The sequence below is a fragment of the Petromyzon marinus genome, unplaced genomic scaffold (assembly GCF_048934315.1).
Source record: "Petromyzon marinus isolate PM22_M1 ecotype Great Lakes invasive population unplaced genomic scaffold, UKy_Petmar_22M1.pri1.0 PM_Scaffold_47, whole genome shotgun sequence".
Taxonomy (NCBI): Eukaryota; Metazoa; Chordata; class Hyperoartia; order Petromyzontiformes; family Petromyzontidae; genus Petromyzon; species Petromyzon marinus.
The window spans coordinates 355091-427179 of NW_027423468.1; positions in this window are offsets into that span (position 1 = coordinate 355091).

The following is a 72089-nucleotide window of genomic DNA, read 5'->3' on the forward strand; positions in this document are numbered from 1 at the left end:
CCAACTCCTCCGCGCCTCGTCCACTCGCTCTCGACACCTGTCACGTGGCGCGTCACGTGACGTCGAGTGACGTCACGCGAGCGGAACTCTGCGCCACGTGACCGGAACTCGGTGCCACGTGACTGCGGCTGGCCCCGCCCACTTGGAGGGGCGTGGAAAAAGGGTGACGTCATTGAGGGGGATGGGCGGGGCCGAGGGGGGAGGGGCGAAGTCGACTCAGTCACTCATAGTCACTCACAGTCACTCACACAGTCACTCACACAGTCACACACAGTCACTCACAGTCACTCATACAGTCACACAGTCACTCACAGTCACTCACAGTCACTCACACAGTCACACAGTCACTCACACAGTCACACGCAGTCACTCACAGTCACTCACACAGTCACTCACACAGTCACTCACACAGTCACTTACACAGTCACTCACAGTCACTCACACAGTCACTCATAGTCACTCACACAGTCACTCACACAGTCACTCACACAGTCACTCACAGTCACCCACAGGGGTGAGGAAGGTGTCCACGCGTGGTGCTGGCCACCCACCCACACGAGTGCCGTGCCGGCCTTCATAGTTACTGTCTAGCACCACTTTTGTTAAGGCTACAGTGGGTGGGTGAGATGGTGAGTGAGATGGTGAGATGGTGAGTGGGTGAATGAGATGGTGAGTGGGTGAGTGAGATGGTGAGTGAGTGGGTGGGTGAATGAGATGGTGAGTGGGTGAGTGAGATGGTGAGTGAGTGGGTGAATGAGTGGGTGAGTGAGATGGTGAGTAAGATGGTGAGTGAGTGGGTGAATGAGAGGGTGAGTGAGTGGGTGAATGAGAGGGTGAGTGAGATGGTGAGTGAGTGGGTGAGTGAGATGGCAAGCGAGTGGGTGAGTGAGATGGTGAGTGAGTGGGTGAGTGAGTGGGTGGGTGAGTGAGTGGGTGGGTGGGTGAGTGAGTGGGTGGTGAGTGGGTGAGTGAGTGGGTGAGTGGATGGGTGAATGGGTGAGAGAGTGAGTGGGTGAGTGAGTGAGTGGGTGAGTGAGTGGTTGGGTGAGTGAGTGGGTGAGTGAGTGGGTGAGTGGGTGAGTGAGTGGGTGAGTGTGAGGGTGAGTGATTGGGTGAGTGAGTGGGTGAGTGAGTGGGTGAGTTGGTGAGTGAGTGGGTGAGTGTGTGGGTGAGTGAGTGGGTGGGTGGGTGAGTGGGTGGGTGGGTGAGTGAGTGGGTGGTGAGTGGGTGAGTGAGTGGGTGAGTGGATGGGTGAATGGGTGAGTGGGTGAGTGAGTGGGTGAGTGTGAGGGTGAGTGATTGGGTGAGTGAGTGGGTGACTGAGTGAGTGGGTGAGTGAGTGGGTGAGTGAGTGAGTTGGTGAGTGAGTGGGTGAGTGTGTGGGTGAGTGAGTGAGTGGGTGATTGAGTGGGTGAGTGAATGGGTGAGTGAGTGGGTGAGTGGGTGAGTGAGTGGTGAGTGGGTGAGTGGGTGGGTGATTTGGTGAGTGAGTGGGTGAGTGAGTGGGTGAGTGAGTGAATGGGTGAGTGAGTGAGTGGGTGAGTGGGTAAGTGAGTGCGTAAGTGAGTGGGTGAGTGAGTGAGTGTGTGAGTGGGTGAGTGAGTGGGTGGGTGAGTAAGTGGGTGAGTGAGTGGGTGAGTGAGTGAGTGTGTGAGTGGGTGAGTGGGTGAGTGCGTGGGTGAGTGAGTGAGTGGGTGAGTAAGTAGGTGAGTGAGTGGGTGAGTGGGTGAGTGAGTGGGTGAGTGTGAGGGTGAGTGAGTGGGTGGGTGAGTGGGTGAGTGTGAGGGTGAGTGAGTGGGTGAGTGAGTGGGTGGCTGAGTGAGTGAGTTGGTGAGTGAGTGGGTGAGTGTGTGGCTGAGTGAGTGAGTTGGTGAGTGAGTGGGTGAGTGTGTGGGTGAGTGAGTGAGTGGGTGAGTGAGTGGGTGAGTGAATGGGTGAGTGAGTGGGTGAGTGAGTGGTGAGTGGGTGAGTGAGTGGGTGAGTTGGTCGGTGAATTGGTGAGTGAGTGGGTGAGTGAGTGGGTGAGTGGGTGAGTGAGTGAATGGGTGAGTGAGTGAGTGGGTGTGGGTAAGTGAGTGGGTGAGTGAGTGAGTGTGTGAGTGGGTGAGTGAGTGGGTGGGTGAGTAAGTGGGTGAGTGAGTGGGTGAGTGAGTGAGTGTGTGTGTGAGTGGGTGAGTGGGTGAGTCACTCAGAGTCACTCACAGTCACTCACACAGTCACTCACAGTCACTCACACAGTCACTCCCAGTCACTCACACAGTGACTCATAGTCACTCAGAGTCACTCACAGTCACTCAGAGTCACTCAGTCACTCACAGTCACTCACACAGTCACTCACAGTCACTCACAGTCACTCACACAGTCACTCAGTCACTCATGGTCACTCACAGTCACTCACACAGTCACTCATAGTCACTCACAGTTACTCACGGTCACTCACACAATCACTCAGAGTCACTCAGAGTCACTCACACAGTCACTCATAGTCTTTAACAGTCATTCACACAGTCAAATAGTCACTCATAGTCACTCACACAGTCACTCAGTCACTCACACAGTCACTCATAGTCACTCACAGTCAATCAGTCACTCACAAAATCACTCAGTCACTCAGTCACTCGCAGTCACTCACACAGTCACACAGTCACTCACACAGTCACTCACAGTCACTCACAGTCACTCACACAGTCACACAGTCACTCACACAGTCACACACAGTCACTCACAGTCACTCACACAGTCACTCACAGTCACTCACAGTCACTCACACAGTCACTTACACAGTCACTCACAGTCACTCACACAGTCACTCATAGTCACTCACACAGTCACTCACACAGTCACTCACACAGTCACTCACAGTCACTCACACAGTCACTCACAAAGTCACTCACAGTCACTCACACAGTCACTCTCACAGTCACTCACAGTCACTCACACGGTCAATTACAGTCACTCAGAGTCACTCACAGTCACTCACACAGTCACTCACAGTCACTCACACAGTCACTCACAGTCACTCACACAGTGACTCATAGTCACTCAGAGTCACTCACAGTCACTCAGAGTCACTCAGTCACTCACAGTCACTCACACAGTCACTCACAGTCACTCACAGTCACTCACACAGTCACTCAGTCACTCATGGTCACTCACAGTCACTCACACAGTAACTCACACAGTCACTCAGAGTCACTCAGTCACTCACAGTCACTCACACAGTCACTCACAGTCACTCACAGTCACTCAGTCACTCATGGTCACTCAGAGTCACTCACACAGTCACTCACACAGTCACTCATAGTCTTTCACAGTCATTCACACAGTCAAATCGTCACTCATAGTCACTCACACAGTCACTCACACAGTCACTCAGTCACTCACACAGTCACTCATAGTCACTCACAGTCAATCAGTCACTCACAAAATCACTCAGTCACTCAGTCACTCACAGTCACTCACACAGTCACTTACACAGTCACTCACACAGTCACACACAGTTACTCACAGTCACTCACACAGTCACACAGTCACTCACACAGTCACACACAGTCACTCACAGTCACTCACACAGTCACTCACACAGTCACTCACAGTCACTCACACAGTCACTTACACAGTCACTCACAGTCACTCACACAGTCACTCATAGTCACTCACACAGTCACTCACACAGTCACTCACACAGTCACTCACAGTCACTCACAAAGTCACTCACAGTCACTCACACAGTCACTCTCACAGTCACTCACAGTCACTCACACGGTCAATTACAGTCACTCAGAGTCACTCACAGTCACTCACACAGTCACTCACAGTCACTCACACAGTCACTCACAGTCACTCACACAGTGACTCATAGTCACTCAGAGTCACTCACAGTCACTCAGAGTCACTCAGTCACTCACAGTCACTCACACAGTCACTCACAGTCACTCACAGTCACTCACACAGTCACTCAGTCACTCATGGTCACTCACAGTCACTCACACAGTCACTCACACAGTCACTCATAGTCACTCACAGTTACTCACAGTCACTCACACAATCACTCAGAGTCACTCAGAGTAACTCACACAGTCACTCACACAGTCACTCATAGTCTTTCACAGTCATTCACACAGTCAAATAGTCACTCATAGTCACTCACACAGTCACTCACACAGTCACTCAGTCACTCACACAGTCACTCATAGTCACTCACAGTCAATCAGTCACTCACAAAATCACTCAGTCACTCAGTCACTCACAGTCACTCACACAGTTACACAGTCACTCACACAGTCACACACAGTCACTAACAGTCACTCACACAGTCACACAGTCACTCACACAGTCACTCACAGTCACTCACAGTCACTCACACAGTCACTCAGTCACTCATGGTCACTCACAGTCACTCACACAGTCACTTACACAGTCACTCACACAGTCACTCACACAGTCACTCACACAGTCACTCACAGTCACTCACAAAGTCACTCACAGTCACTCACACAGTCACTCTCACAGTCACTCACAGTCACTCACACGGTCAATTACAGTCACTCAGAGTCACTCACAGTCACTCACACAGTCACTCACAGTCACTCACACAGTCACTCACAGTCACTCACACAGTGACTCATAGTCACTCAGTCACTCACAGTCACTCAGAGTCACTCAGTCACTCACAGTCACTCACACAGTCACTCACAGTCACTCACAGTCACTCACACAGTCACTCAGTCACTCATGGTCACTCACAGTCACTCACACAGTCACTCACACAGTCACTCATAGTCACTCACAGTTACTCACAGTCACTCACACAATCACTCATAGTCTTTCACAGTCATTCACACAGTCAAATAGTCACTCATAGTCACTCACACAGTCACTCACACAGTCACTCAGTCACTCACACAGTCACTCATAGTCACTCACAGTCAATCAGTCACTCACAAAATCACTCAGTCACTCAGTCACTCACAGTCACTCACACAGTTACACAGTCACTCACACAGTCACACACAGTCACTCACAGTCACTCACACAGTCACTCATAGTCACTCACACAGTCACTCACACAGTCACTCACACAGTCACTCACAGTCACTCACAAAGTCACTCACAGTCACTCACACAGTCACTCTCACAGTCACTCACAGTCACTCACACGGTCAATTACAGTCACTCAGAGTCACTCACAGTCACTCACACAGTCACTCACAGTCACTCACACAGTCACTCACAGTCACTCACACAGTGACTCATAGTCACTCAGAGTCACTCACAGTCACTCAGAGTCACTCAGTCACTCACAGTCACTCACACAGTCACTCACAGTCACTCACAGTCACTCACACAGTCACTCAGTCACTCATGGTCACTCACAGTCACTCACACAGTCACTCACACAGTCACTCATAGTCACTCACAGTTACTCACAGTCACTCACACAATCACTCAGAGTCACTCAGAGTAACTCACACAGTCACTCACACAGTCACTCATAGTCTTTCACAGTCATTCACACAGTCAAATAGTCACTCATAGTCACTCACACAGTCACTCACACAGTCACTCAGTCACTCACACAGTCACTCATAGTCACTCACAGTCAATCAGTCACTCACAAAATCACTCAGTCACTCAGTCACTCACAGTCACTCACACAGTTACACAGTCACTCACACAGTCACACACAGTCACTAACAGTCACTCACACAGTCACACAGTCACTCACACAGTCACTCACAGTCACTCACAGTCACTCACACAGTCACTCAGTCACTCATGGTCACTCACAGTCACTCACACAGTCACTTACACAGTCACTCACACAGTCACTCACACAGTCACTCACACAGTCACTCACAGTCACTCACAAAGTCACTCACAGTCACTCACACAGTCACTCTCACAGTCACTCACAGTCACTCACACGGTCAATTACAGTCACTCAGAGTCACTCACAGTCACTCACACAGTCACTCACAGTCACTCACACAGTCACTCACAGTCACTCACACAGTGACTCATAGTCACTCAGTCACTCACAGTCACTCAGAGTCACTCAGTCACTCACAGTCACTCACACAGTCACTCACAGTCACTCACAGTCACTCACACAGTCACTCAGTCACTCATGGTCACTCACAGTCACTCACACAGTCACTCACACAGTCACTCATAGTCACTCACAGTTACTCACAGTCACTCACACAATCACTCATAGTCTTTCACAGTCATTCACACAGTCAAATAGTCACTCATAGTCACTCACACAGTCACTCACACAGTCACTCAGTCACTCACACAGTCACTCATAGTCACTCACAGTCAATCAGTCACTCACAAAATCACTCAGTCACTCAGTCACTCACAGTCACTCACACAGTTACACAGTCACTCACACAGTCACACACAGTCACTCACAGTCACTCACACAGTCACACAGTCACTCACACAGTCACTCACAGTCACTCACAGTCACTCACACAGTCACACAGTCACTCACACAGTCACTCACACAGTCACTCATAGTCACTCACACAGTCACTCACACAGTCACTCACACAGCCACACACAGTCACTCACAGTCACTCACACAGTCACTCATAGTCACTCACAGTCACTCACACAGCCACACACAGCCACTCACAGTCACTCACAGTCACTTACAGTCACTCACACAGTCACTCATAGTCACTCACAGTCACTCACACAGCCACACACAGTCACTCACAGTCACTCACACAGTCACTCACAGTCACTCACAGTCACCCACAGGGGTGAGGAAGGTGTCCACGCGTGGTGCTGGCCACCCACCCACACGAGTGCCGTGCCGGCCTTCATAGTTACTGTCTAGCACCACTTGCCACAACAGTTTGTTAAGGCTACAGTGGGTGGGTGAGATGGTGAGTGAGATGGTGAGTGAGTGGGTGAATGAGTGGGTGAGGGAGATGGTGAGTAAGATGGTGAGTGAGTGGGTGAATGAGAGGGTGAGTGAGATGGTGAGTGAGTGGGTGAGTGAGTGAGTGAGTGGGTGAGTGATTGGGTGAGTGAGTGAGTGGGTGAGTGAGTGGGTGAGTGAATGAGTGAGTGCGTGAGTGAGTGAGTGGGTGAGTGAGGGGGTGAGTGAGATGGTGAGTGAGTGGGTGAATGAGTGGGTGAGGGAGATGGTGAGTAAGATGGTGAGTGAGTGGGTGAATGAGAGGGTGAGTGAGATGGTGAATGAGAGGGTGAGTGAGATGGTGAGTGAGTGGGTGGGTGAGTGAGTGAGATGGCGAGCGAGTGGGTGATTGAGTGGGGGAATGAGAGGGTGAGTGAGTGAGTGAGATAATGAGCGTGTGGGTGAGTGAGATGGTGATTTAGTGGGTGAGTGAGTGGGTGGGTGAGTGAGTGGGTGGGTGAGTGAGTGGGTGGTGAGTGGATGAGTGAGTGGGTGAGTGGATGGGTGAATGGGTGAGTGAGTGAGTGGGTGAGTGAGTGAGTGGGTGAGTGAGTGGGTGAGTGAGTGGGTGGGTGAGTGAGTGAGTGGGTGAGTGAGTGGGTGAGTGAGTGGGTGAGTGGGTGAGTGAGTGGGTGAGTGTGAGGGTGAGTGATTGGGTGAGTGAGTGGGTGAGTGAGTGAGTGGGTGAGTGAGTGAGTGGGTGAGTGAGTGAGTTGGTGAGTGAGTGGGTGAGTGTGTGGGTGAGTGGGTGAGTGAGTGGGTGAGTGAGTGGGTGAGTGAGTGGTGAGTGGGTGAGTGAGTGGGTGAATTGGTGAGTGAGTGGGTGAATTGGTGAGTGAGTGGGTGAGTGAGTGGGTGAGTGGGTGAGTGAGTGAATGGGTGAGTGGGTGAGTGGGTAAGTGAGTGCGTAAGTGAGTGGCTGAGTGAGTGAGTGTGTGAGTGAGTGGGTTGGTGAGTGAGTGGGTGAGTGAGTGGGTGAGTGAGTGAGTGTGTGAGTGGGTGAGTGGGTGAGTGAGTGGGTGAGTGAGTGAGTGGGTGAGTAAGTGGGTGAGTGAGTGGGTGAGTGAGTGGGTGAGTGTGAGGGTGAGTGAGTGGGTGGGTGAGTGAGTGGGTGAGTGAGTGAGTGGGTGAGTGAGTGAGTGGCTGAGTGGGTAAGTGAGTGCGTAAGTGAGTGGGTGAGTGAGTGAGTGTGTGAGTGGGTGAGTGAGTGGGTTGGTGAGTAAGTGGGTGAGTGAGTGGGTGAGTGAGTGAGTGTGTGAGTGGGTGAGTGGGTGAGTGAGTGGGTGAGTGAGTGAGTGGGTGAGTAAGTGGGTGAGTGAGTGGGTGAGTGAGTGGGTGAGTGTGAGGGTGAGTGAGTGGGTGAGTGAGTGGGTGAGTGAGTGAGTGGGTGAGTGAGTGAGTGGCTGAGTGAGTGAGTTGGTGAGTGAGTGGGTGAGTGTGTGGGTGAGTGAGTGAGTGGGTGAGTGAGTGGGTGAGTGAATGGGTGAGTGAGTGGGTGAGTGAGTGGTGAGTGGGTGAGTGAGTGCGTGAGTGGGTGGGTGAATTGGTGAGTGAGTGGGTGAGTGAGTGGGTGAGTGGATGAGTGAGTGAATGGGTGAGTGAGTGGGTGTGGGTAAGTGAGTGCGTAAGTGAGTGGGTGAGTCAGTGAGTGAGTGTGTGAGTGGGTGAGTGAGTGGGTGGGTGAGTAAGTGGGTGAGTGAGTGGGTGAGCGAGTGAGTATGTGAGTGTGTGAGTGGGTGAGTGGGTGAGTGAGTGGGTGAGTGAGTGGGTGAGTAAGTGGGTGAGTGAGTGGGTGAGTGGGTGAATGAGTGGGTGAGTGTGAGGGTGAGTGAGTGGGTGAGTGGGTGAGTGAGTGAGTGGGTGAGTGAGTGGGTGAGTGAGTGAGTAGGTGAGTGAGTGGGTGAGTGAATGGGTGAGTGAGTGGGTGAGTGAGTGGGTGAGTGGGTGAGTGAGTGGTGAGTGGGTGAGTGAGTGGGTGAGTGGGTGGGTGAATTGGTGAGTGAGTAGGTGAGTGAGTGGGTGAGTGAATGGGTGAGTGGGTGAGTGAATGGGTGAGTGTGTGAGTGGGTGAGTGTGTGAGTGGGTGAGTGATTGGATAAGTTGGTGAGTGGGTGAGTGAGTGAGTGGGTGAGTGAGTGGGTGAGTGAGTGAGTGGGTGAGTAAGTGGGTGATTGAGTGGGTGATTGAGTGGGTGGGTCGCTCACACAAGTCACTCATAGTCACTCACACAGTCACTCATAGTCATTCACAGTCATTCACAGTCAATTAGTCACTCATAGTCACTCACAGTCACTCACACAGTCACTCAGTCACTCACACAGTCACTCACACAGTCACTCATAGTCACTCACACAGTCACACAGTCACTCATAGTCACTCACAGTCACTCACAGTCACTCACAAAGTCACTCAGATTCACTCACAGTCACTCACACAGTAACTCACAGTCACTCACAGTCACTCATAGTCACTCACAGTCACTCACATAGTGACTCATAGTCACTCAGAGTCACTCACAGTCACTCAGAGTCACTCAGTCACTCACAGTTACTCACACAGTCACTCACAGTCACTCACACAGTCACTCAGTCACTCATGGTCACTCACAGTCACTCACACAGTCACTCACACAGTCACTCATAGTCACTCACAGTTACTCACAGTCACTCACATAATCACTCAGAGTCACTCAGAGTCACTCACACAGTCACTCACACAGTCACTCATAGTCATTCACAGTCATTCACACAGTTAAATAGTCACTCATAGTCACTCACACAGTCACTCAGTCACTCACACAGTCATTCATATTCACTCACAGTCAATCAGTCACTCACAAAATCACTCAGTCACTCAGTCACTCAGAGTCACTCATAGTCACTCACACAGTCACTCACAGTCACTCATAATCACTCACACAGTCACTCAGAGTCACTCACTCAGTCACTCACACAGTCACTCACAGTCACTCACACAGTCACTCACACAGTCACTCAGTCACTCATAGTCTCTCACAGTCACTCACACAGTCACTCGTAGTCACTCACAGTCACTCACGCAGCCACTCACATAGTCACTCATAGTCACTCACAGTCACTCACAGTCACTCACACAATCACTCAGTCACTCAGAGTCACTCACACAGTCACTCACACAGTCACTCATTCACTCACACAATCATTCACACAGTCACTCATAGTCAGTCATAGTCACTCACACAGTCAATTACAGTCACTCATACAGTCACTCATAGTCACTCACAGTCACTCACACAGTCACTCAGTCGCTCATAGTCACTCATAGTCACTCACACAGTCGCTCATAGTCACTCAGTCATTCTCACAGTCAATTAGTCGCTCATAGGCACTCACCAGTCAATTACAGCCACTCACACAGTCACTCAGAGTCACTCACACAGTCTCTCACACAACAACAACCGCCATTCGCCACTAAGTGGCGGTGACGTCACCACGACGCTTGTGCCAGGCTATGTGCACCCTGAGGCCACGTGAAGTGTCGAACGCCCGCTGGCAGGAGGTCACGGGGCAGACCCAGGTGCCACGGGTCGACTGACTGAGATGACTGGCTGATGCACCACCTGTGCCCCCTACTGTACCAACCTGCTGTGCTTTAGCCACCCGGCGCTCCGCTCGTTGTTCTGAGCGTCGCTCCTCCGCCCTCCGTTGTTGTTGGAGGGCGACTGCCTCCAACTGCCCAGTAGCATCCTTCACGAGCCTCCTCCACAGAGGCCGATCTTGACACCGCTGGTACCAGTCATCGGCAAGTCCACTCAGCTCCACGTCCTCCTGTACCACATCACTCCATCTCTTCTCTAGCCCGTGCCGCGCCCGCTTAGCCCCCTCAATCCGGCCAAACAAAAGCTGTTTCGGCATGCGGTGGCTGGGCATGCGGGCTACATGACCCAGCCATCGCAGCCTTGCCTGCCGGAGGAGCTCACCGATGGGACCCTGCCCAGATCTTTCAAGGATTTGTGAGCTCCTCGCACAATCCAGTCTGGTTAAACCCAGGATGGATCGTAGGCAGGCCAGCCTAAATGTTTCTAACCGGCGAAGATGTTCCATTAGGGGGGTCCACGTCACTCAGAGTCACTCAGTCACTCACACAGTCACTCAAAGTCACTCACACAGTCAATTACAGTCACTCACAGTCAATCATAGTCACTCATATTCACTCATAGTCACTCACAGTCACTCAGTCACTCACACAGTCACTCACAGTCACTCACAGTCACTCACACAGTCACTCACAGTCACTCACAGTCACTCACACAGTCACACATAGTCACTCACAGTCACTCACACAGTCACTCACAAAGTCACTCACAGTCACTCACACAGTCACTCTCACAGTCACTCACAGTCACTCACACGGTCAATTACAGTCACTCAGAGTCACTCACAGTCACTCACACAGTCAATCACAGTCACTCACACAGTCACTCACAGTCACTCACACAGTCACTCACAGTCACTCATAGTCACTCACAGTCACTCACACAGTGACTCATAGTCACTCAGAGTCACTCACAGTCACTCAGAGTCACTCAGTCACTCACAGTCACTCACACAGTCACTCACAGTCACTCACAGTCACTCACACAGTCACTCACACAGTCACTCACACAATCACTCAGAGTCACTCAGAGTCACTCACACAGTCACTCACACAGTCACTCATAGTCTTTCACAGTCATTCACACAGTCAAATAGTCACTCATAGTCACTCACACAGTCACTCACACAGTCACTCAGTCACTCACACAGTCACTCATAGTCACTCACAGTCAATCAGTCACTCACAAAATCACTCAGTCACTCAGTCACTCACAGTCACTCACACAGTTACACAGTCACTCACACAGTCACACACAGTCACTCACAGTCACTCAAACAGTCACACAGTCACTCACACAGTCACTCACAGTCACTCACAGTCACTCACACAGTCACTCAGTCACTCATGGTCACTCACAGTCACTCACACAGTCACTCACACAGTCACTCACACAATCACTCAGAGTCACTCAGAGTCACTCACACAGTCACTCATAGTCTTTCACAGTCATTCACACAGTCAAATAGTCACTCATAGTCACTCACAGTCACTCACACAGTCACTCAGTCACTCACACAGTCACTCATAGTCACTCACAGTCAATCAGTCACTCACAAAATCACTCAGTCACTCACAGTCACTCACACAGTTAAACAGTCACTCACACAGTCACACACAGTCACTCACAGTCACTCACACAGTCACACAGTCACTCACACAGTCACTCACAGTCACTCACAGTCACTCACACAGTCACACAGTCACTCACACAGTCACACACAGTCACTCACAGTCACTCACACAGTCACTCACACAGTCACTCACACAGTCACTCACAGTCACTCACACAGTCACTTACACAGTCACTCACAGTCACTCACACAGTCACTAATAGTCACTCACACAGTCACTCACACAGTCACTCACAGTCACTCACACAGCCACTCACGCAGTCACTCATAGTCACTCACAGTCACTCACAGTCACTCACACAATCAGAGTCACTCAGAGTCACTCACACAGTCAATCACACAGTCACTCATTCACTCACACAGTCACTCACACAGTCACTCATAGTCAGTCATAGTCACTCACACAGTCACTTAAACAGTCACTCACAGTCACTTACACAGTCACTCACACAGTCACTCACACAGTCACTCACACAGTCACTTACACAGTCACTCACAGTCACTCACACAGTCACTCACACAGTCACTCACACAGTCACTCACAATCACTCACACAGTCACTCACAGTCACCCACAGGGGTGAGGAAGGTGTCCACGCGTGGTGCTGGCCACCCACCCACACGAGTGCCGTGCCGGCCTTCATAGTTACTGTCTAGCACCACTTGCCACAACAGTTTGTTAAGGCTACAGTGGGTGGGTGAGATGGTGAGTGAGATGGTGAGATGGTGAGTGGGTGAATGAGATGGTGAATGAGTGGGTGAGGGAGATGGTGAGTTAGATGGTGAGTGAGTGGGTGAATGAGAGGGTGAGTGAGATGGTGAGTGAGTGGGTGAGTGAGTGAGTGGGTGGGTGAGTGAGTGGGTGAGTGAGTGAGATGTCGAGCGAGTGGGTGATTGAATGGGGGAATGAGAGGGTGAGTGGGTTAGTGAGATGGTGAGCGAGTGTGTGAGTGAGATGGTGAGTGAGTGGGTGATTTAGTGGGTGAGTGAGTGCGTGGGTGAGTGAGTGGGTGGGTGAGTGAGTGGGTGGTGAGTGGGTGAGTGAGTGGGTGAGTGGATGGGTGAATGGGTGAGTGAGTTAGTGAGTGAGTGGGTGAGTGAGTGAGTGGGTGAGTGAGTGGGTGGGTTGATGAGTGAGTGAGTGGGTGAGTGAGTGAGTGGGTGAGTGGGTGAATGGGTGAGTGAGTGAGTAGGTGAGTGAGTGGGTGAGTGTGTGGGTGAGTGAGTGAGTGGGTGAGTGAGTTGGTGAGTGAATGGGTGAGTGAGTGGGTGAGTGAGTGGTGAGTGGGTGAGTGAGTGGGTGAGTGGGTGGGTGAATTGGTGAGTGAGTGGGTGAGTGAGTGGGTGAGTGAGTGAATGGGTGAGTGGGTGAGTGAGTGGGTGAGTGCGTAAGTGAGTGCGTAAGTGAGTGGGTGAGTGAGTGTGTGAGTGGGTGAGTGGGTGAGTGAGTGGGTGAGTGAGTGAGTGGGTGAGTAAGTGGGTGAGTGAGTGGGTGAGTGGGTGAGTGAGAGGGTGAGTGTGAGGGTGAGTGAGTGGGTGAGTGAGTGGGTGAGTGAGTGGGTGAGTGAGTGAGCGGGTGATTGAGTGGGTGAGTGAGTGGGTGAGTGTGTGGGTGAGTGAGTGAGTGGGTGAGTGAGTGGGTGAGTGAATGGGTGAGTGAGTGGTTGTGTGGGTGAGTGAGTGGTGAGTGGATGAGTGAGTGGGTGGGTGAAATGGTGAGTGAGTGGGTGAGTGAGTGGGTGAGTGGGTGAGTGAGTGAATGGGTGAGTGGGTGAGTGAGTGGGTGATTGTGTGAGTGGGTGAGTGTGTGAGTGGGTGAGTGAGTGGGTGAGTGGGTGAGTGAGTGGGTGAGTGAGTGGGTGAGTAAGTGGGTGATTGAGTGGGTGATTGAGTGGGTGGGTCGCTCACACAAGTCACTCATAGTTACTCACACAGTCACTCATAGTCATTCACAGTCAATTAGTCACTCAGTCACTCACACAGTCACTCAGTCACTCACACAGTCACTCACACAGTCACTCATAGTCACTCATTGTCACTCAGAGTCAATTACAGTAACACATACAGTCACTCATAGTCACACAGTCACTCAGAGTCACTCACATTCACTCACAGTCACTCACACAGTCACTCATAGTCACTCAGAAAGTCACACAGTCACTCATTGTCACTCACAGTCACTCACACAGTCACTCAGTGACTCACACAGTCACACAGTCACTCACACAGTCACACAGTCACTCATAGTCACTCACAGTCACTCACAGTCACTCACAAAGTCACTCACACAGTCACTCACAGTCACTCACACAGTCACTCACAGTCACTCACACAGTTACTCACAGTCACTCATAGTCACTCACAGTCACTCAAACAGTCACTCATAGTCACTCAGAGTCACTCAGTCACTCACAATCACTCATAGTCACTCACAGTCACTGACACAGTCAATCAGTCACTCACACAGTCACTCAGAGTCACTCACAGTCACTCACACAGTCACTCATAGTCACTCAGAGTCATTCACCGTCACTCAGAGTCACTCAGTCACTCACAGTCACTCACACAGTCACACACACAGTCACTCACAGTCACTCACACAGTCACTGAGAGTCACTCACACAGTCACTCACACAGCCACACAGTCACTCATAGTCACTCACACAGTCACTCAGAGTCACTCACATTCACTCACAGTCACTCGCACAGTCACTCATAGTCACTCACACAGTCACACAGTCACTCATAGTCACTCACAGTCACTCACACAGTCACTCAGTCACTCACACAGTCACACAGTCACTCACACAGTCACACAGTCACTCATAGTCACTCACAGTCACTCACAATCACTCACAAAGTCACTCACACAATCACTCACACAGTCACTCACGGTCACTCACACAGTCACTCACAGTCACTCATAGTCACTCACAGTCACTCACACAGTCACTCATAGTCACTCAGAGTCACTCAGTCACTCACAATCACTCATAGTCACTCACAGTCACTCACACAGTCACTCAGTCACTCACACAGTCACTCAGAGTCACTCACAGTCACTCACTCAGTCACTCATAGTCACTCAGAGTCATTCACCGTCACTCAGAGTCACTCAGTCACTCACAGTCACTCACACAGTCACACACACAGTCACTCACAGTCACTCACAGTCACTGACACAGTCACTCAGTCACTCATTGTCACTCACAGTCACTCACACAGTCACTCAGAGTCACTCACACAGTCACTCACACAGTCACACAGTCACTCATATTCACTCACAGTCACTCACACAGTCACTCAGTCACTCACACAGTCACACAGTCACTCACACAGTCACACAGTCACTCATAGTCACTCACAGTCACTCACAGTCACTCACAAAGTCACTCACACAGTCACTCACATTCACTCACACAGTCACTCACAGTCACTCACACAGTCACTCACAATCACTCATAGTCACTCACAGTCACTCACACAGTCACTCACACAGTCACTCAGAGTCACTCACAGTCACTCACACAGTCACTCATAGTCACTCTGAGTCATTCACCGTCACTCAGAGTCACTCAGTCACTCACAGTCACTCACATAGTCACACACACAGTCACTCACAGTCACTCACAGTCACTCACACAGTCACTCAGTCACTCACACAGTCACTCACAGTCACTCACACAGCCACTCACGCAGTCACTCATAGTCACTCACAGTCACTCACAGTCACTCACACAATCAGAGTCACTCAGAGTCACTCACACAGTCAATCACACAGTCACTCATTCACTCACACAGTCACTCACACAGTCACTCATAGTCAGTCATAGTCACTCACACAGTCACTTAAACAGTCACTCACAGTCACTTACACAGTCACTCACACAGTCACTCACACAGTCACTCACACAGTCACTTACACAGTCACTCACAGTCACTCACACAGTCACTCACACAGTCACTCACACAGTCACTCACAATCACTCACACAGTCACTCACAGTCACCCACAGGGGTGAGGAAGGTGTCCACGCGTGGTGCTGGCCACCCACCCACACGAGTGCCGTGCCGGCCTTCATAGTTACTGTCTAGCACCACTTGCCACAACAGTTTGTTAAGGCTACAGTGGGTGGGTGAGATGGTGAGTGAGATGGTGAGATGGTGAGTGGGTGAATGAGATGGTGAATGAGTGGGTGAGGGAGATGGTGAGTTAGATGGTGAGTGAGTGGGTGAATGAGAGGGTGAGTGAGATGGTGAGTGAGTGGGTGAGTGAGTGAGTGGGTGGGTGAGTGAGTGGGTGAGTGAGTGAGATGTCGAGCGAGTGGGTGATTGAATGGGGGAATGAGAGGGTGAGTGGGTTAGTGAGATGGTGAGCGAGTGTGTGAGTGAGATGGTGAGTGAGTGGGTGATTTAGTGGGTGAGTGAGTGCGTGGGTGAGTGAGTGGGTGGGTGAGTGAGTGGGTGGTGAGTGGGTGAGTGAGTGGGTGAGTGGATGGGTGAATGGGTGAGTGAGTTAGTGAGTGAGTGGGTGAGTGAGTGAGTGGGTGAGTGAGTGGGTGGGTTGATGAGTGAGTGAGTGGGTGAGTGAGTGAGTGGGTGAGTGGGTGAATGGGTGAGTGAGTGAGTAGGTGAGTGAGTGGGTGAGTGTGTGGGTGAGTGAGTGAGTGGGTGAGTGAGTTGGTGAGTGAATGGGTGAGTGAGTGGGTGAGTGAGTGGTGAGTGGGTGAGTGAGTGGGTGAGTGGGTGGGTGAATTGGTGAGTGAGTGGGTGAGTGAGTGGGTGAGTGAGTGAATGGGTGAGTGGGTGAGTGAGTGGGTGAGTGCGTAAGTGAGTGCGTAAGTGAGTGGGTGAGTGAGTGTGTGAGTGGGTGAGTGGGTGAGTGAGTGGGTGAGTGAGTGAGTGGGTGAGTAAGTGGGTGAGTGAGTGGGTGAGTGGGTGAGTGAGAGGGTGAGTGTGAGGGTGAGTGAGTGGGTGAGTGAGTGGGTGAGTGAGTGGGTGAGTGAGTGAGCGGGTGATTGAGTGGGTGAGTGAGTGGGTGAGTGTGTGGGTGAGTGAGTGAGTGGGTGAGTGAGTGGGTGAGTGAATGGGTGAGTGAGTGGTTGTGTGGGTGAGTGAGTGGTGAGTGGATGAGTGAGTGGGTGGGTGAAATGGTGAGTGAGTGGGTGAGTGAGTGGGTGAGTGGGTGAGTGAGTGAATGGGTGAGTGGGTGAGTGAGTGGGTGATTGTGTGAGTGGGTGAGTGTGTGAGTGGGTGAGTGAGTGGGTGAGTGGGTGAGTGAGTGGGTGAGTGAGTGGGTGAGTAAGTGGGTGATTGAGTGGGTGATTGAGTGGGTGGGTCGCTCACACAAGTCACTCATAGTTACTCACACAGTCACTCATAGTCATTCACAGTCAATTAGTCACTCAGTCACTCACACAGTCACTCAGTCACTCACACAGTCACTCACACAGTCACTCATAGTCACTCATTGTCACTCAGAGTCAATTACAGTAACACATACAGTCACTCATAGTCACACAGTCACTCAGAGTCACTCACATTCACTCACAGTCACTCACACAGTCACTCATAGTCACTCAGAAAGTCACACAGTCACTCATTGTCACTCACAGTCACTCACACAGTCACTCAGTGACTCACACAGTCACACAGTCACTCACACAGTCACACAGTCACTCATAGTCACTCACAGTCACTCACAGTCACTCACAAAGTCACTCACACAGTCACTCACAGTCACTCACACAGTCACTCACAGTCACTCACACAGTTACTCACAGTCACTCATAGTCACTCACAGTCACTCAAACAGTCACTCATAGTCACTCAGAGTCACTCAGTCACTCACAATCACTCATAGTCACTCACAGTCACTGACACAGTCAATCAGTCACTCACACAGTCACTCAGAGTCACTCACAGTCACTCACACAGTCACTCATAGTCACTCAGAGTCATTCACCGTCACTCAGAGTCACTCAGTCACTCACAGTCACTCACACAGTCACACACACAGTCACTCACAGTCACTCACACAGTCACTGAGAGTCACTCACACAGTCACTCACACAGCCACACAGTCACTCATAGTCACTCACACAGTCACTCAGAGTCACTCACATTCACTCACAGTCACTCGCACAGTCACTCATAGTCACTCACACAGTCACACAGTCACTCATAGTCACTCACAGTCACTCACACAGTCACTCAGTCACTCACACAGTCACACAGTCACTCACACAGTCACACAGTCACTCATAGTCACTCACAGTCACTCACAATCACTCACAAAGTCACTCACACAATCACTCACACAGTCACTCACGGTCACTCACACAGTCACTCACAGTCACTCATAGTCACTCACAGTCACTCACACAGTCACTCATAGTCACTCAGAGTCACTCAGTCACTCACAATCACTCATAGTCACTCACAGTCACTCACACAGTCACTCAGTCACTCACACAGTCACTCAGAGTCACTCACAGTCACTCACTCAGTCACTCATAGTCACTCAGAGTCATTCACCGTCACTCAGAGTCACTCAGTCACTCACAGTCACTCACACAGTCACACACACAGTCACTCACAGTCACTCACAGTCACTGACACAGTCACTCAGTCACTCATTGTCACTCACAGTCACTCACACAGTCACTCAGAGTCACTCACACAGTCACTCACACAGTCACACAGTCACTCATATTCACTCACAGTCACTCACACAGTCACTCAGTCACTCACACAGTCACACAGTCACTCACACAGTCACACAGTCACTCATAGTCACTCACAGTCACTCACAGTCACTCACAAAGTCACTCACACAGTCACTCACATTCACTCACACAGTCACTCACAGTCACTCACACAGTCACTCACAATCACTCATAGTCACTCACAGTCACTCACACAGTCACTCACACAGTCACTCAGAGTCACTCACAGTCACTCACACAGTCACTCATAGTCACTCTGAGTCATTCACCGTCACTCAGAGTCACTCAGTCACTCACAGTCACTCACATAGTCACACACACAGTCACTCACAGTCACTCACAGTCACTCACACAGTCACTCAGTCACTCACACAGTCACTCATAGTCACTCACAGTCAATCAGTCACTCACAAAATCACTCAGTCACTCAGTCACTCACAGTCACTCACACAGTTACACAGTCACTCACACAGTCACACACAGTCACTAACAGTCACTCACACAGTCACACAGTCACTCACACAGTCACTCACAGTCACTCACAGTCACTCACACAGTCACTCAGTCACTCATGGTCACTCACAGTCACTCACACAGTCACTCACACAGTCACTCACACAATCACTCAGAGTCACTCAGAGTCACTCACACAGTCACTCACACAGTCACTCATAGTCTTTCACAGTCATTCACACAGTCAAATAGTCACTCATAGTCACTCACACAGTCACTCACACAGTCACTCAGTCACTCACACAGTCACTCATAGTCACTCACAGTCAATCAGTCACTCACAAAATCACTCAGTCACTCAGTCACTCACACAGTCACTCACACAGTCACACAGTCACTCATATTCACTCACAGTCACTCACACAGTCACTCAGTCACTCACACAGTCACACAGTCACTCACACAGTCACACAGTCACTCATAGTCACTCACAGTCACTCACAAAGTCACTCACACAGTCACTCACAGTCACTCACACAGTCACTCACAGTCACTCACACAGTCACTCACAATCACTCATAGTCACTCACAGTCACTCACACAGTCACTCAGTCACTCACACAGTCACTCAGAGTCACTCACAGTCACTCACACAGTCACTCATAGTCACTCAGAGTCATTCACCGTCACTCAGAGTCACTCAGTCACTCACAGTCACTCACACAGTCACACACACAGTCACTCACGGTCACTCACAGTCACTCACACAGTCACTCAGTCACTCACACAGTCACTCATAGTCACTCACAGTCAATCAGTCACTCACAAAATCACTCAGTCACTCAGTCACTCACAGTCACTCACACAGTTACACAGTCACTCACACAGTCACACACAGTCACTCACAGTCACTCACACAGTCACACAGTCACTCACACAGTCACTCACAGTCACTCACAGTCACTCACACAGTCACTCAGTCACTCATGGTCACTCACAGTCACTCACACAGTCACTCACACAGTCACTCACACAATCACTCAGAGTCACTCAGATTCACTCACACAGTCACTCACACAGTCACTCATAGTCTTTCACAGTCATTCACACAGTCAAATAGTCACTCATAGTCACTCACACAGTCACTCACACAGTCACTCAGTCACTCACACAGTCACTTATAGTCACTCACAGTCAATCAGTCACTCACAAAATCACTCAGTCACTCAGTCACTCACAGTCACTCACACAGTTACACAGTCACTCACACAGTCACTCACAGTCACTCACAGTCACTCACACAGTCACACAGTCACTCACACAGTCACACACAGTCACTCACAGTCACTCACACAGTCACTCACACAGTCACTCACAGTCACTCACACAGTCACTAATAGTCACTCACAGTCACTCACACAGCCACTCACGCAGTCACTCATAGTCACTCACAGTCACTCACAGTCACTCACACAATCAGAGTCACTCAGAGTCACTCACACAGTCAATCACACAGTCACTCATTCACTCACACAGTCACTCACACAGTCACTCATCGTCAGTCATAGTCACTCACACAGTCACTTAAACAGTCACTCACAGTCACTTACACAGTCACTCACACAGTCACTTACACAGTCACTCACAGTCACTCACACAGTCACTCACACAGTCACTCACAATCACTCACACAGTCACTCACAGTCACCCACAGGGGTGAGGAAGGTGTCCACGCGTGGTGCTGGCCACCCACCCACACGAGTGCCGTGCCGGCCTTCATAGTTACTGTCTAGCACCACTTGCCACTACAGTTTGTTAAGGCTACAGTGGGTGGGTGAGATGGTGAGTGAGATGGTGAGATGGTGAGTGGGTGAATGAGATGGTGAGTGGGTGAGTGAGATGGTGAGTGAGTGGGTGGGTGAATGAGATAGTGAGTGGGTGAGGGAGATGGTGAGTGAGTGGGTGAATGAGAGGGTCAGTGAGATGGTGAGTGAGTGAGTGGGTGAGTGAGTGGGTGAGTGAGTGAGATGTCGAGCGAGTGGGTGATTGAATGGGGGAATGAGAGGGTGAGTGAGTGGGTTAGTGAGATGGTGAGCGAGTGTGTGAGTGAGATGGTGAGTGAGTGGGTGATTTAGTGGGTGAGTGAGTGCGTGGGTGAGTGAGTGGGTGGGTGAATGAGTGGGTGGTGAGTGGGTGAGTGAGTGGGTGAGTGGATGGGTGAATGGGTGAGTGAGTTAGTGAGTGAGTGAGTGGGTGAGTGAGTGAGTGGGTGAGTGAGTGGGTGGGTTGATGAGTGAGTGAGTGGGTGAGTGAGTGAGTGGGTGAGTGGGTGAATGGGTGAGTGAGTAGGTGAGTGAGTGGGTGAGTGTGTGGGTGAGTGAGTGAGTGGGTGAGTGAGTTGGTGAGTGAATGGGTGAGTGAGTGGGTGAGTGAGTGGTGAGTGGGTGAGTGAGTGGGTGAGTGAGTGAATGGGTGAGTGGGTGAGTGAGTGGGTGAGTGCGTAAGTGAGTGCGTAAGTGAGTGGGTGAGTGAGTGTGTGAGTGGGTGAGTGGGTGAGTGAGTGGGTGAGTGAGTGAGTGGGTGAGTAAGTGGGTGAGTGAGTGGGTGAGTGGGTGAGTGAGTGGGTGAGTGTGAGGGTGAGTGAGTGGGTGAGTGAGTGGGTGAGTGAGTGAGCGGGTGATTGAGTGGGTGAGTGAGTGGGTGAGTGTGTGGGTGAGTGAGTGAGTGGGTGAGTGAGTGGGTGAGTGAATGGGTGAGTGAGTGGCTGTGTGGGTGAGTGAGTGGTGAGTGGATGAGTGAGTGGGTGGGTGAAATGGTGAGTGAGTGGGTGAGTGAGTGGGTGAGTGGGTGAGTGAGTGAATGGGTGAGTGGGTGAGTGAGTGGGTGATTGTGTGAGTGGGTGAGTGTGTGAGTGGGTGAGTGAGTGGGTGAGTGGGTGAGTGAGTGGGTGAGTGAGTGGGTGAGTAAGTGGGTGATTGAGTGGGTGATTGAGTGGGTGGGTCGCTCACACAAGTCACTCATAGTTACTCACACAGTCACTCATAGTCATTCACAGTCAATTAGTCACTCAGTCACTCACACAGTCACTCAGTCACTCACACAGTCACTCACACAGTCACTCATAGTCACTCATTGTCACTCAGAGTCAATTACAGTAACACATACAGTCACTCATAGTCACTCACACAGTCACTCAGAGTCACTCACATTCACTCACACAGTCACTCATAGTCACTCAGAAAGTCACACAGTCACTCATTGTCACTCACAGTCACTCACACAGTCACTCAGTCACTCACACAGTCACACAGTCACTCACACAGTCACACAGTCACTCACAGTCACTCACAGTCACTCACAAAGTCACTCACACAGTCACTCACAGTCACTCACACAGTCACTCACAGTCACTCACACAGTCACTCACAGTCACTCATAGTCACTCACAGTCACTCACACAGTCACTCATAGTCACTCAGAGTCACTCAGTCACTCACAATCACTCATAGTCACTCACAGTCACTCACACAGTCAATCAGTCACTCACACAGTCACTCAGAGTCACTCACAGTCACTCACACAGTCACTCATAGTCACTCAGAGTCACTCACAGTCACTAACACAGTCACTCAGTCACTCACACAGTCACACAGTCACTCACACAGTCACACATTCACTCATAGTCACTCACAGTCACTCACAGTCACTCACAAAGTCACTCAGAGTCACTCACACAGTCACTCACAGTCACTCACACAGTCAATCACAGTCACTCACAGTGACTCACAGTCACTCACACAGTCACTCATAGTCACTCAGAGTCACTCAGTCACTCACAATCACTCATAGTCACTCACGCAGTCACTCAGTCACTCACACACTCACTCAGAGTCACTCACAGTCACTCACACAGTCACTCATAGTCACTCAGAGTCACTCACCGTCACTCAGAGTCACTCAGTCACTCTCAGTCACTCACACAGTCACACACACAGTCACTCACAGTCACTCACAGTCACTGACACAGTCCCTCAGTCACTCATGGTCACTCACAGTCACTCACACAGTCACTCAGAGTCACTCACACAGTCACTCACACAGTCATACAGTCACTCATAGTCACTCACACAGTCACTCAGAGTCACTCACATTCACTCACATTCACTCACACAGTCACACAGTCACTCACACAGTCACACAGTCACTCACAGTCACTCAAGTCACTCACAAAGTCACTCACACAGTCACTCACAGTCACTCACACAGTCACTCACAGTCACTCACACAGTCACTCACAGTCACTCATAGTCACTCACAGTCACTCACACAGTCACTCATAGTCACTCAGAGTCACTCAGTCACTCACAATCACTCATAGTCACTCACAGTCACTCACACAGTCACTCAGTCACTCACACAGTCACTCAGAGTCACTCACAGTCACTCACACAGTCACTCATAGTCACTCAGAGTCATTCACCGTCACTCAGAGTCACTCAGTCACTCACAGTCACTCACACAGTCACACACACAGTCACTCACAGTCACTCACAGTCACTGACACAGTCACTCAGTCACTCATGGTCATTCACAGTCACTCACACAGTCACTCAGTCACTCACACAGTCACACAGTCACTCACACAGTCACACAGTCAGTCATAGTCACTCACAGTCACTCACAGTCACTCATAGTCACTCACAGTCACTCACACAGTCACTCAGTCACTCACACAGTCACACAGTCACTCACACAGTCACACAGTCACTCATAGTCACTCACAGTCACTCACAGTCACTCACACAGTCACTCACAGTCACTCAGAGTCATTCACCGTCACTCAGAGTCACTCAGTCACTCACAGTCACTCACACAGTCACACACACACAGTCACTCACAGTCACTCACAGTCACTCACACAGTCACTCAATCACTCATGGTCACTCACAGTCACTCACACAGTCACTCACACAGTCACTCACAGTCACTCATAGTCACTCACAGTCACTCAGAGTCACTCAGTCACTCACAGTCACTCACAAAGTCACTCACACAGTCACTCACAGTCACTCACACAGTCACTCACGGTCACTCACACAGTCACTCACAGTCACTCATAGTCACTCACAGTCACTCACACAGTCACTCATAGTCACTCAGAGTCACTCAGTCACTCACAATCACTCATAGTCACTCACAGTCACTCACACAGTCACTCAGTCACTCAGACAGTCACTCAGAGTCACTCACAGTCACTCACTCAGTCACTCATAGTCACTCAGAGTCATTCACCGTCACTCAGAGTCACTCAGTCACTCACAGTCACTCACACAGTCACACACACAGTCACTCACAGTCACTCACAGTCACTGACACAGTCACTCAGTCACTCATTGTCACTCACACAGTCACTCACACAGTCACTCACACAGTCACTCAGTCACTCACACAGTCACTCATAGTCACTCACAGTCAATCAGTCACTCACAAAATCACTCAGTCACTCAGTCACTCACACAGTCACTCACACAGTCACACAGTCACTCATATTCACTCACAGTCACTCACACAGTCACTCAGTCACTCACACAGTCACACAGTCACTCACACAGTCACACAGTCACTCATAGTCACTCACAGTCACTCACAGTCACTCACAAAGTCACTCACACAGTCACTCACAGTCACTCACACAGTCACTCACAGTCACTCACACAGTCACTCACAATCACTCATAGTCACTCACAGTCACTCACACAGTCACTCAGTCACTCACACAGTCACTCAGAGTCACTCACAGTCACTCACACAGTCACTCATAGTCACTCAGAGTCATTCACCGTCACTCAGAGTCACTCAGTCACTCACAGTCACTCACACAGTCACACACACAGTCACTCACGGTCACTCACAGTCACTCACACAGTCACTCATAGTCACTCAGTCAATCAGTCACTCACAAAATCACTCAGTCACTCAGTCACTCACAGTCACTCACACAGTTACACAGTCACTCACACAGTCACACACAGTCACTCACAGTCACTCACACAGTCACACAGTCACTCACACAGTCACTCACAGTCACTCACAGTCACTCACACAGTCACTCAGTCACTCATGGTCACTCACAGTCACTCACACAGTCACTCACACAGTCACTCACACAATCACTCAGAGTCACTCAGAGTCACTCACACAGTCACTCACACAGTCACTCATAGTCTTTCACAGTCATTCACACAGTCAAATAGTCACTCATAGTCACTCACACAGTCACTCACACAGTCACTCAGTCACTCACACAGTCACTCATAGTCACTCACAGTCAATCAGTCACTCACAAAATCACTCAGTCACTCAGTCACTCACAGTCACTCACACAGTTACACAGTCACTCACACAGTCACACACAGTCACTCACAGTCACTCACACAGTCACACAGTCACTCACAGTCACTCACAGTCACTCACACAGTCACACAGTCACTCACACAGTCACACACAGTCACTCACACAGTCACTCACACAGTCACTCACAGTCACTCACACAGTCACTTACACAGTCACTCACAGTCACTCACACAGTCACTAATAGTCACTCACACAGTCACTCACACAGTCACTCACAGTCACTCACACAGCCACTCACGCAGTCACTCATAGTCACTCACAGTCACTCACAGTCACTCACACAATCAGAGTCACTCAGAGTCACTCACACAGTCAATCACACAGTCACTCATTCACTCACACAGTCACTCACACAGTCACTCATAGTCACTCACAGTCACTCACACAGTCACTCATAGTCACTCAGTCAATCAGTCACTCACAAAATCACTCAGTCACTCAGTCACTCACAGTCACTCACACAGTTACACAGTCACTCACACAGTCACACACAGTCACTCACAGTCACTCACACAGTCACACAGTCACTCACACAGTCACTCACAGTCACTCACAGTCACTCACACAGTCACTCAGTCACTCATGGTCACTCACAGTCACTCACACAGTCACTCACACAGTCACTCACACAATCACTCAGAGTCACTCAGAGTCACTCACACAGTCACTCACACAGTCACTCATAGTCTTTCACAGTCATTCACACAGTCAAATAGTCACTCATAGTCACTCACACAGTCACTCACACAGTCACTCAGTCACTCACACAGTCACTCATAGTCACTCACAGTCAATCAGTCACTCACAAAATCACTCAGTCACTCAGTCACTCACAGTCACTCACACAGTTACACAGTCACTCACACAGTCACACACAGTCACTCACAGTCACTCACACAGTCACACAGTCACTCACAGTCACTCACAGTCACTCACACAGTCACACAGTCACTCACACAGTCACACACAGTCACTCACACAGTCACTCACACAGTCACTCACAGTCACTCACACAGTCACTTACACAGTCACTCACAGTCACTCACACAGTCACTAATAGTCACTCACACAGTCACTCACACAGTCACTCACAGTCACTCACACAGCCACTCACGCAGTCACTCATAGTCACTCACAGTCACTCACAGTCACTCACACAATCAGAGTCACTCAGAGTCACTCACACAGTCAATCACACAGTCACTCATTCACTCACACAGTCACTCACACAGTCACTCATAGTCAGTCATAGTCACTCACACAGTCACTTAAACAGTCACTCACAGTCACTCACACAGTCACTCACACAGTCACTCATAGTCACTCACAGTCACTCACAGTCACTCACACAGCCACACACAGTCACTCACAGTCACTCACACAGTCACTCACAGTCACTCACAGTCACCCACAGGGGTGAGGAAGGTGGCCACGCGTGGTGCTGGCCACCCACCCACACGAGTGCCGTGCCGGCCTTCATAGTTACTGTCTAGCACCACTTGCCACTACAGTTTGTTAAGGCTACAGTGGGTGGGTGAGATGGTGAGTGAGATGGTGAGATGGTGAGTGGGTGAATGAGATGGTGAGTGGGTGAGTGAGATGGTGAGTGAGTGGGTGGGTGAATGAGATGGTGAGTGGTTGAGTGAGATGGTGAGTTAGTGGGTGAATGAGTGGGTGAGGGAGATGGTGAGACAGATGGTGAGTGAGTGGGTGAATGAGAGGGTGAGTGAGATGGTGAGTGAGTGGGTGAGTGAGTGAGTGAGTGGGTGAGTGAGTGGGTGAGTGAGTGAGAGGTCGAGCGAGTGGGTGATTGAATGGGGGAATGAGAGGGTGAGTGAGTGGGTTAGTGAGATGGTGAGCGAGTGTGTGAGTGAGATGGTGAGTGAGTGGGTGATTTAGTGGGTGAGTGAGTGCGTGGGTGAGTGAGTGGGTGGGTGGGTGAGTGAGTGGGTGGTGAGTGGGTGAGTGAGTGGGTGAGTGGATGGGTGAATGGGTGAGTGAGTTAGTGAGTGAGTGGGTGAGTGAGTGAGTGGGTGAGTGAGTGGGTGGGTTGATGAGTGAGTGAGTGGGTGAGTGAGTGAGTGGGTGAGTGGGTGAATGGGTGAGTGAGTGAGTAGGTGAGTGAGTGGGTGAGTGTGTGGGTGAGTGAGTGAGTGGGTGAGTGAGTTGGTGAGTGAATGGGTGAGTGAGTGGGTGAGTGAGTGGTAAGTGGGTGAGTGAGTGGGTGAGTGGGTGGGTGAATTGGTGAGTGAGTGGGTGAGTGAGTGGGTGAGTGAGTGAATGGGTGAGTGGGTGAGTGAGTGGGTGAGTGCGTAAGTGAGTGCGTAAGTGAGTGGGTGAGTGAGTGTGTGAGTGGGTGAGTGGGTGAGTGAGTGGGTGAGTGAGTGAGTGGGTGAGTAAGTGGGTGAGTGAGTGGGTGAGTGGGTGAGTGAGTGGGTGAGTGTGAGGGTGAGTGAGTGGGTGAGTGAGTGGGTGAGTGAGTGGGTGAGTGAGTGAGCGGGTGATTGAGTGGGTGAGTGAGTGGGGGAGTGTGTGGGTGAGTGAATGGGTGAGTGAGTGGCTGTGTGGGTGAGTGAGTGGTGAGTGGATGAGTGAGTGGGTGGGTGAAATGGTGAGTGAGTGGGTGAGTGAGTGGGTGAGTGGGTGAGTGAGTGAATGGGTGAGTGGGTGAGTGAGTGGGTGATTGTGTGAGTGGGTGAGTGTGTGAGTGGGTGAGTGAGTGGGTGAGTGGGTGAGTGAGTGGGTGAGTGAGTGGGTGAGTAAGTGGGTGATTGAGTGGGTGATTGAGTGGGTGGGTCGCTCACACAAGTCACTCATAGTTACTCACACAGTCACTCATAGTCATTCACAGTCAATTAGTCACTCAGTCACTCACACAGTCACTCAGTCACTCACACAGTCACTCACACAGTCACTCATAGTCACTCATTGTCACTCAGAGTCAATTACAGTAACACATACAGTCACTCATAGTCACTCACACAGTCACTCAGAGTCACTCACATTCACTCACAGTCACTCACACAGTCACTCATAGTCACTCAGAAAGTCACACAGTCACTCATTGTCACTCACAGTCACTCACACAGTCACTCAGTGACTCCCACAGTCACACAGTCACTCACACAGTCACACAGTCACTCATAGTCACTCACAGTCACTCACAGTCACTCACAAAGTCACTCACACAGTCACTCACAGTCACTCACACAGTCACTCACAGTCACTCACACAGTCACTCACAGTCACTCATAGTCACTCACAGTCACTCACACAGTCACTCATAGTCACTCAGAGTCACTCAGTCACTCACAATCACTCATAGTCACTCACAGTCACTCACACAGTCAATCAGTCACTCACACAGTCACTCAGAGTCACTCACAGTCACTCACACAGTCACTCATAGTCACTCAGAGTCATTCACCGTCACTCAGAGTCACTCAGTCACTCACAGTCACTTACACAGTCACACATACAGTCACTCACAGTCACTGACACAGTCACTCAGTCACTCATGGTCACTCACAGTCACTCACACAGTCACTCAGAGTCACTCACACAGTCACTCACACAGCCACACAGTCACTCATAGTCACTCACACAGTCACTCAGAGTCACTCACAGTCACTCGCACAGTCACTCATAGTCACTCACACAGTCACACAGTCACTCATAGTCACTCACAGTCACTCACACAGTCACTCAGTCACTCACACAGTCACACAGTCACGCACACAGTCACACAGTCACTCATAGTCACTCACAGTCACTCACAGTCACTCACACAGTCACACAGTCACTCACAGTCACTCACAGTCACTCACACAGTCACACAGTCACTCACACAGTCACACACAGTCACTCACACAGTCACTCACACAGTCACTCACAGTCACTCACACAGTCACTTACACAGTCACTCACAGTCACTCACACAGTCACTAATAGTCACTCACACAGTCACTCACACAGTCACTCACAGTCACTCACACAGCCACTCACGCAGTCACTCATAGTCACTCACAGTCACTCACAGTCACTCACACAATCAGAGTCACTCAGAGTCACTCACACAGTCAATCACACAGTCACTCATTCACTCACACAGTCACTCACACAGTCACTCATAGTCAGTCATAGTCACTCACACAGTCACTTAAACAGTCACTCACAGTCACTCACACAGTCACTCACACAGTCACTCATAGTCACTCACAGTCACTCACAGTCACTCACACAGCCACACACAGTCACTCACAGTCACTCACACAGTCACTCACAGTCACTCACAGTCACCCACAGGGGTGAGGAAGGTGGCCACGCGTGGTGCTGGCCACCCACCCACACGAGTGCCGTGCCGGCCTTCATAGTTACTGTCTAGCACCACTTGCCACTACAGTTTGTTAAGGCTACAGTGGGTGGGTGAGATGGTGAGTGAGATGGTGAGATGGTGAGTGGGTGAATGAGATGGTGAGTGGGTGAGTGAGATGGTGAGTGAGTGGGTGGGTGAATGAGATGGTGAGTGGTTGAGTGAGATGGTGAGTTAGTGGGTGAATGAGTGGGTGAGGGAGATGGTGAGACAGATGGTGAGTGAGTGGGTGAATGAGAGGGTGAGTGAGATGGTGAGTGAGTGGGTGAGTGAGTGAGTGAGTGGGTGAGTGAGTGGGTGAGTGAGTGAGAGGTCGAGCGAGTGGGTGATTGAATGGGGGAATGAGAGGGTGAGTGAGTGGGTTAGTGAGATGGTGAGCGAGTGTGTGAGTGAGATGGTGAGTGAGTGGGTGATTTAGTGGGTGAGTGAGTGCGTGGGTGAGTGAGTGGGTGGGTGGGTGAGTGAGTGGGTGGTGAGTGGGTGAGTGAGTGGGTGAGTGGATGGGTGAATGGGTGAGTGAGTTAGTGAGTGAGTGGGTGAGTGAGTGAGTGGGTGAGTGAGTGGGTGGGTTGATGAGTGAGTGAGTGGGTGAGTGAGTGAGTGGGTGAGTGGGTGAATGGGTGAGTGAGTGAGTAGGTGAGTGAGTGGGTGAGTGTGTGGGTGAGTGAGTGAGTGGGTGAGTGAGTTGGTGAGTGAATGGGTGAGTGAGTGGGTGAGTGAGTGGTAAGTGGGTGAGTGAGTGGGTGAGTGGGTGGGTGAATTGGTGAGTGAGTGGGTGAGTGAGTGGGTGAGTGAGTGAATGGGTGAGTGGGTGAGTGAGTGGGTGAGTGCGTAAGTGAGTGCGTAAGTGAGTGGGTGAGTGAGTGTGTGAGTGGGTGAGTGGGTGAGTGAGTGGGTGAGTGAGTGAGTGGGTGAGTAAGTGGGTGAGTGAGTGGGTGAGTGGGTGAGTGAGTGGGTGAGTGTGAGGGTGAGTGAGTGGGTGAGTGAGTGGGTGAGTGAGTGGGTGAGTGAGTGAGCGGGTGATTGAGTGGGTGAGTGAGTGGGGGAGTGTGTGGGTGAGTGAATGGGTGAGTGAGTGGCTGTGTGGGTGAGTGAGTGGTGAGTGGATGAGTGAGTGGGTGGGTGAAATGGTGAGTGAGTGGGTGAGTGAGTGGGTGAGTGGGTGAGTGAGTGAATGGGTGAGTGGGTGAGTGAGTGGGTGATTGTGTGAGTGGGTGAGTGTGTGAGTGGGTGAGTGAGTGGGTGAGTGGGTGAGTGAGTGGGTGAGTGAGTGGGTGAGTAAGTGGGTGATTGAGTGGGTGATTGAGTGGGTGGGTCGCTCACACAAGTCACTCATAGTTACTCACACAGTCACTCATAGTCATTCACAGTCAATTAGTCACTCAGTCACTCACACAGTCACTCAGTCACTCACACAGTCACTCACACAGTCACTCATAGTCACTCATTGTCACTCAGAGTCAATTACAGTAACACATACAGTCACTCATAGTCACTCACACAGTCACTCAGAGTCACTCACATTCACTCACAGTCACTCACACAGTCACTCATAGTCACTCAGAAAGTCACACAGTCACTCATTGTCACTCACAGTCACTCACACAGTCACTCAGTGACTCCCACAGTCACACAGTCACTCACACAGTCACACAGTCACTCATAGTCACTCACAGTCACTCACAGTCACTCACAAAGTCACTCACACAGTCACTCACAGTCACTCACACAGTCACTCACAGTCACTCACACAGTCACTCACAGTCACTCATAGTCACTCACAGTCACTCACACAGTCACTCATAGTCACTCAGAGTCACTCAGTCACTCACAATCACTCATAGTCACTCACAGTCACTCACACAGTCAATCAGTCACTCACACAGTCACTCAGAGTCACTCACAGTCACTCACACAGTCACTCATAGTCACTCAGAGTCATTCACCGTCACTCAGAGTCACTCAGTCACTCACAGTCACTTACACAGTCACACATACAGTCACTCACAGTCACTGACACAGTCACTCAGTCACTCATGGTCACTCACAGTCACTCACACAGTCACTCAGAGTCACTCACACAGTCACTCACACAGCCACACAGTCACTCATAGTCACTCACACAGTCACTCAGAGTCACTCACAGTCACTCGCACAGTCACTCATAGTCACTCACACAGTCACACAGTCACTCATAGTCACTCACAGTCACTCACACAGTCACTCAGTCACTCACACAGTCACACAGTCACGCACACAGTCACACAGTCACTCATAGTCACTCACAGTCACTCACAATCACTCACAATGTCACTCACACAATCACTCACACAGTCACTCACGGTCACTCACACAGTCACTCACAGTCACTCATAGTCACTCACAGTCACTCACACAGTCACTTATAGTCACTCAGAGTCACTCAGTCACTCACAATCACTCATAGTCACTCACAGTCACTCACACAGTCACTCAGTCACTCACACAGTCACTCAGAGTCACTCACAGTCACTCACTCAGTCACTCATAGTCACTCAGAGTCATTCACCGTCACTCAGAGTCACTCAGTCACTCACAGTCACTCACACAGTCACACACACAGTCACTCACAGTCACACACAGTCACTGACACAGTCACTCAGTCACTCATTGTCACTCACAGTCACTCACACAGTCACTCAGTGTCACTCACACAGTCACTCACACAGTCACACAGTCACTCATATTCACTCACAGTCACTCACACAGTCACTCAGTCACTCACACAGTCACACAGTCACTCACACAGTCACACAGTCACTCATAGTCACTCACATTCACTCACAGTCACTCATAAAGTCACTCACACAGTCACTCACAGTCACTCACACAGTCACTCACAGTCACTCACACAGTCACTCACAATCACTCATAGTCACTCACAGTCACTCACACAGTCACTCAGTCACTCACACAGTCACTCAGAGTCACTCACAGTCACTCACACAGTCACTCATAGTCACTCAGAGTCATTCACCGTCACTCAGAGTCACTCAGTCACTCACAGTCACTCACACAGTCACACACACAGTCACTCACGGTCACTCACAGTCACTCACACAGTCACTCAGTCACTCATGGTCACTCACAGTCACTCACACAGTCACTCAGAGTCACTCAAACAGTCACTCACACAGTCACTCATAGTCACTCACAGTTACTCACAGTCACTCACACAGTCACTCACACAGTCACTCATAGTCACTCACACAATCACTCACACAGTCACTCATAGTCACTCACACAGTCACACAGTCACTCAGAGTCACTCACAGTCACTAACACAGTCACTCAGTCACTCACACAGTCACACAGTCACTCACACAGTCACACATTCACTCATAGTCACTCACAGTCACTCACAAAGTCACTCAGAGTCACTCACACAGTCACTCACAGTCACTCACACAGTCAATCACAGTCACTCACAGTGACTCACAGTCACTCACACAGTCACTCATAGTCACTCAGAGTCACTCAGTCACTCACAATCACTCATAGTCACTCACAGTCACTCACACAGTCACTCAGTCACTCACACACTCACTCAGATTCACTCACAGTCACTCACACAGTCACTCATAGTCACTCAGAGTCACTCACCGATACTCAGAGTCACTCAGTCACTCTCAGTCACTCACACAGTCACACACACAGTCACTCACAGTCACTCACACAGTCACTCAGAGTCACTCACACAGTCACTCACACAGTCAAACAGTCACTCATAGTCACTCACACAGTCACTCAGAGTCACTCACATTCACTCACAGTCACTCACACAGTCACACACACAGTCACTCACAGTCACACACAGTCACTGACACAGTCACTCAGTCACTCATTGTCACTCACAGTCACTCACACAGTCACTCAGTGTCACTCACACAGTCACTCACACAGTCACACAGTCACTCATATTCACTCACAGTCACTCACACAGTCACTCAGTCACTCACACAGTCACACAGTCACTCACACAGTCACACAGTCACTCATAGTCACTCACATTCACTCACAGTCACTCATAAAGTCACTCACACAGTCACTCACAGTCACTCACACAGTCACTCACAGTCACTCACACAGTCACTCACAATCACTCATAGTCACTCACAGTCACTCACACAGTCACTCAGTCACTCACACAGTCACTCAGAGTCACTCACAGTCACTCACACAGTCACTCATAGTCACTCAGAGTCATTCACCGTCACTCAGAGTCACTCAGTCACTCACAGTCACTCACACAGTCACACACACAGTCACTCACGGTCACTCACAGTCACTCACACAGTCACTCAGTCACTCATGGTCACTCACAGTCACTCACACAGTCACTCAGAGTCACTCAAACAGTCACTCACACAGTCACTCATAGTCACTCACAGTTACTCACAGTCACTTACACAGTCACTCACACAGTCACTCATAGTCACTCACACAATCACTCACACAGTCACTCATAGTCACTCACACAGTCACACAGTCACTCAGAGTCACTCACAGTCACTAACACAGTCACTCAGTCACTCACACAGTCACACAGTCACTCACACAGTCACACATTCACTCATAGTCACTCACAGTCACTCACAAAGTCACTCAGAGTCACTCACACAGTCACTCACAGTCACTCACACAGTCAATCACAGTCACTCAGAGTGACTCACAGTCACTCACACAGTCACTCATAGTCACTCAGAGTTACTCAGTCACTCACAATCACTCATAGTCACTCACAGTCACTCACACAGTCACTCAGTCACTCACACACTCACTCAGATTCACTCACAGTCACTCACACAGTCACTCATAGTCACTCAGAGTCACTCACCGATACTCAGAGTCACTCAGTCACTCTCAGTCACTCACACAGTCACACACACAGTCACTCACAGTCACTCACACAGTCACTCAGAGTCACTCACACAGTCACTCACACAGTCAAACAGTCACTCATAGTCACTCACACAGTCACTCAGAGTCACTCAAATTCACTCACAGTCACTCACACAGTCACACAGTCACTCACACAGTCACACAGTCACTCATAGTCACTCACAGTCACTCAAGTCACTCACAAAGTCACTCACACAGTCACTCACAGTCACTCACACAGTCACTCACAGTCACTCACACAGTCACTCACAGTCACTCATAGTCACTCACAGTCACTCATACAGTCACTCATAGTCACTCAGAGTCACTCAGTCACTCACAATCACTCATAGTCACTCACAGTCACTCACACAGTCACTCAGTCACTCACACAGTCACTCAGAGTCACTCACAGTCACTCAGACAGTCACTCATAGTCACTCACAGTCACTGACACATACACTCAGTCGCTCATGGTCATTCACAGTCACTCACACAGTCACTCAGTCACTCACACAGTCACACAGTCACTCACACAGTCACACAGTCACTCATAGTCACTCACAGTCACTCACAGTCACTCATAGTCACTCACAGTCACTCACACAGTCACTCAGTCACTCACACAGTCACACAGTCACTCACACAGTAACACAGTCACTCATAGTCACTCACAGTCACTCACAGTCACTCACAAAGTCACTCACACAGTCACTCACAGTCACTCAGAGTCATTCACCGTCACTCAGAGTCACTCAGTCACTCACAGTCACTCACACAGTCACACACACAGTCACTCACAGTCACTCACAGTCACTCATAGTCACTCACAGTCACTCAGAGTCACTCAGTCACTCACAGTCACTCACAAAGTCACTCACACAGTCACTCACAGTCACTCACACAGTCACTCACGGTCACTCACACAGTCACTCACAGTCACTCATAGTCACTCACAGTCACTCACACAGTCACTCATAGTCACTCAGAGTCACTCAGTCACTCACAATCACTCATAGTCACTCACAGTCACTCACACAGTCACTCAGTCACTCACACAGTCACTCAGGGTCACTCACAGTCACTCACTCAGTCACTCATAGTCACTCAGAGTCATTCACCGTCACTCAGAGTCACTCAGTCACTCACAGTCACTCACACAGTCACACACACAGTCACTCACAGTCACTCACAGTCACTGACACAGTCACTCAGTCACTCATTGTCACTCACACAGTCTCTCAGAGTCACTCACACAGTCACTCACACAGTCACACTGTCACTCATATTCACTCACAGTCACTCACACAGTCACGCAGTCACTCACACAGTCACACAGTCACTCACACAGTCAGACAGTCACTCATAGTCACTCACAGTCACTCACAGTCACTCACAAAGTCACTCACACAGTCACTCACAGTCACTCACACAGTCACTCACAGTCACTCACACAGTCACTCACAATCACTCATAGTCACTCACAGTCACTCACACAGTCACTCAGTCACTCACACAGTCACTCGGAGTCACTCACAGTCACTCACACAGTCACTCATAGTCACTCAGAGTCATTCACCGTCACTCAGAGTCACTCATTCACTCACAGTCACTCAGACAGTCACACACACAGTCACTCACGGTCACTCACAGTCACTCACACAGTCACTCAGTCACTCATGGTCACTCACAGTCACTCACACAGTCACTCAGAGTCACTCAAACAGTCACTCACACAGTCACTCATAGTCACTCACAGTTACTCACAGTCACTCACACAGTCACTCACACAGTCACTCACACAGTCACTCATAGTCACTCACACAGTCACTCACACAGTCACTCATAGTCACTCATAGTCACTCACAGTCAATTATAGTCACACATACAGTCACTCATAGTCAATCTGAGTCACGCACATTCACTCACAGTCACTCACACAGTCACTCACACAGTCACTCATAGTCACTCACACAGTGACACAGTCACTCATAGTCACTCACAGTCACTCACACAGTCACTCAGTCACGCGCACAGTCACACAGTCACTCACACAGTCACACAGTCACTCATAGTCACTCACAGTCACACACAGTCACTCACAAAGTCACTCAGTCACTCACACAGTCACTCACAGTCACTCACACAGTCACTCACAGTCACTCACACACTCACTCACAGTCACTCGCAGTGACTCACAGTCACTCACACAGTCACTCATAGTCACTCAGAGTCACTCAGTCACTCACAATCACTCATAGTCACTCACAGTCACTCACACAGTCACTCACTCACTCACACAGTCACTCAGAGTCACTCACAGTCACTCACACAGTCACACACACAGTCACACACAGTCACTCACAGTCACTGACACAGTCACTCAGTCACTCATGGTCACTCACAGTCACTCACACAGTCACTCACACAGTCACTCACACAGTCACACAGTCACTCATAGTCACTCACACAGTCACTCAGAGTCACTCACATTCACTCACAGTCACTCACACAGTCACTCATAGTCACTCACACAGTCACACAGTCACTCAGTCACTCACAGTCACTCACACAGTCACTCAGCTACTCACACAGTCACACAGTCACTCACACAGTCACACAGTCACTCATAGTCACTCACAGTCACTCACAGTCACTCACAAAGTCACTCACACAGTCACTCACAGTCACTCACACAGTCACTCACAGTCACTCACACAGTCACTCACAGTCACTCATAGTCACTCACAGTCACTCACACAGTCACTCATAGTCACTCAGAGTCACTCAGTCACTCACAATTACTCATAGTCACTCACAGTCACTCACACAGTAACTCAGTCACTCACACAGTCACTCAGAGTCACTCACACAGTCACTCATAGTCACTCATAGTCATTCACCGTCACTCAGAGTCACTCAGTCACTCACAGTGACTCACACAGTCACACACACAGTCACTCACAGTCACTCACAGTCACTGACACAGTCACTCAGTCACTCATGGTCACTCACAGTCACTAACACAGTCACTCAGTCACTCACACAGTCACTCAGAGTCACTCACAGTCACTCACACAGTCACTCATAGTCACTCAGAGTCATTCACCGTCACTCAGAGTCACTCAGTCACTCACAGTCACTCACACAGTCACACACACAGTCACTCACAGTCACTCACAGTCACTCACACAGTCACTCAGTCACTCATGGTCACTCACAGTCACTCACACAGTCACTCAGAGTCACTCAAACAGTCACTCACACAGTCACTCATAGTCATTCACAGTTACTCAGTCACTCACAATCACTCATAGTCACTCACAGTCACTCACACAGTCACTCAGTCACTCACACACTCACTCAGATTCACTCACAGTCACTCACACAGTCACTCATAGTCACTCAGAGTCACTCACCGATACTCAGAGTCACTCAGTCACTCTCAGTCACTCACACAGTCACACACACAGTCACTCACAGTCACTCACACAGTCACTCAGAGTCACTCACACAGTCACTCACACAGTCAAACAGTCACTCATAGTCACTCACACAGTCACACAGTCACTCACACAGTCACACAGTCACTCATAGTCACTCACAGTCACTCAAGTCACTCACAAAGTCACTCACACAGTCACTCACAGTCACTCACACAGTCACTCACAGTCACTCACACAGTCACTCACAGTCACTCATAGTCACTCACAGTCACTCATACAGTCACTCATAGTCACTCAGAGTCACTCAGTCACTCACAATCACTCATAGTCACTCACAGTCACTCACACAGTCACTCAGTCACTCACACAGTCACTCAGAGTCACTCACAGTCACTCAGACAGTCACTCATAGTCACTCACAGTCACTGACACATACACTCAGTCGCTCATGGTCATTCACAGTCACTCACACAGTCACTCAGTCACTCACACAGTCACACAGTCACTCACACAGTCACACAGTCACTCATAGTCACTCACAGTCACTCACAGTCACTCATAGTCACTCACAGTCACTCACACAGTCACTCAGTCACTCACACAGTCACACAGTCACTCACACAGTAACACAGTCACTCATAGTCGCTCACAGTCACTCACAGTCACTCACAAAGTCACTCACACAGTCACTCACAGTCACTCAGAGTCATTCACCGTCACTCAGAGTCACTCAGTCACTCACAGTCACTCACACAGTCACACACACAGTCACTCACAGTCACTCACAGTCACTCATAGTCACTCACAGTCACTCAGAGTCACTCAGTCACTCACAGTCACTCACAAAGTCACTCACACAGTCACTCACAGTCACTCACACAGTCACTCACGGTCACTCACACAGTCACTCACAGTCACTCATAGTCACTCACAGTCACTCACACAGTCACTCATAGTCACTCAGAGTCACTCAGTCACTCACAATCACTCATAGTCACTCACAGTCACTCACACAGTCACTCAGTCACTCACACAGTCACTCAGGGTCACTCACAGTCACTCACTCAGTCACTCATAGTCACTCAGAGTCATTCACCGTCACTCAGAGTCACTCAGTCACTCACAGTCACTCACACAGTCACACACACAGTCACTCACAGTCACTCACAGTCACTGACACAGTCACTCAGTCACTCATTGTCACTCACACAGTCTCTCAGAGTCACTCACACAGTCACTCACACAGTCACACTGTCACTCATATTCACTCACAGTCACTCACACAGTCACGCAGTCACTCACACAGTCACACAGTCACTCACACAGTCAGACAGTCACTCATAGTCACTCACAGTCACTCACAGTCACTCACAAAGTCACTCACACAGTCACTCACAGTCACTCACACAGTCACTCACAGTCACTCACACAGTCACTCACAATCACTCATAGTCACTCACAGTCACTCACACAGTCACTCAGTCACTCACACAGTCACTCGGAGTCACTCACAGTCACTCACACAGTCACTCATAGTCACTCAGAGTCATTCACCGTCACTCAGAGTCACTCATTCACTCACAGTCACTCAGACAGTCACACACACAGTCACTCACGGTCACTCACAGTCACTCACACAGTCACTCAGTCACTCATGGTCACTCACAGTCACTCACACAGTCACTCAGAGTCACTCAAACAGTCACTCACACAGTCACTCATAGTCACTCACAGTTACTCACAGTCACTCACACAGTCACTCACACAGTCACTCACACAGTCACTCATAGTCACTCACACAGTCACTCACACAGTCACTCATAGTCACTCATAGTCACTCACAGTCAATTATAGTCACACATACAGTCACTCATAGTCAATCTGAGTCACGCACATTCACTCACAGTCACTCACACAGTCACTCACACAGTCACTCATAGTCACTCACACAGTGACACAGTCACTCATAGTCACTCACAGTCACTCACACAGTCACTCAGTCACGCGCACAGTCACACAGTCACTCACACAGTCACACAGTCACTCATAGTCACTCACAGTCACACACAGTCACTCACAAAGTCACTCAGTCACTCACACAGTCACTCACAGTCACTCACACAGTCACTCACAGTCACTCACACACTCACTCACAGTCACTCGCAGTGACTCACAGTCACTCACACAGTCACTCATAGTCACTCAGAGTCACTCAGTCACTCACAATCACTCATAGTCACTCACAGTCACTCACACAGTCACTCACTCACTCACACAGTCACTCAGAGTCACTCACAGTCACTCACACAGTCACACACACAGTCACACACAGTCACTCACAGTCACTGACACAGTCACTCAGTCACTCATGGTCACTCACAGTCACTCACACAGTCACTCACACAGTCACTCACACAGTCACACAGTCACTCATAGTCACTCACACAGTCACTCAGAGTCACTCACATTCACTCACAGTCACTCACACAGTCACTCATAGTCACTCACACAGTCACACAGTCACTCAGTCACTCACAGTCACTCACACAGTCACTCAGCTACTCACACAGTCACACAGTCACTCACACAGTCACACAGTCACTCATAGTCACTCACAGTCACTCACAGTCACTCACAAAGTCACTCACACAGTCACTCACAGTCACTCACACAGTCACTCACAGTCACTCACACAGTCACTCACAGTCACTCATAGTCACTCACAGTCACTCACACAGTCACTCATAGTCACTCAGAGTCACTCAGTCACTCACAATTACTCATAGTCACTCACAGTCACTCACACAGTAACTCAGTCACTCACACAGTCACTCAGAGTCACTCACACAGTCACTCATAGTCACTCATAGTCATTCACCGTCACTCAGAGTCACTCAGTCACTCACAGTGACTCACACAGTCACACACACAGTCACTCACAGTCACTCACAGTCACTGACACAGTCACTCAGTCACTCATGGTCACTCACAGTCACTAACACAGTCACTCAGTCACTCACACAGTCACTCAGAGTCACTCACAGTCACTCACACAGTCACTCATAGTCACTCAGAGTCATTCACCGTCACTCAGAGTCACTCAGTCACTCACAGTCACTCACACAGTCACACACACAGTCACTCACAGTCACTCACAGTCACTCACACAGTCACTCAGTCACTCATGGTCACTCACAGTCACTCACACAGTCACTCAGAGTCACTCAAACAGTCACTCACACAGTCACTCATAGTCATTCACAGTTACTCACAGTCACTCACACAGTCACTCACACAGTCACTCACACAGTCACTCATAGTCACTCATAGTCACTCACAGTCAATTACAGTCACACATACAGTCACTCATAGTCAATCTGAGTCACGCACATTCACTCACAGTCACTCACACAGTCACTCACAGTCACTCACACATTCACTCACAGTCACTCACACACTCACTCACAGTCACTCGCAGTGACTCACAGTCACTCACACAGTCACTCATAGTCACTCAGAGTCACTCAGTCACTCACAATCACTCATAGTCACTCACAGTCACTCACACAGTCACTCACTCACACAGTCACTCAGAGTCACTCAAAGTCACTCACACAGTCACTCATAGTCACTCAGAGTCACTCACCGTCACTCAGAGTCACTCAGTCACTCACAGTCACTCACACAGTCACACACACAGTCACACACAGTCACTCACAGTCACTGACACAGTCACTCAGTCACTCATGGTCACTCACAGTCACTCACACAGTCACTCAGAGTCACTCACACAGTCACTCACACAGTCACACAGTCACTCATAGTCACTCACACAGTCACTCAGAGTCACTCACATTCACTGACAGTCACTCACACAGTCACTCATTGTCACTCACACAGTCACACAGTCACTCATAGTCACTCACAGTCACTCACACAGTCACTCAGTCACTCACACAGTCACACAGTCACTCACACAGTCACACAGTCACTCATAGTCACTCACAGTCACTCACAGTCACTCACAAAGTCACTCACACAGTCACTCACAGTCACTCACACAGTCACTCACAGTCACTCACACAGTCACTCACAGTCACTCATAGTCACTCACAGTCACTCACACAGTCACTCATAGTCACTCAGAGTCACTCAGTCACTCACAATCACTCATAGTCACTCACAGTCACTCACACCGTCACTCAGTCACTCACACAGTCACTCAGAGTCACTCAGAGTCACTCACACAGTCACTCATAGTCACTCATAGTCATTCACCGTCACTCAGAGTCACTCAGTCACTCACAGTGACTCACACAGTCGCACACACAGTCACTCACAGTCACTCACAGTCACTGACACAGTCACACATTCACTCATAGTCACTCACAGTCACTCACACATTCACTCAGTCACTCACACAGTCACACAGTCACTCACACAGTCACACAGTCACTCATAGTCACTCACAGTCACTCACAGTCACTCACAAAGTCACTCACACAGTCACTCACAGTCACTCACACAGTCACTCACAGTCACTCACACAGTCACTTACAATCACTCATAGTCACTCACAGTCACTCACACAGTCACTCAGTCACACACACAGTCACTCAGAGTCACTCACAGTCACTCACACAGTCACTCATAGTCACTCAGAGTCATTCACCGTCACTCAGAGTCACTCAGTCACTCACAGTCACTCACACAGTCACACACACAGTCACTCACAGCCACTCACAGTCACTCACACAGTCACTCAGTCACTCATGGTCACTCACAGTCACTCACACAGTCACTCACAGTCACTCATAGTCACTCACAGTCACTCACACAGTGACTCATAGTCACTCAGAGTCACTCACAGTCACTCATAGTCACTCACAGTCACTCACAGTCACTCACAAAGTCACTCACACAGTCACTCAGAGTCACTCACATTCACTGACAGTCACTCACACAGTCACTCATTGTCACTCACACAGTCACACAGTCACTCATAGTCACTCACAGTCACTCACACAGTCACTCAGTCACTCACACAGTCACACAGTCACTCACACAGTCACACAGTCACTCATAGTCACTCACAGTCACTCACAGTCACTCACAAAGTCACTCACACAGTCACTCACAGTCACTCACACAGTCACTCACAGTCACTCACACAGTCACTCACAGTCACTCATAGTCACTCACAGTCACTCACACAGTCACTCATAGTCACTCAGAGTCACTCAGTCACTCACAATCACTCATAGTCACTCACAGTCACTCACACAGTCACTCAGTCACTCACACAGTCACTCAGAGTCACTCAGAGTCACTCACACAGTCACTCATAGTCACTCATAGTCATTCACCGTCACTCAGAGTCACTCAGTCACTCACAGTGACTCACACAGTCGCACACACAGTCACTCACAGTCACTCACAGTCACTGACACAGTCACACATTCACTCATAGTCATTCACAGTCACTCACACATTCACTCAGTCACTCACACAGTCACACAGTCACTCACACAGTCACACAGTCACTCATAGTCACTCACAGTCACTCACAGTCACTCACAAAGTCACTCACACAGTCACTCACAGTCACTCACACAGTCACTCACAGTCACTCACACAGTCACTTACAATCACTCATAGTCACTCACAGTCACTCACACAGTCACTCAGTCACTCACACAGTCACTCAGAGTCACTCACAGTCACTCACACAGTCACTCATAGTCACTCAGAGTCATTCACCGTCACTCAGAGTCACTCAGTCACTCACAGTCACTCACACAGTCACACACACAGTCACTTACAGCCACTCACAGTCACTCACACAGTCACTCAGTCACTCATGGTCACTCACAGTCACTCACACAGTCACTCACAGTCACTCATAGTCACTCACAGTTTCTCACACAGTGACTCATAGTCACTCAGAGTCACTCACAGTCACTCATAGTCACTCACAGTCACTCACAGTCACTCACAAAGTCACTCACACAGTCACTCAGAGTCACTCACATTCACTGACAGTCACTCACACAGTCACTCATTGTCACTCACACAGTCACACAGTCACTCATAGTCACTCACAGTCACTCACACAGTCACTCAGTCACTCACACAGTCACACAGTCACTCACACAGTCACACAGTCACTCATAGTCACTCACAGTCACTCACAGTCACTCACAAAGTCACTCACACAGTCACTCACAGTCACTCACACAGTCACTCACAGTCACTCACACAGTCACTCACAGTCACTCATAGTCACTCACAGTCACTCACACAGTCACTCATAGTCACTCAGAGTCACTCAGTCACTCACAATCACTCATAGTCACTCACAGTCACTCACACAGTCACTCAGTCACTCACACAGTCACTCAGAGTCACTCAGAGTCACTCACACAGTCACTCATAGTCACTCATAGTCATTCACCGTCACTCAGAGTCACTCAGTCACTCACAGTGACTCACACAGTCGCACACACAGTCACTCACAGTCACTCACAGTCACTGACACAGTCACACATTCACTCATAGTCATTCACAGTCACTCACACATTCACTCAGTCACTCACACAGTCACACAGTCACTCACACAGTCACACAGTCACTCATAGTCACTCACAGTCACTCACAGTCACTCACAAAGTCACTCACACAGTCACTCACAGTCACTCACACAGTCACTCACACAGTTACTTACAATCACTCATAGTCACTCACAGTCACTCACACAGTCACTCAGTCACTCACACAGTCACTCAGAGTCACTCACAGTCACTCACACAGTCACTCATAGTCACTCAGAGTCATTCACCGTCACTCAGAGTCACTCAGTCACTCACAGTCACTCACACAGTCACACACACAGTCACTCACAGCCACTCACAGTCACTCACACAGTCACTCAGTCACTCATGGTCACTCACAGTCACTCACACAGTCACTCACAGTCACTCATAGTCACTCACAGTCACTCACACAGTGACTCATAGTCACTCAGAGTCACTCACAGTCACTCATAGTCACTCACAGTCACTCACAGTCACTCACAAAGTCACTCACACAGTCACTCACAGTCACTCACACAGTCACTCACAGTCACTCACACAGTCACTAACAGTCACTCATAGTCACTCACAGTCACTCACACAGTCACTCATAGTAACTCAGAGTCACTCAGTCACTCACAATCACTCATAGTCACTCACAGTCCCTCACACAGTCACTCAGTCACTCACACAGTCACTCAGAGTCACTCACAGTCACTCACACAGTCACTCATAGTCACTCAGAGTCATTCACCGTCACTCAGAGTCACTCAGTCACTCACAGTCACTCACAGAGTCACACACACAGTCACTCACAGTCACTCACAGTCACTGACACAGTCACTCAGTCACTCATGGTCACTCACAGTCACTCACACAGTCACTCAGAGTCACTCACACAGTCACACAGTCACTCATAGTCACTCACAGTCACTCACACAGTCACTCAGTCACTCACACAGTCACACAGTCACTCATAATCACTCACAGTCACTCACAGTCACTCACAAAGTCACTCAGAGTCACTCACACAGTCACTCACACAGTCACTCACAGTCACTCACACAGTCACTCACGGTCACTCACACAGTCACTCACAATCACTCATAGTCACTCACAGTCACTCACACAGTCACTCAGTCACTCACACAGTCACTCAGAGTCATTCACAGTCACTCACACAGTCACTCATAGTCACTCAGAGTCATTCACCGTCACTCAGAGTCACTCAGTCACTCACAGTCACTCACACAGTCACACACACAGTCACTCACAGTCACTCACAGTCACTCACACAGTCACTCAGTCACTCATGGTCACTCACAGTCACTCACACAGTCACTCAGAGTCACTCAAACAGTCACTCACACAGTCACTCATAGTCACTCACAGTTACTCACAGTCACTCACACAGTCACTCACACAGTCACTCATAGTCACTCACACAGTCACTCACACAGTCACTCATAGTCACTCATAGTCACTCACACATTCACTCAGTCACTCACACAGTCACACACACAGTCACTCACAGTCACTCACAGTCACTGACACAGTCACTCAGTCACTCATGGTCACTCACAGTCACTCACACAGTCACTCAGAGTCACTCACACAGTCACTCACACAGTCACACAGTCACTCATAGTCACTCACAGTCACTCACACAGTCACTCAGTCACTCACACAGTCACACAGTCACTCACACAGTCACACAGTCACTCATAGTCACTCACAGTCACTCACAGTCACTCACAAAGTCACTCACACAGTCACTCACAGTCACTCACACAGTCACTCACGGTCACTCACACAGTCACTCACAATCACTCATAGTCACTCACAGTCACTCACACAGTCACTCAGTCACTCACACAGTCACTCAGAGTCATTCACAGTCACTCACACAGTCACTCATAGTCACTCAGAGTCATTCACCATCACTCAGAGTCACTCAGTCACTCACAGTCACTCACACAGTCACACACACAGTCACTCACAGTCATTCACAGTCACTCACACAGTCACTCAGTCACTCATGGTCACTCACAGTCACTCACACAGTCACTCAGAGTCACTCAAACAGTCACTCACACAGTCACTCATAGTCACTCACAGTTACTCACAGTCTCTCACACAGTCACTCACACAGTCACTCATAGTCACTCACACAGTCACTCACACAGTCACTCATAGTCACTCATAGTCACTCACAGTCAATTACAGTCACACATACAGTCACTCATAGTCACTCAGAGTCACGCACATTCACTCACAGTCACTCACACAGTCACTCCTAGTCACTCACACAGTCACACAGTCACTCATAGTCACTCACAGTCACTCACACAGTCACTCAGTCACTCACACAGTCACACAGTCACTCATAATCACTCACAGTCACTCACAGTCACTCACAAAGTCACTCAGAGTCACTCACACAGTCACTCACAGTCACTCACACAGTCACTCACAGTCACTCACACACTCACTCACAGTCACTCACAGTGACTCACAGTCACTCACACAGTCACTCATAGTCACTCAGAGTCACTTAGTCACTCACAATCACTCATAGTCACTCACAGTCACTCACACATTCACTCAGTCACTCACACAGTCACTCAGAGTCACTCACACAGTCACTTACACAGTCACTCATAGTCACTCACAGTCACTCACACAGTCACTCAGTCACTCACACAGTCACACAGTCACTCACACAGTCACACAGTCACTCATAGTCACTCACAGTCACTCACAGTCACTCACAAAGTCACTCACACAGTCACTCACAGTCACTCACACAGTCACTCACGGTCACTCACACAGTCACTCACAATCACTCATAGTCACTCACAGTCACTCACACAGTCACTCAGTCACTCACACAGTCACTCAGAGTCATTCACAGTCACTCACACAGTCACTCATAGTCACTCAGAGTCATTCACCGTCACTCAGAGTCACTCAGTCACTCACAGTCACTCACACAGTCACACACACAGTCACTCACAGTCACTCACAGTCACTCACACAGTCACTCAGTCACTCATGGTCACTCACAGTCACTCACACAGTCACTCAGAGTCACTCAAACAGTCACTCACACAGTCACTCATAGTCACTCACAGTTACTCACAGTCACTCACACAGTCACTCACACAGTCACTCATAGTCACTCACACAGTCACTCACACAGTCACTCATAGTCACTCATAGTCACTCACAGTCAATTACAGTCACACATACAGTCACTCATAGTCACTCAGAGTCACGCACATTCACTCACAGTCACTCACACAGTCACTCCTAGTCACTCACACAGTCACACAGTCACTCATAGTCACTCACAGTCACTCACACAGTCACTCAGTCACTCACACAGTCACACAGTCACTCATAATCACTCACAGTCACTCACAGTCACTCACAAAGTCACTCAGAGTCACTCACACAGTCACTCACAGTCACTCACACAGTCACTCACAGTCACTCACACACTCACTCACAGTCACTCACAGTGACTCACAGTCACTCACACAGTCACTCATAGTCACTCAGAGTCACTTAGTCACTCACAATCACTCATAGTCACTCACAGTCACTCACACATTCACTCAGTCACTCACACAGTCACTCAGAGTCACTCACATTCACTCACACAGTCACTCATAGTCACTCAGAGTCACTCACCGTCACTCAGAGTCACTCAGTCACTCACAGTCACTCACACAGTCACACACACAGTCACACACAGTCACTCACAGTCACTCACACAGTCACTCAGTCACTCAGGTTCACTCACAGTCACTCACACAGTCACTCAGAGTCACTCACACAGTCATTTACACAGTCACTCATAGTCATTCACAGTCATTCACACAGTCAAATTGTCACTCATAGTCACTCACACAGTCACTCAGTCACTCACACAGCCACTCACACAGTCACTCATAGTCACTTGCAGTCAATCACAGTCACTCGCAAAATCACTCAGTCACTCACACAGTCAGTCACGGTCACTCATAGTCACTCACACAGTCACTCACAGTCACTCATAGTCACTCACAGTCACTCACACAGTCACTCGTAGTCACTCACAGTCACTCACACAGCCACTCACACAGTCACTCAGAGTCACTCACACAGTCACTCACACAGTCACTCATTCACTCACACAGTCATTCACACAGTCACTCATAGTCAGTCATAGTCACTCACACAGTCAATTACAGTCACTCATACAGTCACTCATAGTCACTCACAGTCACTCACACAGTCACTCAGAGTCACTCACAGTCACTAACACAGTCACTCATAGTCACTCAGAGTCATTCACCGTCACTCAGAGTCACTCAGTCACTCACAGTCACTCACACAGTCACACACACAGTCACTCACAGTCATTCACAGTCACTGACACAGTCACTCAGTCACTCATGGTCACTCACAGTCACTCACACAGTCACTCAGAGTCACTCACACAGTCACTCACACAGTCACACAGTCACTCATATTCACTCACAGTCACTCACACAGTCACTCAGTCACTCACACAGTCACACAGTCACTCACACAGTCACACAGTCACTCATAGTCACTCACAGTCACTCACAGTCACTCACAAAGTCACTCACACAGTCACTCACAGTCACTCACACAGTCACTCACAGTCACTCACACAGTCACTCACAATCACTCATAGTCACTCACAGTCACTCACACAGTCACTCAGTCACTCACACAGTCACTCAGAGTCACTCACAGTCACTCACACAGTCACTCATAGTCACTCCGAGTCATTCACCGTCACTCAGAGTCACTCAGTCACTCACAGTCACTCACACAGTCACACACACAGTCACTCACAGTCACTCACAGTCACTCACACAGTCACTCAGTCACTCATGGTCACTCACAGTCACTCACACAGTCACTCAGAGTCACTCAAACAGTCACTCACACAGTCACTCATAGTCACTCACAGTTACTCACAGTCACTCACACAGTCACTCACACAGTCACTCACACAGTCACTCATAGTCACTCACACAGTCACTCACACAGTCACTCATAGTCACTCACAGTCACTCACAGTCAATTACAGTCACACATACAGTCACTCATAGTCAATCTGAGTCACGCACATTCACTCACAGTCACTCACACAGTCACTCACACAGTCATTCATAGTCACTCACACAGTCACACAGTCACTCATAGTCACTCACAGTCACTCACACAGTCACTCAGTCACGCACACAGTCACACAGTCACTCACACAGTCACACAGTCACTCATAGTCACTCACAGTCACTCACAGTCACTCACAAAGTCACTCAGAGTCACTCACACAGTCACTCACAGTCACTCACACAGTCACTGACAGTCACTCACACACTCACTCACAGTCACTCGCAGTGACTCACAGTCACTCACACAGTCACTCATAGTCACTCAGAGTCACTCAGTCACTCACAATCACTCATAGTCACTCATAGTCACTCACACAGTCACTCATAGGCAGTCAGAGTCACTCAGTCACTCACAGTCACTCACACAGTCACACACACAGTCACTCACAGTCACTGACACAGTCACTCAGAGTCACTCACACAGTCACTCACACAGTCACACAGTCACTCATAGTCACTCACACAGTCACTCAGAGTCACTCATAGTCACTCACACAGTCACTCACAGTCACTCATAGTCACTCACACAGTCACTCAGAGTCACTCACACAGTCACTCACACAGTCACTCATAGTCACTCACAGTCACTCACACAGTCACTCACACAGTCACTCACACAGTCACTCAGTCACTCATAGTCACTCACAGTCACTCACACAGTCACTCGTAGTCACTCACAGTCACTCACGCAGCCACTCACACAGTCAATCATAGTCACTCACAGTCACTCACAGTCACTCACACAATCAGAGTCACTCAGAGTCACTCACACATTCAATCACACAGTCACTCATTCACTCACACAGTCATTCACACAGTCACTCATAGTCAGTCATAGTCACTCACACAGTCAATTACAGTCACTCATACAGTCACTCAAAGTCACTCACAGTCACTCACACAGTCACTCAGTCACTCATAGTCACTCATAGTCACTCACACTGTCACTCATAGTCACTCAGTCATTCTCACAGTCAATTAGTCACTCATTGTCACTCACCTGTCAATTACAGCCACTCACACATCACTCAGAGTCACTCACACAGTTTCTCACACAGTCACTCAGAATCACTCAGTCACTCACACAGTCACTCAAAGTCACTCACACAGTCAATTACAGTCATTCACAGTCACTCATAGTCACTCATATTCACTCATAGTCACTCACAGTCACTCAGTCACTCACACAGTCACTCACACAGTCACTCAGAGTCACTCACACAGTCACTCGCACAGTCACTCACAGTCACTCACACAGTCACTCATAGTCACACACACAGTCACTCACACACTCACTCAGTCACTCATAGTCATTCACACAGTCACTCACAGTCACTCACAGTCACTCACACAGTCACTCAGTCACTCATGTTCACTCACAGTCACTCTCACAGTCACTCAGAGTCACTCACACAGTCACTCACACAGTCACTCATAGTCACTCACAGTTACTCACAGTCACTCACACAATCACTCAGAGTCACTCAGAGTCACTCACACAGTCACTTACACAGTCACTCATAGTCATTCACAGTCATTCACACAATCAAATAGTCACTCATAGTCACTCACACAGTCACTCACACAGTCACTCAGTCACTCACACAGTCACTCACACAGTCACTCAATGTCACTCACAGTCAATCACAGTCACTCACAAAATCACTCAGTCACTCACACAGTCACTCACAGTCACTCATAGTCACTCACACAGTCACTCACAGTCACTCATAGTCACTCACACAGTCACTCAGAGTCACTCACACAGTCACTCAGTCACTCATAGTCACTCACAGTCACTCACACAGTCACTCGTAGTCACTCACAGTCACTCACACAGCCACTCACACAGTCACTCATAGTCACTCACAGTCACTCACAGTCACTCACACAATCAGAGTCACTCAGAGTCACTCACACAGTCAATCACAAAGTCACTCATTCACTCACACAGTCATTCACACAGTCACTCATAGTCTGTCATAGTCACTCACACAGTCAATTACAGTCACTCATACAGTCACTCAAAGTCACTCACACAGTCACTCAGTCACTCATAGTCACTCATAGTCACTCACACTGTCACTCATAGTCACTCAGTCATTCTCACAGTCAATTAGTCACTCATAGTCACTCACCAGTCAATTACAGCCACTCACACAGTCACTCAGAGTCACTCACACAGTCTCTCACACAGTCACTCAGAATCACTCAGTCACTCACACAGTCACTCAAAGTCACTCACACAGTCAATTACAGTCATTCACAGTCACTCATAGTCACTCATATTCACTCATAGTCACTCACAGTCACTCAGTCACTCACACAGTCACTCACACAGTCACTCAGAGTCACTCACACAGTCACTCGCAGAGTCACTCACAGTCACTCACACAGTCACTCATAGTCACACACACAGTCACTCACACACTCACTCAGTCACTCATAGTCATTCACACAGTCACTCACAGTCACTCACAGTCACTCACACAGTCACTCAGTCACTCATGTTCACTCACAGTCACTCTCACAGTCACTCAGAGTCACTCACACAGTCACTCACACAGTCACTCATAGTCACTCACAGTTACTCACAGTCACTCACACAATCACTCAGAGTCACTCAGAGTCACTCACACAGTCACTTACACAGTCACTCATAGTCATTCACAGTCATTCACACAATCAAATAGTCACTCATAGTCACTCACACAGTCACTCACACAGTCACTCAGTCACTCACACAGTCACTCACACAGTCACTCAATGTCACTCACAGTCAATCACAGTCACTCACAAAATCACTCAGTCACTCACACAGTCACTCACAGTCACTCATAGTCACTCACACAGTCACTCACAGTCACTCATAGTCACTCACACAGTCACTCAGAGTCACTCACACAGTCACTCAGTCACTCATAGTCACTCACAGTCACTCACACAGTCACTCGTAGTCACTCACAGTCACTCACACAGCCACTCACACAGTCACTCATAGTCACTCACAGTCACTCACAGTCACTCACACAATCAGAGTCACTCAGAGTCACTCACACAGTCAATCACACAGTCACTCATTCACTCACACAGTCATTCACACAGTCACTCATAGTCTGTCATAGTCACTCACACAGTCAATTACAGTCACTCATACAGTCACTCAAAGTCACTCACAGTCACTCACACAGTCACTCAGTCACTCATAGTCACTCATAGTCACTCATACTGTCACACATAGTCACTCAGTCATTCTCACAGTCAATTAGTCACTCATAGTCACTCACCAGTCAATTACAGCCACTCACACAGTCACTCAGAGTCACTCACACAATCTCTCACACAGTCACTCAGAATCACTCAGTCACTCACACAGTCACTCAAAGTCACTCACACAGTCAATTACAGTCATTCACAGTCACTCATAGTCACTCATATTCACTCATAGTCACTCACAGTCACTCAGTCACTCACACAGTCACTCACACAGTCACTCAGAGTCACTCACACAGTCACTGGCAGAGTCACTCACAGTCACTCACACAGTCACTCATAGTCACACACACAGACACTCACACTCACTCAGTCACTCATAGTCACTCACACAGTCACTCACAGTCACTCACAGTCACTCACACCGTCACTCAGTCACTCATGTTCACTCACAGTCACTCTCACAGTCACTCAGAGTCACTCACACAGGCACTCACACAGTCACTCATAGTCACTCACAGTTACTCACAGTCACTCACACAATCACTCAGAGTCACTCAGAGTCACTCACACAGTCACTTACACAGTCACTCATAGTCATTCACAGTCATTCACACAATAAAATAGTCGCTCATAGTCACTTACACAGTCACTCACACAGTCACTCAGTCACTCACACAGTCACTCACACAGTCACTCATAGTCACTCACAGTCAATCACAGTCACTCACAAAATCACTCAGTCACTCACACAGTCACTCACACTCACTCATAGTCACTCACAAAGTCACTCACACAGTCACTCATAGTCACTCACAGTCACTCACACAGTCACTCACACAGTCACTCAGTCACTCATAGTCACTCACAGTCACTCACACAGTCACTCGTAGTCACTCACAGTCACTCACACAGCCACTCACACAGTCACTCATAGTCACTCACAGTCACTCACACAATCAGAGTCACTCAGAGTCACTCACACAGTCAATCACACAGTCACTCATTCACTCACACAGTCATTCACAAAGTCACTCATAGTCAGTCATAGTCACTCACACAGTCAATTACAGTCACTCGTACAGTCACTCATAGTCACTCACAGTCACTCACACAGTCACTCAGTCACTCATAGTCACTCATAGTCACTCACACAGTCACTCATAGTCACTCAGTCATTCTCACAGTCAATTAGTCACTCATAGTCACTCACCAGTCAATTACAGCCACTCACACAGTCACTCAGAGTCACTCACACAGTCTCTCACACAGTCACTCAGAATCACTCAGTCACTCACACAGTCACTCAAAGTCACTCACACAGTCAATTACAGTCATTCACCGTCACTCATAGTCACTTATATTCACTCATAGTCACTGACAGTCACTCAGTCACTCACACAGTCACTCACACAGTCACTCAGAGTCACTCACACAGTCACTCGCAGAGTCACTCACAGTCACTCACACAGTCACTCACACAGTCACTCATAGTCACACACACAGTCACTCACACTCACTCAGTCACTCATAGTCACTCACACAGTCACTCACAGTCACTCATAGTCACTCACACAGTCACTCAGTCACTCATGTTCACTCACAGTCACTCTCACAGTCACTCAGAGTCACTCACACAGTCACGCACACAGTCACTCATAGTCACTCACAGTTACTCACAGTCACTCACACAATCACTCAGAGTCACTCAGAGTCACTCACACAGTCACTTACACAGTCACTCATAGTCATTCACAGTCATTCACACAATAAAATAGTCGCTCATAGTCACTCACACAGTCACTCACACAGTCACTCAGTCACTCACACAGTCACTCACACAGTCACTCAATGTCACTCACAGTCAATCACAGTCACTCACAAAATCACTCAGTCACTCACACAGTCACTCACAGTCACTCATAGTCACTCACACAGTCACTCACAGTCACTCATAGTCACTCACACAGTCACTCAGAGTCACTCACACAGTCACTCAGTCACTCATAGTCACTCACAGTCACTCACACAGTCACTCGTAGTCACTCACAGTCACTCACACAGCCACTCACACAGTCACTCATAGTCACTCACAGTCACTCACAGTCACTCACACAATCAGAGTCACTCAGAGTCACTCACACAGTCAATCACACAGTCACTCATTCACTCACACAGTCATTCACACAGTCACTCATAGTCTGTCATAGTCACTCACACAGTCAATTACAGTCACTCATACAGTCACTCAAAGTCACTCACAGTCACTCACACAGTCACTCAGTCACTCATAGTCACTCATAGTCACTCACACTGTCACTCATAGTCACTCAGTCATTCTCACAGTCAATTAGTCACTCATAGTCACTCACCAGTCAATTACAGCCACTCACACAGTCACTCAGAGTCACTCACACAGTCTCTCACACAGTCACTCAGAATCACTCAGTCACTCACACAGTCACTCAAAGTCACTCACACAGTCAATTACAGTCATTCACAGTCACTCATAGTCACTCATATTCACTCATAGTCACTCACAGTCACTCAGTCACTCACACAGTCACTCACACAGTCACTCAGAGTCACTCACACAGTCACTCGCAGAGTCACTCACAGTCACTCACACAGTCACTCATAGTCACACACACAGACACTCACACTCACTCAGTCACTCATAGTCACTCACACAGTCACTCACAGTCACTCACAGTCACTCACACCGTCACTCAGTCACTCATGTTCACTCACAGTCCCTCTCACAGTCACTCAGAGTCACTCACACAGTCACTCACACAGTCACTCATAGTCACTCACAGTTACTCACAGTCACTCACACAATCACTCAGAGTCACTCAGAGTCACTCACACATTCACTTACACAGTCACTCATAGTCATTCACAGTCATTCACACAATAAAATAGTCGCTCATAGTCACTTACACAGTCACTCACACAGTCACTCAGTCACTCACACAGTCACTCACACAGTCACTCATAGTCACTCACAGTCAATCACAGTCACTCACAAAATCACTCAGTCACTCACACAGTCACTCACACTCACTCATAGTCACTCACAAAGTCACTCACACAGTCACTCATAGTCACTCACAGTCACTCACACAGTCACTCACACAGTCACTCAGTCACTCATAGTCACTCACAGTCACTCACACAGTCACTCGTAGTCACTCACAGTCACTCACACAGCCACTCACACAGTCACTCATAGTCACTCACAGTCACTCACACAATCAAAGTCACTCAGAGTCACTCACACAGTCAATCACACAGTCACTCATTCACTCACACAGTCATTCACAAAGTCACTCATAGTCAGTCATAGTCACTCACACAGTCAATTACAGTCACTCGTACAGTCACTCATAGTCACTCACAGTCACTCACACAGTCACTCAGTCACTCATAGTCACTCATAGTCACTCACACAGTCACTCATAGTCACTCAGTCATTCTCACAGTCAATTAGTCACTCATAGTCACTCACCAGTCAATTACAGCCACTCACACAGTCACTCAGAGTCACTCACACAGTCTCTCACACAGTCACTCAGAATCACTCAGTCACTCACACAGTCACTCAAAGTCACTCACACAGTCAATTACAGTCATTCACCGTCACTCATAGTCACTCATATTCACTCATAGTCACTGACAGTCACTCAGTCACTCACACAGTCACTCACACAGTCACTCAGAGTCACTCACACAGTCACTCGCAGAGTCACTCACAGTCACTCACACAGTCACTCATAGTCACACACACAGTCACTCACACTCACTCAGTCACTCATAGTCACTCACACAGTCACTCACAGTCACTCATAGTCACTCACACAGTCACTCAGTCACTCATGTTCACTCACAGTCACTCTCACAGTCACTCAGAGTCACTCACACAGTCACGCACACAGTCACTCATAGTCACTCACAGTTACTCACAGTCACTCACACAATCACTCAGAGTCACTCAGAGTCACTCACACAGTCACTTACACAGTCACTCATAGTCATTCACAGTCATTCACACAATAAAATAGTCGCTCATAGTCACTCACACAGTCACTCACACAGTCACTCAGTCACTCACACAGTCACTCACACAGTCACTCATAGTCACTCACAGTCAATCACAGTCACTCACAAAATCACTCAGTCACTCACAGAGTCACTCACACTCACTCATAGTCACTCACAAAGTCACTCACAGTCACTCATAGTCACTCACACAGTCACTCAGAGTCACTCACACAGTCACTCACACAGTCACTCATAGTCACTCACAGTCACTCACACAGTCACTCAGTCACTCATAGTCACTCACAGTCACTCACACAGTCACTCGTAGTCACTCACAGTCACTCACACAGCCACTCACACAGTCACTCATAGTCACTCACAGTCACTCACAGTCACTCACACAATCAGAGTCACTCAGAGTCACTCACACAGTCAATCACATAGTCACTCATTCACTCACACAGTCATTCACAAAGTCACTCATAGTCAGTCATAGTCACTCACACAGTCAATTACAGTCACTCGTACAGTCACTCATAGTCACTCACAGTCACTCACACAGTCACTCAGTCACTCATAGTCACTCATAGTCACTCACACAGTCACTCATAGTCACTCAGTCATTCTCACAGTCAATTAGTCACTCATAGTCACTCACCAGTCAATTACAGCCACTCACACAGTCACTCAGAGTCACTCACACAGTCTCTCACACAGTCACTCAGAATCACACAGTCACTCACACAGTCACTCAAAGTCACTCACACAGTCAATTACAGTCATTCACAGTCACTCATAGTCACTCATATTCACTCATAGTCACTCACAGTCACTCAGTCACTCACACAGTCACTCACACAGTCAGAGTCACTCACACAGTCACTCGCACAGTCACTCACAGTCACTCACACAGTCACTCATAGTCACACACACAGTCACTCACAAACTCACTCAGTCACTCATAGTCACTCACACAGTCACTCACAGTCACTCACAGTCACTCACACAGTCACTCACACAGTCATTCATAGTCACTCAGAGTCACTCAGAGTCACACTCACAGTCACTCACAGTAAATCATAGTCACTCGCACAGTCAATTAAGTCACTCAGTCACTCATAGTAACTCACAGTCACTCACACAGTCACTCACACAGTCATTCAGAGTCACTCCGAGTCACTCAGAGTCACACACACAGTCACTCATAGTCACTCATAGTCACTCACACAGTCAATTACAGTCACTCAGTCAATCATAGTCACCCACACAGTCACTCACACAGTCACCCACACAGTCACTCACAGTCACTCACAGTCACTCACACAGTCACTCACAGTCACTCACACAGTCACTCACACAGTCACTCACAGTCACTCACACAGTCACTCACACAGTCAATTACAGTCACTCACAGTCACTCACAGTCACTCATAGTCACTCAGAGTCACTCACAGTCACTCACAGTCACTCAGATTCACTCAGTCACTCACAGTCACTTAGAGTCACTCATAATCACTCACACAGTCACTCACAGTCACTCTCACAGTCACTCAGACAGTCACTCAGTCACTCACACAGTCACTCAGAGTCACTCACAGCCACTCAGTAACTCACAGTCACTCACAGTCACTCAGATTCACTCAGTCACTCACAGTCACTCACAGTCACTCACACAGTCACTCACAGTCAATCATAGTCACTCACATAGTCAATTTCAGTCACTCACACAGTCACTCACACAGTCACTCATAGTCACACACACAGTCACTCACACAGTCACTCAGTCACTCATAGTCACTCACACAGTCACTCATAGTCACTCACAGTCACTCACAGTCACTCATAGTCACTCACACAGTCAATTAAGTCACTCAGTCACTCATAGTCACTCATAGACACTCACAGTCACTCACATAGTCACTCACACAGTTAATCACACAGTCACTCATAGTCACTCACACAGTCACTCGTAGTCACTCACAGTCACTCACACAGTCACTCACACAGTCACTCACACTCACTCACAGTCACTCACACAGTCACTCACAGTCACTCACACAGTCACTCACAGTCACTCACACAGTCACTCACACAGTCACTCACACAGTCGCTCACAGTCACTCACATTCACTCACAGTCACTCAGAGTCACTCACAGTCATTCACAGTCACTCACACAGTCACTCAGTCAATTATAGTCACTCACAGTCACTCACACAGTCACTCAGATTCCCTCACACAGTCACTCACACAGTCACTCATAGTCACTCACAGTCACTCACAGTCACTCACACAATCACTCAGAGTCACTCAGAGTCACTCACACAGTCACTCACACAGTCACTCATAGTCATGCACAGTCATTCACACAGTCAAATAGTCACTCATAGTCACTCACACAGTCACTCACACAGTCACTCAGTCACTCACAGAGTCACTCACACAGTCACTCATAGTAGCTCACAGTCAATCACAGTCACTCACAAAATCACTCAGTCACTCACACAGTCACTCACAGTCACTCACCCAGTCACTCACACAGTCACTGACAGTCACTATCACAGTCAATTATACAGTCACTCACACAGTCACTCATAGTCACTCACACAGTCACTCAGAGTCACTGACTCAGACTCACTCACAGTCACTCACACAGTCACTCACACAAGTCACTCATAGTCACTCACACAGTCACTCACACAGTCACTCATAGTCACTCACAGTCACTCACACAGTCACGCAGTCACTCATAGTCACTCACAATCACTCACACAGTCACTCATAGTCACTCACAGTCACTCACACAGCCACTCACACAGTCACTCACAGTCACTCACCCAGTCACTCACACACGTCACTCATAGTCACTCACACAGTCACTCACACAGTCACGCAGTCACTCATAGTCACTCACAGTCACTCACATAGCCACTCACACAGTCACTCACAGTCACTCACCCAGTCACTCACACAGTCACTCACAGTAACTATCACAGTCAATTACACAGTCACTCACACATTCACTCATAGTCACTCACATAGTCACTCAGAGTCACTCACTCAGACTCACTCACAGTAACTCACACAGTCACTCACACAAGTCACTCATAGTCACTCACACAGTCACTCACACAGTCACGCAGTCACTCATAGTCACTCACAGTCACTCACACAGTCACTCATAGTCACTCACAGTCACTCACACAGCCACTCACACAGTCACTCATAGTCACTAACAGTCACTCACAGTCACTCACACAATCACTCAGAGTCACTCAGAGTCACTCACACAGTTGTAGTGGGTTCGAATTAGGTGCACACATGACTCCTTGGGAGGCAACGCTGATTTATTAGAACGGTAAGTAATATAACACTGCACATAAGGTGGTGACCACACATACTTCTCAAATACTCTAGCGTGACCCAGCCAGGTGGGCTACTGCCAGGTCCGCTGACTGGAGGCTTGACTCTTCTTGGCGTCTTCACGATGCATCTTTGTTCTTGATACGGGCAGCCTCGAACCTCGTGAGGAGGCTGCTTATATGGGCCTCGGCGTTCCCGGGCCCCGCCCCGGCCACGCCTCCTTCGAGAACCCTCTCGAAGCCCCCCTGCTGTCCACGTGCCCTCCGAGGTGCCCCCTAGGCCCCCGGCCCCCACTGGGGTCCAGTCACGTGTCCAGCCGGGGTCACAGAGTGCCACGGCCTCACACCACCCTCGTGGTCTCCCGAGCCCAGGACCGGCCCTGACGTCATTCTCGCCTCCAGCCGGGATGACGTCATGCGTGTGTGTAGACCCGCGTGGTCATGATGCTCCCCCGCATAGTGACGTCACGCTTGTGCGTGTGTACACAGTAGTGATGCTACCATCACTACACAGGTAACGAGCTGAGATTAGGAGCACATTTAAAGGGAGTGCTCCTAATCTCAGCTTGTTACCTGTATAAAAGGCACCTGTCCACAGAAGCAATCAATCAATAAGATTCCAAACTCTCCACCATGGCCAAGACCAAAGAGCTCTCCAAGGATGTCAGGGACAAGATTGTAGACCTACACAAGGCTGGAATGGGCTACAAGACCATTGCCAAGCAGCTTAGTGAGGTGACAACAGTTGGTGCGATTATTCGCATATGGAAGAAACACAAAAGAACTGTCAATCTCCCTCGGCCTGGGGCTCCATGCAAGGTCTTACCTCGTGGAGTTGCAATGATCATGAGAACGGTGAAGAATCAGCCCAGAACTACACGGGAGGATCTTGTCAATGTTCTCAAGGCAGCTGGGACCATACCAAGAAAACAATTGGTGACACACTACGCCGTGAAGGACTGAAATCCTGCAGCACCCGCAAGGTCCACATGCTCAAGAAAGCACATATACATGCCCGTCTGAAGTTTGCCAATTAACATCTGAATGATTCAGAGGACAACTGGGTGAAAGTGTTGTGGTCAGATGAGACCAAAATGGAGCTCTTTGGCATCAACTCAACTCGCCGTGTTTGGAGGAGGAGGAATGCTGCCTATGACCCCAAGAACACCATCCCCACCGTCAAACATGGAGGTGGAAACATTATGCTTTGGGGGTGTTTTTTCTGCTCAGGGGACAGGACAACTTCACCGCATCAAAGGGACGATGGACGGGGCCATGTAGCGTCAAATCTTGGGTGAGAACCTCCTTCCCTCAGCCAGGGCATTGAAAATGGGTCGTGGATGGGTATTCCAGCATGACAATGACCCAAAACACACGGCCAAGGCAACAAAGGAGTGGCTCAAGAAGAAGCACATTAAGGTCCTGGAGTGGCCTAGCCAGTCTCCAGACCTTACTCCCATAGAACATATGTGGAGGGAGCTGAAGGTTCGAGTTACCAATCGTCAGCCTCAAAACCTTAATGACTTGTAGAAGATCTGCAAAGAGGAGTGGCACAACATCCCTCCTGAGATGTGTGCAAACCTGGTGACCAACTACAAGAAACGTCTGACCTCTGTGATTGCCAACAAGGGTTTTGCCACCAAGTCCTAAGTCATGTTTTGCAGAGGGGTAAAATACTTATTTCCCTCATTAAAATACAAATCAATTTATAACATTTTTGACATGCGTTTTTCTGGATTTTGTTGTTATTATGTCTCTCACTGTTCAAATAAACCTACCATTAAAATTATAGACTCATTTCTTTGTCAGTGGGCAAACGTACAAAATCAGCAGGGGATCCAATACTTTCTTCCCTCACTGTATATTTTGACCTGGGTCATCAACTCGCATTTCCCATACATTAAGTGCCATGGATGTTGAGCAGTAGGGGTACTCGGAGGGGGTCTATTGGCCTTCTAGGGGATCACTGCAATGATCGGGGCATCCAGAAGGGATGATGGGTTCCACAGGGAGAACGTCCTTCACAGAGGTTGTCTTAGAGTATGTCCATGGCAAGGTTATTGGTGATTACCTTCACCTCCCCCGGTCAACACAGTCCATGAGTTTGTGAGTTTTGCTTTACTAACGACGTGAAAACAAGACTAGTTTGCACAAGGAGGCTGCAATAAATTTTATTTAGAAAACCTCATGAAATGTGCTGCATGGCACTTATCTGAGACGCCCCTTATCTGAGACGCCCCTGTGTAAATGGCATGATATCAAAACCATTATTATCATAGTGAACTACATGATGCGTGTAAGAAAACTATATAAACATCTATTGGAAACATTTCATGAAAATATGTACAAAAATGAACACTTTAATAGTGTTTCATGGTATTCCAAAAATCTAGGCATATTTGATTGGTTAAGATGGTTTACTCGTTGGGATGATAAATGGCAGTGATCCTTCATCATGTAAAAGACTGCAAGCTGCTATCAAAAATATATATTTTTTGAAGATCGTATTCACACTCTGCAACAGTCTATTTTCCACATCAAACCATAACGTGTCTGTCGACTGCAATTGGAAATTGATGCATGCTTAGTAGCAATCGGGTGAATAAACATTGTAATGTGTCACATGTTCGTGTCTGGGTGGCTTTTGCTTGAGATTAGGGATCTTGTGAAAAAAGTTATGAGACTTTATATGAAAACCTCCTCCACAGAGGCCGATTTTGACACTTGGTACAAGTCATCAGAAAGTCCAATTAGCTCCATCCACATCCTTCTGTACCACATAATTATATCTCTGTTCTAGCCTATGACACATCCATTTAGCCCCATCCAGCCAAACAAGCTGTATCATGGGACCTTTTTCCAGAATCAAAGTGTGAAAAATAATAAAAGGTTTTACCCTTTCTGGCAGTAAAGCAGGAAGTGGTGTTAAAATGTTCAAACAACCAATTAGAAACCTGTTGCAATGAATCAAGTTACTGCATTAACCACACACGGTACTTGTGGTAAATATGCAAACAAACATGCTCTGATCGTAAATTTTGATTTAAAGCTTTCGTGACTGCAGTAATTCATATTCTTAGCTCTTGCGGTAAAGTCACGTTGAAGGGAAACAATAAAATAATAAAATATATAAAACAATAAAAATTCTCATGACGTTTCGACCATAACACAAACGGTCGTCTTCAGGTGTGTTGGTTTGCATACATTTATTTATTTTTAAACGGTGTATTTATTTATTTATAAAAACGTCAGCGCCACGCGCAGCGATTTGGCAGTTTATTTAGAAGGACTAGTCCATCTATGTTCTGAAAAAAGGAGGGGGGAGACTAAAAATTAAGGCATGCTGTCTGAAAGCCACTGTAAGCGTGAACAATCAATTAAGACCTGAAATTGTTTATCAAATCTTTCCAATGATTGCTAAGCCAGAATCCATCTTCTCGGTTGAAATTGTCTCCGTGCTTGTATATGTGGATAGCCTCATGAACGAATCTCTCATGGTAGCCAGATGGCTTACAAAGAACCTCTGTCTTGGAAAAGTCAATGTCATGTGAGCCTACTGAATTATGACAATGATCTGCCACGGCCGAGGTGTTGGTCCTATCGTGTTTAAGGTCTGCTTTGTGTTCACGAATGCGGTCCTAGACATGGCGTTTGGTTTCTCCAATGTAACTACTACCACAGAGGCAACTTAGTTTGTAGACACCAGGGTACTGTATGTCCGGAATCACATCTTTTACAGACGGAACCAGATCATGGATTTTATGTAATGTGTTGAAACAGACTGTATCTTGTGTTTATTCAAGATTTTGGAGATCTTTTTTGTGATCCCCGCAATGTAGGGTAAAGTGATGGTTTTGAAAGGCTCCTCAAGAGGGTCCTTCTTCATGGTTTGAGTGATAGCTTTGCGGATTGTATAGTCGGAGTAACCATTAGCCTCAAGAGCTTGGTGTGCGTGCTTGAGTTCACTGCCTATGTGTTCCTGGTCGGATATGCATTGGGCTCTATGATACAGTCTTGATGAGAGAGTTCTTCTGTGATGGATGGAGGTGGGAATACGGTTTCAGATAAGCATCCGTATGGGTAGCTTTACTGTAGACAGAGTGGCTCATTGAACCATCAGGTCTCTTTTTAATTAGGACATCCAAAAAAGGTAGTTTGCCATCTTTTTCGACTTCCATGGTAAATCTGATGGCTGGGTGTATGGAATTGATGTGGTCGAAGAATTGGTCTAGAGCAGGCCGGCCATGTGGCCAGATGACAAAAGTGTCATCCACGTACCTCTTCCATAAGGTTGGGCGCAGAGTGGCAGTCTGGATGGCGTCAGTCTCAAATTTCTCCATGAAAATGTTAGCTATAACCGGAGATAGGGGGGAGCCCATTGGGGTGCCCTCATAAAGTAGATACACCCCTTCGTCCCATCGTCTCTACTATCAACTCCCCCACCTACAAACTGGCTCGTTTTTTTGCCTGAAATCCTGCGTCCTTTCACTGGAAAAAACACCTCTGCGGTACAAAATTCTACTCACCTGGTATCGACAATCAAGGGTATTTCCCTGTCCCCAGACGACCTGCTTGTCAGTTTTGATGTAGTTTCCTTATTCACCAAGGTTCCTGTACCTGACACCATTGCAATCATTGAAGACTTGGTTCATCATGGACTAAACACTGAGGTACCCCTCCTGGCGAGACACTGTTTAACCAATACATTCTTCACTTGGAATGGAACTTTCTACAAACAAACTGAGGGGACGCCAATGGGCTCCCCCCTATCTCCGGTTATAGCTAACATTTTCATGGAGAAATTTGAGACTGACGCCATCCAGACTGCCACTCTGCGCCCAACCTTATGGAAGAGGTACGTGGATGACACTTTTGTCATCTGGCCACATGGCCGGCCTGCTCTAGACCAATTCTTCGACCACATTAATTCCATACACCCAGCCATCAGATTTACCATGGAAGTCGAAATAGATGGCAAGCTACCTTTTTTGGATGTCCTAATTAAAAAGAGACCTGATGGTTCAATGAGCCACTCTGTCTACAGGAAAGCTACCCATACGGATGCTTATCTGAAACCGGAATCCCACCACCATCCATCACATAAGAACTCTCTCATCAAGACTCTGTATCATAGAGCCCAATGCATATCCGACCAGGAACACATAGGCAGTGAACTCAAGCACGTACACCAAGCTCTTAAGGCTAATGGTTACTCCGACTATACAATCCGCAAAGCTATCACTCAAACCATGAAGAAGAACCTCTTGAGGAGCCTTTCAAAACCATCACTTTACCCTACATTGCGGGGATTACAAAAAAGATCTCCAAAATCTTGAATAAACACAAGATCCAGGTCCGTTTCAACACATTACATAAAATCCGTGATCTGGTTCCGTCTGTAAAAGATGTGATTCCGGACATACAATACCCTGGTGTCTACAAACTAAGTTGCCTCTGTGGTAGTAGTTACATTGGAGAAACCAAACGCCATGTCTCGGACCGCATTCGTGAACATAAAGCAGACCTTAAACACGGTAGGACCAACACCTCGGCCGTGGCAGATCATTGTTCTAATTCAGTAGGCTCACATGCCATTGACTTTTCCAAGACGGAGGTTCTTTGTAAGCCATCTGGCTTCCATGAGAGATTCGTTCATGAGGCTATCCACATATACAAGCACAGAGACAATTTCAACCGAGAAGATGGATTCTATCTTAGCAATCATTGGAAAGATTTGATAAACCATTTCAGTTCTTAATTGATTGTTCACGCTTACAGTGGCTTTCAGACAGCATACATTAATTTGTCGTCTCCCCCCTCCTCTTTTCAGAACATAGATGGACTAGTCCTTCTAAATAAATTGTCAAAATCGCTGCGCGTGGCGCTGACGTTTTTATAAATAAATAAATACGCCGTTTAAAAATAAATAAATGTATGCAAACCAACACACCTGATGACGACTGTTTGTGTTATGGTCGAAACGTCGTGAGAATTTTTATTGTTTTATATATTTTATTATTTTATTGTTTCCCTTCAACGTGACTTTACTGAAAGAGCTAAGAATATGCTCTGATCATATTTGAATTGTCTTTTAAACTGATTGGCCTACACCAGAGACAGCCTTCTTTATGACCTAGCCTCACCACCAGTGTCAGACCAGAGATCGCCAAAAGGCGAACAGTACAAAGGCAATGCCACACGTATCGGAACATTTATAGCTAACCACTGTGCCCACCGCTCCCCACTCACTCGGTGTGCTAACCGCGGTGCCACCACTCCCCCCTCACACAATGTGCAAACCACTACGCCACCAATCTCTACATTCTCACACAGTGCGCTCACCACTGCGCCACCGGTCCCCACTCACATCTAGAATATGAATTAAATGTCCACAGTCATCGTAATCTGATTTCCGGAATAATTGTGCCAGAAATAATACGAGTTGCATTTCATTCAACATTGGGAAGGGGTCTGCCCTTCGTTTAAGGCCCTGGCTGCTTACAGAATTGTCGCAGACTGTTTTGCCTCAGCAGCTTTCCTCTTTTCTCCTCCTGATGACGATCGCTTGTGTTGTGATCGAAACGTCGTAGTTTTTTTATTTTTTAAAATTATTTTCTTTCAACCTATCTACGTGATTTTACCGAAAGACCCAAAGAATATTATTTCATGGATGTTTATGAGGTCTGTTGCTGAGGGTTTCAAAGAAGTGGAGGCCTCTCTCAGTACAGAAGAGTGAGGGGTTGTAGGTTTCGGCTTGGGTCATGGGTACGGGTTATTTTTTGGCATATTTTATTTAAAAAAAATCGAATTCCAATGTCGTGGAAATTGTGATGTTTGGATTATTGACGGTAGAATTAATATTATTGCGAATATTTCTTATATTCTCGTTTTATGCCACTGATTATTGATGTAAAAAATAGGTTCAAATTTAAACGGCATGCAAAGAAGGTTACAGTTAATTATGAAACAATTCGCAACTGTTGATTTATGTGTTGTAGTGTATGCTTGTCTGCTTGACTCAATTTCTGAAGATCTCACGTTTATTTCTATATTATTGTACATTTTACAGTAGTGCTATGAAAATAAAATGAAAAAAAATTACGTGAGATTTTCACCACAAACAAGGCTACAATGAAATTTTGATTTAAAGCTTTCGTGACTGCAGTAATTCATATTCTTAGTTTTTTCGGTAAAGTCACGTTGAAGAGAAACAACAAAATAACAAAATATATATAAAACAATAAAAAATTCTCACGACGTTTCGACCATAACTCAAACGGTCATCATCAGGTGTGTCGGTTTGCATAAATTTATTTTGAAAACGGCATATTTATTTATTTATATAAAAAATTACGTTTGCGTCACGCGCAACGATTGGCTGTTTGCCAGGACTAGTCCATCTATTTTTTGAAAAGAGGAGGGGGGAGACGAAATTTGTTTTATGTATGCTGTCTGAAAGCCACTGTAAGCGTGAACAATCAATCAAGAACTGAAATGATTTATCAAATCTTTCCAATGATTGCTAAGATAGAATCCATCTTCTCGGTTGAAATTGTCTCTGTGTTTGTATATGTGGATAGCCTCATGAACGAATCTCTCATGGAAGCCAGATGGCTTACAAAGAACCTCCGTCTTGGAAAAGTCAATGGCATGTGAGCCTACTGAATTAGAACAATGATCTGCTACGGCCGAGGTGTTGGTCCTACCGTGTTTAAGGTCTGCTTTATGTTCACGAATGCGGTCCGAGATATGGCATTTGGTTTCTCCAATGTAACTACTACCACAGAGGCAACTTAGTTTGTAGACACCAGGGTATTGTATGTATTAAATCCGTGATCTGGTTCCGTCTGTAAAAGATGTGATTCCGGACATACAATACCCTGGTGTCTACAAACTAAGTTGCCTCTGTGGTAGTAGTTACATTGGAGAAACCAAACGCCATATCTCGGACCGCATTCGTGAACATAAAGCAGACCTTAAACACGGTAGGACCAACACCTCGGCCGTAGCAGATCATTGTTCTAATTCAGTAGGCTCACATGCCATTGACTTTCCCAAGACGGAGGTTCTTTGTAAGCCATCTGGCTTCCATGAGAGATTCGTTCATGAGGCTATCCACATATACAAACACAGAGACAATTTCAACCGAGAAGATGGATTCTATATTAGCAATCATTGGAAAGATTTGATAAATCATTTCAGTTCTTGATTGATTGTTCACGCTTACAGTGGCTTTCAGACAGCATACATAAAACAAATTTCGTCTCCCCCCTCCTCTTTTCAAAAAATAGATGGACTAGTCCTGGCAAACAGCCAATCGTTGCGCGTGACGCAAACGTAATTTTTTATATATATAAATAAATATGCCGTTTTCAAAATAAATTTATGCAAACCGACACACCTGATGATGACCGTTTGAGTTATGGTCGAAACGTCGTGAGAATTTTTTATTGTTTTATATATATTTTGTTATTTTGTTGTTTCTCTTCAACGTGACTTTACCGAAAAAACTAAGAATAAGGCTACAATGGTTATGATATTGTGATAATTTGATTTTCACCACAAACTAGGCTACAATGGTTATGATATTGTGATAATTAGATTTTCACCAAAAACTAGGCTATAATGGTTATGATATTGTGATAATTTGATTTTCACCACAAACTAGGCTACAATGGTTATGATATTGTGATAATTAGATTTTCACCACAAACTAGGCTATAATGGTTATGATATTGTGATAATTAGATTTTCACCAAAAATTAGGCTATAATGGTTATGATATTGTGATAATTTTATTTTCACCACAAACAAGGCTATAATGGTTATGATATTGTGATAATTAGATTTTCACCACAAACTAGGCTACAATGGTTATGATATTGTGATAATTAGATTTTCACCACAAACTAGGCTATAATGGTTATGATATTGTGATAATTTGATTTTCACCACAAACAAGGCTATAATGGTTATGATATTGTGATAATTAGATTTTCACCAAAAACTAGGCTATAATGGTTATGATATTGTGATAATTTGATTTTCACCACAAACAAGGCTATAATGGTTATGATATTGTGATAATTAGATTTTCACCACAAACTAGGCTATAATGGTTATGATATTGTGATAATTAGATTTTCACCACAAACTAGGCTATAATGGTTATGATATTGTGATAATTTGATTTTCACCACAAACTAGGCTACAATGGTTATGATATTGTGATAATTAGATTTTCACCACAAACTAGGCTATAATGGTTATGATATTGTGATAATTAGATTTTCACCACAAACTAGGCTATAATGGTTATGATATTGTGATAATTTGATTTTCACCACAAACTAGGCTACAATGGTTATGATATTGTGATAATTAGATTTTCACCAAAAACTAGGCTATAATGGTTATGATATTGTGATAATTTGATTTTCACCACAAACAAGGCTATAATGGTTATGATATTGTGATAATTAGATTTTCACCACAAACTAGGCTACAATGGTTATGATATTGTGATAATTAGATTTTCACCACAAACTAGGCTACAATGGTTATGATATTGTGATAATTTGATTTTCACCACAAACTAGGCTACAATGGTTATGATATTGTGATAATTAGATTTTCACCAAAAACTAGGCTATAATGGTTATGATATTGTGATAATTTGATTTTCACCACAAACTAGGCTACAATGGTTATGATATTGTGATAATTAGATTTTCACCACAAACTAGGCTACAATGGTTATGATATTGTGATAATTAGATTTTCACCAAAAACTAGGCTATAATGGTTATGATATTGTGATAATTTGATTTTCACCACAAACAAGGCTATAATGGTTATGATATTGTGATAATTAGATTTTCACCACAAACTAGGCTACAATGGTTATGATATTGTGATAATTAGATTTTCACCACAAACTAGGCTATAATGGTTATGATATTGTGATATTTAGATTTTCACCACAAACTAGGCTATAATGGTTATGATATTGTGATAATTAGATTTTCACCACAAACTAGGCTACAATGGTTATGATATTGTGATAATTAGATTTTCACCACAAACTAGGCTACAATGGTTATGATATTGTGATAATTTGATTTTCACCACAAACTAGGCTACAATGGTTATGATATTGTGATAATTAGATTTTCACCAAAAACTAGGCTATAATGGTTATGATATTGTGATAATTTGATTTTCACCACAAACTAGGCTACAATGGTTATGATATTGTGATAATTAGATTTTCACCACAAACTAGGCTACAATGGTTATGATATTGTGATAATTAGATTTTCACCAAAAACTAGGCTATAATGGTTATGATATTGTGATAATTTGATTTTCACCACAAACAAGGCTATAATGGTTATGATATTGTGATAATTAGATTTTCACCACAAACTAGGCTACAATGGTTATGATATTGTGATAATTAGATTTTCACCACAAACTAGGCTATAATGGTTATGATATTGTGATAATTAGATTTTCACCACAAACTAGGCTATAATGGTTATGATATTGTGATAATTAGATTTTCACCACAAACTAGGCTACAATGGTTATGATATTGTGATAATTAGATTTTCACCACAAACTAGGCTATAATGGTTATGATATTGTGATAATTTGATTTTCACCACAAACAAGGCTATAATGGTTATGATATTGTGATAATTAGATTTTCACCACAAACTAGGCTACAATGGTTATGATATTGTGATAATTAGATTTTCACCACAAACTAGGCTATAATTGTTATGATATTGTGATAATTAGATTTTCACTACAAACTAGGCTACAATGGTTATGATATTGTGATAATTAGATTTTCACCACAAACTAGGCTATAATGGTTATGATATTGAGATAATTAGATTTTCACCACAAACTAGGCTATAATGGTTATGATATTGTGATAATTAGATTTTCACCACAAACTAGGCTATAATGGTTATGATATTGTGATAATTAGATTTTCACCACAAACTAGGCTACAATGGTTATGATATTGTGATAATTAGATTTTCACCACAAACTAGGCTATAATGGTTATGATATTGTGATAATTAGATTTTCACCACAAACTAGGCTATAATGGTTATGATATTGTGATAATTAGATTTTCACCACAAACTA